The sequence below is a fragment of the Hydra vulgaris genome, chromosome 03, assembly GCF_038396675.1.
Source record: "Hydra vulgaris chromosome 03, alternate assembly HydraT2T_AEP".
Lineage (NCBI taxonomy): Eukaryota > Metazoa > Cnidaria > Hydrozoa > Anthoathecata > Hydridae > Hydra > Hydra vulgaris.
The window spans coordinates 44,919,762-44,991,850 of NC_088922.1; the positions used below are offsets into that span (position 1 = coordinate 44,919,762).

The 72,089-nt window shown below is 27.5% G+C and overlaps 3 protein-coding genes across 4 annotated transcripts in view; 1 reads left to right on the plus strand and 2 right to left on the minus strand.

The window, feature by feature from the left end:
* The first annotated feature begins 14,656 nt into the window (after positions 1-14,656).
* On the plus strand, positions 14,657-41,818 carry LOC100215763 (transforming acidic coiled-coil-containing protein 3). Of its 2 annotated transcripts, none has more exons than XM_065793366.1 (13): positions 14,657-15,178; positions 17,072-17,281; positions 19,611-19,672; positions 24,626-24,698; positions 24,990-25,047; positions 25,900-26,029; positions 26,266-26,322; positions 37,321-37,410; positions 37,526-37,658; positions 37,784-37,851; positions 40,351-40,550; positions 40,701-40,821; positions 41,645-41,818. In XM_065793366.1, exons 2-13 carry the CDS (start codon positions 17,125-17,127, stop codon positions 41,708-41,710), a joined length of 1,215 nt encoding a protein of 404 aa, XP_065649438.1. In that variant the 5' UTR covers positions 14,657-15,178; positions 17,072-17,124; the 3' UTR covers positions 41,711-41,818. The 2 variants fall into 2 exon arrangements, with proteins under 2 accessions (XP_065649438.1, XP_065649437.1); XM_065793365.1 differs by having other exon boundaries at positions 14,658-15,174.
* Positions 22,252-24,432, minus strand: LOC105845319 (G-protein-signaling modulator 2). Its single transcript, XM_065793367.1, has 3 exons — positions 23,758-24,432; positions 22,722-22,968; positions 22,252-22,473 (listed from the first exon to the last, which is right to left on the minus strand). The coding sequence occupies exons 1-3, from the start codon at positions 24,166-24,168 to the stop codon at positions 22,376-22,378; spliced, it is 756 nt and encodes a 251-aa protein (XP_065649439.1). The 5' UTR covers positions 24,169-24,432; the 3' UTR covers positions 22,252-22,375.
* Positions 41,819-62,878: 21,060 nt separating the features above from the next.
* The window catches only part of LOC100200271 (zinc finger protein 287), a 25,174-nt gene continuing 15,963 nt past the window's right edge, over positions 62,879-72,089 (minus strand). Inside the window, exons 2-3 of the mRNA XM_065793368.1 lie at positions 64,279-64,321; positions 62,879-64,205 (exon numbers count right to left, since the gene is read on the minus strand). Coding sequence (XP_065649440.1) covers positions 63,047-64,205; positions 64,279-64,321 — 1,202 coding nt within the window. The 3' untranslated portion in view covers positions 62,879-63,046. The remainder of the gene's footprint in view (positions 64,206-64,278; positions 64,322-72,089) is intronic.

The following is a 72,089-nucleotide window of genomic DNA, read 5'->3' on the forward strand; positions in this document are numbered from 1 at the left end:
GGCGATTCACAATTTATCTTGGTAATAATTTATTTTATTACTATGCTATATGTTATACTATGAAATAAAAAAGTCTATTATTTGTTTCAATTAAATCATACGCATTGTTTTTAAAGAAACAAATGTTTAGCATTGGAAAACTGTTACGCTTTGCATTTGTTTATTTTAAATTTCAAATGATTATAAGGTCATTATCATTGAACTGATTTTTTTGTTATTATTATTGTTATTATTATTATTGTTGTTATTATTGTTATTATTATTGTTATTGTTATTGTTATTATTATTATTACTATTATTATTATTATTATTATTATGCGTTGTTAGTTTTTTTATATAAAAAAACAAAAAAACAATGAAGGTTTCCAAAAATTTATAATTATATTTCGATAGTATATCACGATATAATTATTGGTATGAAAAAAGTAAAAAGTGGTGCCACTAAGAGAAGAGAAAAGACTGCAGCCAGGGAGGAAATCGCAAATCACCCCAAGCTAACACATTTTTTGAAACCATTAGTTCAGACTAGAAGTGTTTCGATACCAACAGAAACTACAAATGATTCTGATTGTCATTATTTGAATACTAGAGTAGAGTCAGATAGGCTGATATACGAGTCTACGTCAAATGGCATAACAATTCCGCCTATTTTTCTCAGTGATGATCCTTCTGAGTGGCCAGATAATGTTTCTGACGCACAGAGGTGTGACATTGTTAAACGTGGTTTCAAAAAGATCGAAATTGATTTTCCATACAATTTAGAAAGAAGACGATTTTCACTGAGTTATTATAACCGCAAGATGAAAAATGGAGAAATTTTTGAACGCACATGGCTCATATATTCTTTGAACAGCAATAAAGTGTTTTGTTTTTGTTGCAAACTTTTTGGGATAACTTCTTCATCATTCCAACAAGGAATGAACACTTGGAAAGGCTTGTCAAAAAAACTTAAAGAAAGACTTAATTTTAAACAATGGATGACTTTACGAAAAGGTTAACTGATATTTTCTTTAATTTATTGCTTTGTTACTTTTTTTTTCCTAATTAATTTCTTTTTCCTCAATTTTGGTAATGCAGGCATTGCAAATCAAGCTACCATAGACGAGAAACAACAAAAGTTGCTTCATAAAGAGCGGATATTTTGGAGGGCTGTGTTAGAAAGGATACTAGACATTACCTTATTTCTTTCTGCAAGAAATCTTGCATTCCGTGGTTCAGACACAGCCATTGGTTCAAAGAGCAATGGAAACTTTCTTGGGGTGTTTGAATTACTGGCTAAGTATGATACCGTTCTCAATGAGCTTATGCAAAGAATTCAGGACAAAGAAACCAAGGAGCACAACTTGAGCAATGACACACAGAACGAGTTGATTAGACTTTTAGCCAGGGAGATTGAATCCAAAAACCTTTCTAGGTAAAAAAGACAAAATACTATTCTATTATTTTAGATTGTACGCCAGACGTTTCGCACAAAGAACAAATGAGGATTATTCTGCGATCAGTAACATGTACTCCTGGATTAGGTATCGACATTTCCGAAAATTTCTTTGAATATCTCACAAATACCATTGAAAAAAGGGCTTTTCAATGCATTTTTAAATCTGGCAAAAAATTGGGATTTAAGTATTTTAGACTGTCGAGGTCAATCTTACGATAATGGTGCTAATATGAAAGGAAAAGTAAAAGGTGTTTAAGCAAGGTTTCTGGAAATGAATCCTAAGGCCTTATATGTTCCAAGTGCTAACCATTCACTCAATCTTGTTATTGTTGATGGTGCACTGTCATCCATCAGTGCAATTTCTTTTTTTGGTGTTCTTTCAAGGTTATACACGCTTTTTTCATCGTCTCCTCCTCGATGGGAAATTTTAAAATCATGCGTGGCAATTTCAGTCAAGCCACAATCAGATACCAGAAAGTAGAATAAACTGTTAAACCACTTCGCTTCTATTTAAGAGAAATCTTAGAGACACTTGAAAAATTGGAAGAACATGCCTTGGAAAAAAGAGATAGGGCAACAGCCACAGAAGTACGATCGCTGACAGAATATATTAAAACATGGCCTTTCTTATTATCAATCATTATTTGGTATGACGTTTTATTTCAAATTAACAAATCAAGTAAGCTGCTTCAGTCTTCTGCAACCTCTCTCGACATATTAGCTAGTGAAATAAATGCAACAAAAGCGTTTCTTTATGAGTATCACGAAAATGGATTTTCTGACGCACGTGTTAAGGCATCAGAAATCGCAGAAGTATTGGGTACTGAAAAGGTTTTTTCGATGGTGCGTTCACGAAAAAAGAAATTGATTCATTCATACGAGTGTGCTGATCACACTTGGCAACTTGAACATCAGTATAAAGCAGATTTCTTTTTGCCACTAATTGATATGTCAATTGCATCTGTAAAAGAGCGTTTTGAACATATAAGCATTGTCACAAAGCTTTATGACTTTCTTAAAGAAACTCTTCACTAGTAACTCTATATCAATTTAACAATTATAAAATATATCTAATTGAATTTAAGCGTTAATTTGATTGCATTTAGTCTTATGAACGGCGCCGTTAAAATATGTCAGGTACCCAGCTGTTTTTAAGTAATCTGTAAAATTTATCTACTTTTTTAGAAAGAAAAAAAAATTGGGGCCGAAATGGCTAGTTTTTTTTGGGGGGGGCCCCAAATCCACAAGCCACGGCACTGTTATATTTATTACTGTATTTTATTCAAAATCATGACTGAAATCAATAATGTATCTAAAATTTTAATAAAAAAAGATGTGGATTTAAGTACGGCAGTTTCTGCATTTGAAAATTTAAATATTAAACTAAAAATATTTTGAGACTCATATGAAGCATTTAAAATGGGAGCTAAATTGCTAGCAAACTTGTGGAAAGTTGATCCGCATTTTACGTGTTAACGACGAAGATTTCTTAAACGTCATTTTGATGAATTATCATCAGATTATCGTTTTAGTAATAGTGAAGAAATATTCAAGGTAAATGTTTTTTATGATACACTTGACAAAATAATTGTCCAAATCGATAAACGTTTCACCGGAATGAGAACTATCAACCATTATTTTGCATTTCTTGAACCTAAGAATATATTAACAATGTCGCAACAAAATCTGGTAAAAGCTTGTGATACACTTTGCAGCAAATATCCAAAAGTATTTACATCCAACCTAGCAAATCAATTTGTCCAACTTACCACATTATTAAAATTAGATTTAAGTAACACAATGACAATTAAACAACTAGCTGAAATGACAACTAAATATAGTGTATTGGAAAGTTATTTTTTTGAAATTTACATGACAGTTCTTTTATTTTTCACATTACCCGTAACGGTTGCAAGTGTGGAGAGAAATTTTAATAAATTAAAAATAATTAAAGATAATTACAAAAGAAATGTAGCCACTCAAAGCAGACTACATCATCTTGCATTACTAGCCATAGAGCATAAAACAGCATCAACAATGGATGTTAAAGAAGTTGTGAATATCTTTGCAAATGCAAAAGCTAAAAAAAAAGTTTTTTAATATTATGTAATTTGTAAGTGTTTTTCATACTGTGTTCTTTTCTGTAATAATAATAAACTACTGAATTTATAATATATTTACTGAGTTAACTTTTTTTTAAAAATAAATTTACCTTAGGGGGCCCCTCAGGGGATCTTGCCTATGAGCCTGAAACTTTTAGCTACGCTACTGTATACATATATATTAGGAACACTTTTTAGCATTGTTCGATGTTGGTTAAAAATGTTTTGTCCAATACTGTATATATGTATATATATATATATATATATATATATATATATATATATATATATATATATATATATATATATATATATATATATATAATATATATGTTACTGTTACCCGCAGTACCAGGAATTAGCAAAATGCTAATGTTTATAGTATAATTTAATATTGCAACTCTGATTTAAGATTTGTTTTTATGTCTATTTGAAAAGTTAACTTCCTTGATGTAACTTTCAATTTAGCCCAAAACACCCATAAGCCTTTCAAAAAACCCAACGATAATCTTCAATATATCCACATATCTTCTAATCACCCACCACAAATTATTAAACACTTACCTACTTCAATATCAAACAAATCACAAAATTCCTCCAGCGAAGTTATATTTAATCAATCTAAAAACGAATATGAACAAGCACTAAAAAATAGCGGATACAAAAACTACTCCCTCAAATATCAGATCAAACAAAAAATACCCCAGAAAAATCGTAAACGCAATATCATATGGTTCAACCCCCCATTTAATAAAAACGTTTCCACAAATGTTGCAAAAATGTTCTTGTATTTACTAGAAAAAAACTTCCCTAAGACACACAAACTTCACAAAATCTTAAACAGAAACACTGTAAAGGTAAGCTACAGTTGCACTGAAAATATAGAAAAAATTATAAAAAACCACAACAAAAAAATTATCTTCCCTAGAATTGAAAATAATGATCCAAAATGCAACTGTCGAAACAAAGCAGAATCCCCTGAATGGTAAGTGCAAATCAAAAATTATTATATATAAATGCATCATCGCAGCAAAAAACCAACCCAGCAAAGTTTATATAGGATTAACGGAAGGTGAGTGGAAAACCAGATACAACAACCACAAATCATCACTCAACAATATTAAATACAAAAATTCGACCATCCTATCAAACTATGTCTGGGATTTAAAAAACAATTTTAATGAAACCCCTATGCTAACATGGTCTATTCTCAAATCAGTACCCCCCTACTCAAATATTTCCAAAAGATGCCCACTATGTCTGTATAAGAAATTTACTATTATATCCAAAACCTGAAGAACTGTTAAATAAGGGAACCGAAATTATATTAAAGTGCCGCCACGAAAATAAATTTTTATTAAAAAATTTATTTTCGCTACAAACCTGACTAACAACTATAAATAAAAATAACTATACCAATCTGCTCCATATATCTCTAGGCTAACTAATAAATTACTCGCATACACAGCTTTTGTAATATATTTCATAATATTATGTATATATTTATATCAATTTTAATTCTTATTTTCTTATTTTTATTTTATTATTTTTTAATACACAAATAATACACATTAACACATAAAAAATATTTTAAACAACATTAAACATATAACAATTTCACAATTATTAGCCAACTAAAAACAAATTAATAATATTATTAACCTAACTACTAATCAATTTCCGTCCCGTAACGATCTAAAATACAAATATAAACCGTAACGTCCACTAAACAAATCGTAGCAAAATTAAACTTTTACTACTTGCCTGATGATTGTGATAACACATGAAACTCAGAGTTGCAATATTAAATTATACTATAAACATTAGCATTTTGCTAATTCCTGGTACTGCGGGTAACAGTAACATATATATTATATAGCTCTAGTTTATCTATTGAGCACTCTTTCAAGTATACAATATTATACATGATAATATAAAGATATTTTCTTTATTCATATATATACACTCACGTATATATATATATATATATATATATATATATATATATATATATATATATATATATATATATATATATATATATATATATATATATATATATATATATATATATATATATATATTTATATATATATATATATATATATATATATATATATATACGTGAGTGTATATATATGAATAAAGAAAATATCTTTATATTATCATGTATATTATCATATATATATATATATATATATATATATATACATACATATATATATATATGTATGTATATATATATATATATATATATAGGGGAGAACGGGGTGAGATGGGACATGGGGTGAGATGGGACTTGGCAATATCTCAGTGAAAATATTAATAAAGCAAAAGTTTTTTATATATGTTGTAAGTTTGCAATAGCTTCTTCATATTATTGTGTTTTTAAGCTTCCAAAGCTTTTTTTTTCGGATTATTTGCGAATATGTAAAAATCTAACAACTTTCCTGGATTTTGAAGACATCATTAATATTAAATATTTATGTGTTGTTTGCATATATTTTTATGTTTATGGTTTTTAATTATTCACTATTGTTATACTTAACTACTGAAAAAATATGATTAGCATATGGCTACGAGAACTATATAAAATAAAGGTTTTCTCACACCTACTAGTGATGGGGTGACTTGGGACAGGAGAATTGGGGTGAAATGGAACATTGTTCAATTTTATCATTTTTTTAATTTACTGTAGTTTAACTTTTATAATCAATATTTTTGTAAAAAGCAAGTGAACAGAAAATTATGTTTATGATAAGATTTTAATGTTTACTTTATAGTAAAGTGTTTTTTAACATAGAAAATAATAATAATTATATTGGATTTCTTTGTTACTTTGTCCTGAAGACATCTTTCACAATAAGTATTGTTTTAATGCCAATCATTTTTGTATTTTAAATTCTGTTTAAATAAAGTTCTTCACTATTAGCCTTATTAAATTTAATCACAGTTTTATAGGGTTGTGATACTATTTTATTTTCATTAAAATAAATTTAAAATTTATAGCCTAATCTGGATTTTGGTTAATGCAATTAAAAAGAGCACAATTTTTTTTAATAATGGAGTGAGTAATATGAGTAATAATTTTTCAGATGCCAAGAAAGTACAAACGAGTGACAAGTTGGTTAAAGCCTGATCCTCATACAATAAAAGCTGCTGTGATGGCTGTCGAATATGGCAGTTTATCACTAGGAGCAGCTGCACAAGAGTATACAATTTCAAAATCAAGTTTACAGCGGAAAATAAAGGTTAATAAAGAAGCTTCTTACAGTAACTTATACTTTGATGAACAACATAAGTATATTTTTAATAAGATACAAGAAGATGAACTTTCAATATATCTTCGTCAAGCATCTAATATGCATTATGGACTTGATGTTAGAGAAACAAAGCAACTTGCATATCAATATGCAATTAAAAATGGCATTAAAATACCAGAAAACTGGAAAAAGAGTGAAACAGCTGGAACTGAATGATTTTATTTATTCTTAAATTGTACAAAATTATCTATTCGTACGCCAGAAGCTACCAGCCTCAGTCGAACAACTAGTTTCAATCGCACAAATGTAGATACTTTCTTCAAAAACCTTGACAGTGTGCAGAAGCGCTATAACTTTTCTGCTGATTGCACTTACAATAATGATGAAACAGGTCTGACAACTGTTCATAAGCCAGTGAAAGTGATTGCTGGTAAAGGAGTAAAGCAAATAGGACAGGTAACTTCTGCTGAAAGGGAAACCCTAGTTACAATGGTGGTTTGCATTAATGCCCTTGGAAATTTTATTCCACCGTTTTTGATATTTCCTCGTGTCCACTTTCGTAGCCATATGCTTAAAGGTGCACCAACAGGTACAAAAGGTGATGCTAATCCTAGTGGATGGATAAATACAGAAATTTTTTTGAAATGGTTTGATCATTTTGTGGAGTATGGACATTCTAGCAAGGATCATTCATTACTTTTAATAATGGACAACCACAAAACTCATATATCGATTGAACTGATGGATGAAGCTAAGGAAAGCAATGTTGTGCCCTTGACATTGCCACCCCATTGCAGCCACAAACTCCAACCACTTGACAGATCAGTATTTTGGCCATTAAAGAAATTTTACAATTCAACATGTGATGCATGGTTAAAGGCACATCCAAATACTCCTATGACGATATATGACATTTCTGAAAATTTAGGAATAGCTTATACGAGAGCCTTTACTTCCCAAAACATTCAAAATGGTTTTAAAGCAGCTGGCATTTTCCCGTACGATCCATATGTTTTCAGTGATGTTGACTTTTTATGTTCTTATGTATCTGATCGACCGATTTCAGCAAATGACAATTCCGACAAACAAACAATCCCCACATCACTGTGTATTGTATCTGAAGTTATTAATGAAAAGAAACAGCAAATCAGCACTTCTGCCTACCATTGGACAGCAGAAGATATAAGGTCATTTCCAAAAGCGGGTGAAAGGGTGGCAAAGAGAAAAAGGGTAACAAAAGCGGGTAGCGTATAAAATAAAACATTAAATAAATTAAAAAAACGAAATTTTTACTTACTTTTATATTTAAGAGGTTATAGCACAATGCTTAAAAATAAACTGTTGAGAATTGAGTATTAATTCCACCTATTCCATATAAGTATCGATTTTTAGCTAATTAAAAATTATTACTTACATGGAGTAGGTGGAATTAATAGTTACGTGGAGTATTAGTTCCACCCACTCCATGTAAGTATTAATATTTAATTAATTAAAAATTATTACTTACATGGAGCGGATGGAACTAATAAATAGAAATAAAAGTGATATTAAAAGAATTGAAATAAAGTAAATTAAAAAAAACACAATAAAAGAAAAAGAACGAAAATACCCAATTGCGCAAAAATTTCGATTCGAGAATCAGGTAACTTTATTACCCTAACAATCAGGTAATTTTATTATCCGAATTATCGGGTAATTTTGTTACCCGATATATCCGACTAACGGGTAATTTTATTACCATTTATTACTACTGAAATGATATTAATTGAATTTTATTACTACTGAAATGATATTAATATCATTTCGTCTACTGAAATGATATTAATATCATTTCAGTAGGTGAGTCTACTGAAAAAAGTATTAAAAAGGAGATATCAAAGTATCTCTGTTTAATATATCTTTAATAAAGATATATTAAACTTACCAATAGTTAAAAAAAGTTTAGGAATACTTAATCTTATTAATTGCTCTCAAGCTAAAACATTTACTTAAAATCAAAGTATGTCAAAAACCACAGGAATCCCTTTAAAATATTTCCTTGCAGTATCTTTAATTCGACTTTTAACTCATAACTTAAAGCAATGGCTCATTCTTACCAAAAACAACAGCAAAATAAAGTATACATAGAATGTTAAATACAAAATGTATGCAAAAAAAAAAAAAAAATTCTATAAGACTTTCTTTCTTAAAAAAAAAAGAGGATCAGTCTTAATAACAAAACAACCAAAACTTTTAATTTCGAAATTAATAGCAAAATATATAATATAAATATAAGAATTAAAAAAGAATAAAACTTTTTTTATATAAATTCTACAAGGTTAACAATGAAGATTACTAGGGTTCCACGCGTTGGGACGCATGATGTTATTCTAAAGCATGTACACGAAATAAATGTGAAAGTAGAAAAACAGCTAAAAAAAATTACTCTTCAATTTTTATTTCGAACCAAGTAATAACTTAAATACAATAATGTAAGAAGATCAAACATAAAAAATAAAAAAATTCAAATTATTCCTTGATTTGGCTAATTAATTTAATTAGCCAAATCAAGGAATTTAATCTTTAGCCAAATTAATCTTAAGGAACTTGTCTTGTATTGTGTATTTAATTTTCTGCTTTTCCTTTATATTTGGCTATATAATAGACAGCACCATGAATGTGCTGATGATCGTACGATATAAGTTTCATCGTCTTCAGTAATACAGAAATATTTAAAATAGAATTGTCATTCAACTTTCTGCAGCGGGTACTTGCACTTTTGTTGAGTTTCAGATTCGTTGGGCACTTTGTGTTTTGAAAGAAAATCATGTTTATTTCGAATCCATAAATTTTTGAGCGTTCCCTAAGTGAAATGTTTGGGTTAATTTAAAACTGTTTTTCTAGTTTTAAAGATATAAAATAAAAGTTGTAACTAGTTTTATATCTTTAAAACCCTCCTTTCTTCCACCACCAGATTTGCGTTTGAACGATTGTGTTTGAGAAAAACGTTGAATTACACGACTAACGGTGTATAAGATGTATTAGCAACGCTTTTGCTATCGAATTGTAGCTACTATTGGGAACTTCCAAATATTTTTAATTTTTTTCTCCTATGTCTTCTTCTTTTGTCATTTTTAAAACTAATTTTAAGTTAAATCTAACACATTTTTTTAAAACCACGACACGTTGTTAACAAAAAACAATACAAAAAGAATACAAAATACAATACAAAAGGATTTTAATATAACCAATATAAAAAAAAAAAAAAATGACGTACTTATTCTTTCACATTTATATCGTGTACATGCTTCAGTTCTCATAGACTTGGAGCTACCAATAGACTTAAATAATTCTCCTAGAAAAATTTTTTTATTAGTTTTTGGTTTTTATATCATTTGACTTTTACAAATTTTTAAGATCATTTTTTTAAGCATTTTTCGACGTCGCACTGTGGAGTATTTCAAAGTAATAGTCGATCAAAAGTCGGTTACAAAAATTTTGTAAAAGTATACTATTAACTATATATCATGAAAGATTTATAAAGGTACATCACTAAACAACAATTTTAGTGTTGCCCACTCCCCTTCCAGGTATAAAAAAAGTTTAAACTCGGACTTCGCGTGAGCTCATTGTATTTGTTTTTTACGCTTCCGGTCAAACACAACTTTTAAAAGTATTATTTAAGCTTGTATGCTGTAAAACCTTTAATAAATCACGATGAACGTTGAAGAAGTACATACAAAATAAATGTATAGTTTCTTCATTTTACTTAACAAAGTGAGATTTTTTTAAATATATATTCGAGACTAAAATTGTTAGATTTTTTTTTGTAAATACTATATTCAAAATTGTTTTCGTATATGAATTAAGCCGAATTTAGCAAAGCTTTTTTATGTAACTTAAACATTAGTTATTCTAGTTAGCATTTTTGAAATAAAATGCTCCACATAAATCTTCCATTTTTTAAAATTTAATTTTGATTAAATAATACGACAAAAACGTTGTCTTTTGAATAAAAACTTATTTTTTTTTCAGAATCCCAACCAATGGTGAAAGAGAAGACTAGAAAAGAACTCTACGATGTTATGAAACAATGCCCAAAGAAAAAAATTGATGACAAATTTGTGTTTTTAGATGATCATCTCAAAATTATTACAAAATGTACTGAAAATGAACAAAGTTCACTAAAAAACGCCTTAAATACTTTCAAGTTTCATTTTAAACAAAAATGGATAGCTGCTAACTACATAGAAGAACGTTTTTTGAAGCACGATGAACTATGGCTCAATGTTATCATAAGTTTACCCACCTGTATAATAAAAAGGCCTGGTCGACCATCAAAAGATTTCGAGTTGTTGAGTTCGCCAAGCAAGAAACGTAGAACAAAAGCTTTGAGAGACCAAATATCTTATGCACAACTAACCTATGCTGCCCAAATGAGTCAGCGTGATGCAGGACATTGTGATGCGTCTAGAATAATGAAAGATATTAGCTGCTCACCGGAAAAAGCAAACAAATATAGAGAAAACTTCAATTCCATTCAGACAAATGTTATAAAAAAACACACACCATCGGAAGCATTATCAATTTTTGTGCAAGCCAATATGAAAAGGAGACAATATGAAACAATTCATGCAGCTAATAAAAGTATTTATCCATGTTATTCGCTTTTGAAAGAATCAAAAAAACAATGTTATCCTCCACAAGAGTCAATGGTAGTTTCAGAAACATATTGTGAAATTAAACTACCCCAGTGGGCACAGTACGTTTTTAAAACGTTCTTTGGACGTTTTTATTTGGTTTAAATCTTATAAAAACGTCTAAAAAACGTTTTAAAAACGTACCGTGCCCACTGGGACAAGATATTCTAGACCACACAACTAGACGCTTGTGTGAATATTTAGATGAAGTTTTGGAAACCTTAAACGAAGAAGAAAGAAGCAATTTAGAAATGTTATCAAAATGGGGTTGTGATGGCTCACAGCAGCAAACATTTAAACAAAAATTCCAAAATAGTACAGATAGTGACTCTAACATTTTTCAAAGTTCATTTGTGCCTCTACGGCTTATATGTCATATTGGTAGCCAGAAGATTATTTGGCAAAACCCTGTGCCCTCTGCTACAAGATATTGTCGCCCAATTCGAATTCGATTTATCCATGAAACTAAAGACATAACAAATGAAGAAATCTGCTATGTAGAAGATCAAATAAAAAACTTAAAAAAAACTGAAATATCGAAGTTTTTAGGTGGTATTATATATATAAAGCATACCTTGGCATTTACAATGGTTGATGCAAAAGTATGCAATGCTGCAACCAACACGACATCTACTATCAGGTGCTATATATGTGGACTAACATCAAAAGACTTTAATAATTTAACCATAAAAAAAATAGATAATTCAGATGCCCTTAAATTTGGTTTATCGATATTGTATACAAGGATTAGGTTTTTCGAATCTTTACTACATTTATCATACCACATTCCCATAAAAAAATGGCAAGCGAAAACACAAGATTATAAAATAATTGTAGCTGAAACAAAAAAAAAACATTCAAAACAAATTCAAAGAGAAAATGGGGCTGCTGGTAGATATTCCAACTGCAGGTTTTGGGAATACTAATGATGGCAATACATCAAGAAGATTTTTCTCAGATCCTCAAACCTCATCCTGCATTACAGGAGTTAACATTGGATTTATTAAAAATTGTAGTATCATTTCGGAAACCTTGTCAAGTGGATATAAAATAGATATCAAAAAATTTGAAAAGTTTGTAGAACTGACAGCAGAACTTTATGTTGAAATTTATGGATGGTATCCAATGATTCCTACAATGCACAAGATAATTAGACATGGTGCCACAATAATTGATCAAGCTATATTGCCTATTGGTCAATTATCGGAAGAGGCGGCTGAGGCTCGAAACAAGCACTTCCGTGATTATACACAGAATTTCTCGAGGAAATTTTTAGAGAAATATGTAATAGGGATATCATAAACAGACTTCTGTTAAGTTCCGATCCTTTGTTGAGCAGTGTCAGAAAGAAGCTCAAGAATAAAAGAAATGCTATTTCCAGTGAGGCATTAGAGTTCTTGCAACCAGAAACATTGAACGAACTACAACAATATGAAGAGGAGGCATCTAGCGAAAATGAATCAGACTAATGTTTATTTTTATTCGTTTTTTAAGTATATTTTTTTATTTTATGTTGTTTTTACCTTTATAGTTGGGTTTATTTCACCTTTATAGTATGTGTATTTGTATATTTCCTTTTGTTTAAATTGTTTGTATTTGCATCACTTTTTTTAAACATTTTTACTCTTAAGGCATTTAATGTTTTAATTGAAGTTTAACAGTTTATATTGTTGTTTAGTTTTTTTTTAAATTTTTTTTTTTAAACTTCTTTTTGTATGGTTTATATGCAAAAGTGTGTTTTGAGTAAAAAAAAACCTGCACAATTATTTTAAATATTATATTATGATTTCAAACTGCTATTAATTGTTTATCTAATTGTTAAAAGCCATAAAATAATTTTGATCAACTTTTTACCATAAATACTCCACTGTGCGTCGGAAAGTTTTTGCCGTTTTAATATATTCAATAATGTTCCAAATAAGCTAGAAAAAAACTTGTTGTTAAAAGAACTTTAATTTCAAAAAATGAAAGTTCTTTAAACTAAAAATTTAAGAAGTAAATTTTAAAAATATAATTACTTGTAAACTTATGCTATACGTCTAATCAAATTTTAATCGATTGTACTTGTTTTTCAAGATTATTATGATCGTTGACGAACGAAACGATTCAAATTTTTCACGTACGAAGGTTTCGCAAAAGCGCGGTTATTTGTTTGCATTCATTTAGACGATTAAGTTGCATTGTTTGATGTTGACAATTAATTTGAAGTTTCATACCAAGAATCATAGTTTTTCAGGCAGTGAAATCTGCTACAACTTTATATATACCATGTTTAGCATGTATTTATTCTTTAATCAAAATAAGTACTTGCAAATATAAATCCATAAGGCTATATACAAAATAATAAAAAAAAATTAAAAAAAAAAGTTATAAGGTTTGGTGGGAACACACGTATCTTAAGTATCTAATATGGGTAATTTATTTGGATTAGTTTTAAGCAACTGCTTTAGCATAGAAAAAGCTTTTTTTTGGTTTAAAATAAAGATTTCGTAAAACATTAAAATCGTAATGCTGACTTTTTTAAAGACAAGAACCACTGCGTTATTGAAATTGAGATAAATATTTCACAATTTCAAATCACAGTGGTACTTAATAATAAAAACTATTTTAACTGAATGTTGAGAAATAATCAACTATTGAATACTTCTCAGCTTTAAACCACAATGACGTTAATTAGTTGTTATTGAATTAGTAGTTCTTATTTTTAAATTGCTTGTTATCAATAATTCATTTAAAAATTATATTTTTCAAAAAACGGTTTCCTAGTTTCAGATCAACGCATCAACATTTCTTATTTTTATATCAACAGCTATATTCATTTAATTTTAATGCTTTGTGAAATCAAGAAAAATTAAAAAGTCTAATAATTTTTTAGATATATAACTAAAAAGAACATTCTAGGTTAATTGTTTGAAGAATGTAAAAAAACTTTGTGCTTTAGGCACAATAAATCTTCTATATCATAAAGTTTGTATAGAGATATTGCCTTCCCTATTCCTAATCCCTTGTTGTACTGAAGCATCTGTCTACCTGTTAAGTACAAGATTATTATTGATATATATATATATATATATATATATATATATATATATATATATATATATATATATATATATAAACATGCATTTATGCATATATATGTATATTAATTTATAGTTAAATTACTTTTATTTTAGTATTGCAAGATAGTAGTAAAAAATATTTTGAACTTATGGATTCTGATGATGACTTTGACAGTCGACCTGTTGTGCGAAGAGGTATTAAGTTGAATAATGATAATCTTCATAAATCTATTGCAACAGAAGAAAATAATGACAGTTTAACTGTAAAGCAAAGAGAAAATTCAAATTCAACTACAGCTACATTAAACACAAATACCTCAAAAAAATCTTTTGAGATTTATAACAATGAGTTAAATGGTGTAGTGAAAGATTTCAGTAAATTAACTGTTAAATCAAAGGAAACTTCTAATACAAATAATTTTCATGCAGACAGCTACACAGTAGATAATAATTTTTATAATTTTCAAGAAACTTTTAAGGAGAATAGCATGCCTTTTAAAAAAAGTATAGATAAAAATGATTGTTTGATTAATATCCCAGTAAAGGCCTCGGCTGTTGTTCCAAAAGAAGAAGCGTTATGTAATAGAGCTACTTTAATAGATGTTACATCCAATGAGACTTTAGAAGAAAGTAGGTGAATAGTATACTTTTTCATTATATAAAAATGCACACACACATACACTCACATAAGGTCCAAGTGCATTTTCCATCACCCCTTTTTTGATGATTGATTATGATAGATAATTTTATCTTGGTTTAGAATTGTTCAAAAAAATGAGTCTGAAAATCAATGAAAAGCACTCTAATCAGACATTAAAAGTTTAAAAAAGAATACACAAAAGCGCCAATATTTTTTAATATATAAGGTTGCTGTTGATTTCATTATTAGAGGAAATATAAAAATAGCCTGGTTTTCATTGAGTAGTGTGAAAAGTATTAAAAATTTAAAACAAATGGTATTTTTATAGGACTTCTTTTTTTTTTGTTTAGAAATGTTTAAAAATTTATAATTTAAATAAACTACTCTAAGTATCACAATGCAGAGGTAAGAATTTACTTTGATTTCTTAAAGATTTTTCCAAATTAAATATTTTTTTAAATTATTTAAACTTTTTAAATGTTTTTTTAAAGAATTATTCGTTCCTAAAAATTAAAAAAAGATTATTCAAAAGTTTTTCAATTATGCTTTATAAAAAGGGGGAATTTCATGTTTAAAAAAACAGATATTTTGGATAAACTTTTGAGTTGCTTACAATAAAGATAAAACTTCTACATTATACATAGATTTTTTCAACTTAATGATATAATAAATTAATTAAAAACCAAGTAAAATAAAAAAAGAAATAGTTTTTTATTGTTTAATTCAGTCCACAAAGATTATTGGATTGAATCATGTTACTACAGAGGTTGCCAGTTTTTTTTTTGATACATATTTTATGCAACAAATTGACTTTTTACAAGTTAAAAAATATTCTGGTCTTGTCACAGAGCACCACAGATAAACATTTAACAAAAAAGTTCACTCTTCCTTTTTTACCGATGGCGCAAAATATTGCTTCGAACCCTGGATCTTGTTTATAAAGCAAGCGCTTTAACCAATGCGCCATGGCCACTTTTTTTTTACGGGTGTGAACTGTATAGAGAACCAGCTTGGATTATTCTCCTAAAATATTTTTTATTTATTTTAATAATAAACAAAATAATATAATAAACAATCATGTTTTATTGTTCAGTAAAGGAAGCTATTGGTTTACAACTCTTTATTACCGGTAAACTAAATTAATCTAGAAAAGAAGGATAATTATCAATAGATAATTATCTGTTAATTTGTTTACATTCTCATATTCTGCATTCCACTTTTATTTAGAAATCTATCTTTATTAGGTTAAATAAAAACCAGGTTTAACAAATCATATTTTTAAATCATACTCAAGATGGACAATATTAGAATACTTTTTGTACTTTTAGCATCTGATTATTGTAGATTTTCAGACCTATGTTTTATTTGATACTTAATCAGGATAAATATATCTATCATAATCAATCATAAAAAACAGGGGTGGGGTGTAGAAAATGTACTTGCGCCCGCATATAATTACTCACACATGTTTATGCTAATTTAGGTCAGCACTATCCTAATATATTTTGTGCACAAATTTGACCAAGAAAATTAATTCAAAAACAAAGATAATTTTTGCTTTAATAAATGTCTTTCGAACATATTTTATATGTGTAAGAAACAAGTTGTATGTGTAATATTTTCTTTTATAATTTTAATGCATTGAAAAACTTGTGTGTAAAACATCATTGATCAATATTTTTGAGTTGTATAATTTTTTATCTTTTAAATTGGGCATAAAAACAATTTATATAAGTTTTAAATTTTCAAAAAAATTTTTATTTACTATTAATTATTCAACTTAAAAAAACAATAGAAATTGAAGGAGGAAAAAAAGCAAAGTGTTTTAATTGCACTTAAATTTGAACCTTTTTTTAAAAAGTTTGATAACAATAATTTATTGTTTAGGTGCACCAAAACCCAGAATTAAAGGAGTAAAATTTGACCTAGATTTTGTTCAGATGTCAAATTCATCAGATCTTACCATAGATGACTCTGGTGTAGCTAGCCATAACACAAGTCGTATTCCACAAAATTTCGATAACTCACCTTATAGCTTTGGTGTATTGCAATCTTTTGGTGATGATTTTGATGATCAATTTAAATATACAAATCCTGGTTAGTTGATATTTAATTTTTTTTCTTTCTTATTTAATTTTATGTTTGATTGCAAGTTTTTAATCCATAAATCATTTTATTTCGAACTTTTAATTCAAACTTTACAATTGATTTGCAAATGTTTTGTTATTAAATATATTTAACAGCAATTCTTTTAATAAGTTTTAAACTAATGTTTTTTTAAAATGTTAAATAGTTTTCAATAATTTTCATTTTTTTTTTGTTTTTTACTTTTTTATATTTTTAATATAAATAACTTTAATAAAAGACTTATTATATTTTTTATTTTGATTTTGATAGTCTTGTATTGATTAATCTGTCAAAATGTCTGACTACCAATAAAAAATTTTTTTTTTAAATTAACTAAGTAAACCTTGCCATGTTTGCAGTCTGTTAAATTGATTGTCCATAAGTTTCGCTTTACTTTTTATATCAAATATCACAGGGATGGTCGGAGCTTTCTTTGGTGTTAGAGGTAACTTTCAGGCATATTGCAAGCTTTAAACTTGATATTTTTATGCTTACATCAAATGAGAATGATTCATAAAATAATACATTGAAAGAACATGACCAAACTTTCGATTTTATACCCCTCATTTTGGGGAGGTTTAAAACATTACAAACTTTCAATTACTAAAATATTATTAGATAAAATTTTAAATATTTGATGAATATTAATTTAAACTAGTAATAGTTTAAAATTCAGTTTTATTCTCTTATTTGGAGTGGGTTGGAAGATTTGGAGTTTATTTGTTTCCAGACTCTAACTCAGCAGTTTTTTGCAATGCATTTCTATTAGGTATAAACATAAACATGCTGAAGTTTAAAGTTTGCTCCATGTATGAAGTGTTACCTCAAACACTAAATAAAGCTACTGTGGTTGCTGAAGATAAAATCTGTTTTATAAAATTTTTTTGATCTCTCCTTGCTCTTGTTATCACATGATCGTAGTATTGTCACTAAGGTTCATCAATAATCTTTAATCAGATCATTGATGAATCTACTGCTGATAGATTTATAAAAAACATATAGTCTTAAGTTTTTTGGTTGTTTGTTGGTTTTTTTGGCACACTTATACCTATCATTCTATTTAAGTAATATTTTGGAAGATTCAGTTGATAAAGAATTTCTGTAATATATATAAAATGGAGTATAGTTTTTTTGGAGTTGTATAGTTGAACAAGATTTGTAGCAACAATTAAAAAGTAAACCATCCCTATGATATTTGATATAAAAAGTAAAGCAAAACTTATGGACAATCAGTTTAACAGACTGCAAACATGGCAAGGTTTACTTAGTTAATTTAAAAAGCGTTATCATTAGCCCCCGTGTCTGTAAGGGCTACTTTTGGTCTTGGCAGGTGAACACAGTAATAAATGTATATATTTAAATTTAAAAAAAAAGGATATTTATATTATGTTGTCCATTTAGCCCATAGCAGTGTTGCAGTTAATTTACTATATTTTTACATCCTTTTTTGAACATTTTACTATTTAATTATCTACTCATTTGTTTAATTTGATTGTGAAGTTCATTACAAGCAGAAGACCTGTATTTTTATACAATGTTCTTTAAAATGGCATTTTATTAAAAAGCTTAAACCTTGGTTTCTTTATAATCAGCATATTCATACTATTTGTTTCTCCTGATTTTGCTTAATGCAATTCTCAACCTCTGCTTACGCTAATTAGTCCATATTTATCTGTTATACATTATGATACAATTACAATACTATTTATCAGCTATACATTATAATACACTGGTTTCATGTTCAGTTTTTATTGAGTCTCACTTGAGCTTTTAGTTTTTATATATTAAACAAATAATAAACAAAAATGTAACACATAATTCAGTGTAAAATAGATGTTAAAAACTACCTTTATATATAAATATTTTAAGTATTTTTATCTTTGCTTTAATATTTCTTTTTATATCATAAACTGATATGTATTTTTTGATATTTATGGCATATATTTATACATGTAAACTTTTTTAAGAATAGCACATTGTTTGATTATATACCTTTATATTAAAACATTACATTATATATGTGAGCATTATATGTAACGGCTTACAAGAAAACTTAGTTTTTATTTAATCCTAAAGTAAAAAATTAATTAAAAACATTCATTAAGCTAATAAAATAATTTTTGTTTAAGAGGAAGAGATTAAATTTATTGTGTTCTTGATTCAATAAGCCATCCGTGAAATGTTTCCAGGACTACAAAATAATATATTGCATTTGCAGAAAAAAAAGTTAACATATAAATGATTTTATAAAGTATATTTTATGTTTATATATGTAAAATGATGAACTATTATGCTTTAGGAGATTTTATAGATGACCTGGATTATTTGGAACAATGTGGAGATAAAGACAGTGATGCCGCGGTGATTTATTTTAGTTAAATAAAACATATATATTTATATTAACATCATATTTAACTTATTAATTATTTTTTACTTTTTATTCAAGTGTTAATTTAATTGATTTTAATTTTCATTAATTCATGAATAGCGTAATTTTTTTATTTTAATGTTTATAAATTTACTTAGCTTATTTTTTAAATTTTTGTGGATATTGACTTGATGTTTAATGGATTAAACTCTGTGTGAGTTAATTTGTGTAGAACTTTTACTATTTCTGTAATTTAGATGTAACACAATAAATAATGGTAGTGTTTTTAAGTTGTTTTTTTTTTTTTTTTTTTTTAGTTAAAAATTCTTTACATTTAAAAAGAGAATATTAAAAAAATATACATATATGTATTAGACTTTTTAAAGTGAAGTTATATTGAAAACAAGTTTTAGTTGAAAATTTATGTTTGACAAAAAAGTTTAATGGATTAAGAATAAATTGTAATGGATTACAAATGATTAAATCAATAGGTTAGGAATTTTTTAAATGTTAATTTTTTAATTCTGTAAATATTAAATATAGTAAATGACATAGAATAAATTCTTTATATTTTTATTTTGAAGAATACTTTAACAAATCAAAAATAGTGATTTTTTTTATGTTTTCCTAATTTGATAATATCACAAATATTTTAATGCAAACTTCAGATTTTGCAATGACAAAAATATTTTAATTCAAATATTTTGACCATAGAATGAATTTTTGTTTTTCTTTTTAATAAATGGAATACTAATCAATCAAAAATCAAAAAATGTTTTTTAATTGATAAATATTTCATAATTTAATTTTTTCCAAATGGTAAGCTACATATTACTAAATTTCTGAATATAATCAAATCAAATTTAAAAAAATAAATAGTAGCTTCCTCAACTGTAGTGGTCCCTTTGGCTTTTGCAGGTGAAAATAAAAAAGTAAAAATCAAAACAGCAGTGTTTTAGAATTTTAAAATATATAAATTTATAATTCCAACTTCAAGAATTAAGTTTTAAAGCATTGTGCAAATCTACAGAGTTATATGTAGTTGTGTAAATCTACTAAATTGTATGATGTGATTATGCACATTAACCAAAACTGTTAAATTACTAAATAAGCTTTTTTGCAAATTGATATACTCTATTTAAATTTGATTATATATCTCCTGCAACTTCCTATTTCAGTATGATGTCATCAATGATGCTTTATGCTAAGCAAAGTATGCTAAGATATATATATATATATATATATATATATATATATATATATATATATATATATATAGAGAGAGAGAGAGAGAGAGAGAGAGAGAGAGAGAGAGAGAGAGAGAGAGAGCCTTGTTAAGCATAGGGGGGAAATTTAGGCAAGTAAAATATTTTGAAAAGTACATATGATGTGTTAAAGTATCTAATGAATGAAAAGTAGGAGATGGAAATTTGCAAAAAAAAGGTTGTTGGACAACAGTTAAGAAATGCACAAGCACTTTTTCTATTTTGGACAAAGAGAGAAAAAAATTTCATTCAATGTATTTTTCTTTTAGATGTGTATAATTTTTTTATTCACATCACAAAATCATTTGTTATAATACAGTTTATTGTTCATAAATTTTTTTGAATAACTCATTTATTAGAAGAAATAGAAAATGAACAAGATGATTTTAAAATAAATAAAGCATTTACATTTATAAAATGATTTAAAATAAAGTTTCTAAAAATCTATATATGTTTATAATTTATAAAAAAATTATGTAGTATATTAATAAATTATTCCATTTCCATCTAATTATCTGAAACCAATTAACTTTAAAACAGTCTTTATGATAACTCATTTAATTGTTATAATTTGATATTAGATTTGAAATATGAATTAAAAAATTTGGTCATATAATTCAATAGTTAAGACTGTTAACAAATAAAAAATATATATATTATGAAGTGTGTGTTTTTAAATTATTCTGCTTGTTTTTTAAAATATAAAAAATATTTAAAAATATTTTTGTTACACATGTAATGTAATTATACATATTCATTCAAAAAGTTTTAATTCCTTTATTCATTTTTGTTTAGGATCAATGTTTATTTGTGATAAATATCCATTTATTTGTGATAAATGTTCATTTATTTGTGATAAATGTCCATTTATTTGTGATAAATGTCCATTTATTTGTGATAAATGTCCATTTATTTGTGATAAATGTCCATTTATTTGTGATAAATGTCCATTTATTTGTGATAAATGTCCATTTATTTGTGATAAATGTCCATTTATTTGTGATAAATGTCCATTTATTTGTGATAAATGTCCATTTATTTGTGATAAATGTCCATTTATTTGTGATAAATGTCCATTTATTTGTGATAAATGTCCATTTATTTGTGATAAATGTCCATTTATTTGTGATATATGTCCATTTATTTGAATAAATGTCAATTTATTTGTGATAAATGTTTATTTATTTGTGATAAGTATCCATCTTTTTGTGGTAAATGTTTATTTTGTGTGTGTGTGATAAATGTTCAGTTTGTTCTGGATAAATATTCAATTTGTTGTTGATAAATGTTTTTTCATTTGATATATATTTTTTTCAATCTGGATAAGTGTTCGTTTATTTATGTATTTATTTATACTTTGGATAATTGCAGCACCAACTTCAATTAATTGGTTGAAAAACCATGATGGGAGTCTCTGTTTTTTGTGTATCATTATTTGTTTTGTATTACTTCTTTATCATAAAATGCTGGGTCCTCTTGAATATTTTCGTCTGCATTGGAATCAAATATGGAACCAAGTTTTTTTTGCACTAAATTAAAATTTGTTATCAAGGTTTCATTCTAATAATTATTTACACTATGTTTTAAAAAATGCAAAACAAAAAATAGATTTGAAAAATTATATGCAAATATAGTTTTTCTTTTTATATACATTTTATACATTTTCATTTTATATACATTTATATTTTAAATGATTTATTTTGTACTTGGCTAAAGTTTAATATAAATGATTTACAATTTATTACTCTTTGCTAAATTATTGTTAAGAAATACATACCAATTTTCATGCGTAAATTTGTTATTACTTTATCATAGTTTTCTAGAGATTTTCTTATTTGTCCTGCTAAGCAATATAAGCAACCAAGGGTTGCTGCACTTTTAATTTGCCCATTTATGTCACACAGTTCTGTTACTAGGTCCATTCGCTGGTTTTGGCACTCAATCGCTGACTCAAAATCACAGCAGTCCTCGTATATATTGCTCATGTTGCTCAGAATGCGTGCTTTTGAAGCTTTATCGTTCAACTTGTGAAAAAATATATACATAAGTTATTTTATATATAAAAATTTGAAATTTAATGAAGTACTTTCAATAAAAATTAAATCAAATATGAAGAAATATGAGTAATATTAGCTTTTGTTAGTTGGTGATGTTGTTTCTAGAAAGGATAATTGTTAACCTTAGGTTTTGTTAATTTTCTTTGAATTTTAATTTTAATTTGGTTCTTAAAAAGAATAGTTATAAGATTTAGGTTTTTTTATCTTTAGTTTTGTTAATTTTATGTGGTATTGTTGCTTAATAGGTTTATAAAATTTTAAAGTAGAAGTATTCAATGTTATTGTTGATAGGTGTAAAATTAATGTAAGGTATTTAGTTATGAATATCCTATTAATCCTGATTATTTCTCTTGTTTCTGGCGTCATGAAAAATTGTGACAGTATTCAAATGTCAATTGTTGGACTTGAATGTTAAAAAAAGATGGTATATTGATAAAAAATACTCCCTGGTCTGTTATACAAGTTTTCAGATGGTAATTTTATGTTTGCTCTCAACATTACTATCAGTTATCTAAGATATTAGATGACTATTATGCGATAAAATGACTATCAAAGTTACGTATTAACTTTGATTTTGGTGTTAATTTTGGTATAGTTAATATTATTGTTTGTTGTTAGTGGTGTGTAAGTATATGATTTGTGGTGTGTAAGTATATGATTTTATTTGAACAATTAATTCAATTTATAACTAACAAAATGCAGATTATGTAGATGTTTGTTAAACAAAGTTATAAAAAAATGTACACTTAATGTTACCTCATCAGCTAAGTCTATTGCCTCACGAAATGTCTGCAGTGCCAACTCATACTCTCTTTTCATATGGTATGTGCAACCCAAATTGATTATAGCAGTTTTCGCTTCATATTTACTCTTATTTCCAAAAGTAATCAAATGTGTTGATTCTTTTGCAATTTGTAAGTGCAAATCAAAACAAATCTCTGCCGCATCATACTTGAACAAACGGAAATATGCAGTGCCAAGATTGTTGTATGCCAGGCATTGTGAAAACTTGTTACGAGAGTCCTTTAGGGAATCTTTCAGTCCCTGTTGTAACTCTGCTATTTTTTTGTTTACTACCTCATCTCCAAAGTTTGGTGTTTCATATAAGTCAGCTTTAGGTTGATTTCTTTTAATAGGCTCTATTTTTTTTTGAGATGAGTTTTCCATTATTTTGTTTGTGTGGGTGTGTTGGTGTATTAACAAATAATTTATGTACTAATGTTGAAGAACTCTAAATAATATCAATTGTTTTTTTATTATTCCTTGATGTTCTATGTTAGTTATAAATTAGTCTTTTTCATTCAATGTTTTTCAACAATTTGAGTCTGTCTTATTCAATGTTTAAAATTTATAAAGTTAGCAAAGTTTAACTATTTATCTTTCATAAAAAAATCTTTTAGAGTTTAAACCTTATCACATATGTTCTTTAGTAAATAGAAAATATCAATACTTTTGTATAATCAAACACCATAATTTATGCATAAGTGTTTTAGTTTTGTATATGAGCACCATAATTTATGCATAACTATGAATTGAGTTAAAACTCAATTCATATGAATTTGTTATACATAAAAAGTAAAGATTACATGCAGAACATTTGTTTTAACAAGCACCATTATTTTAGTCAAGGCAAGCTGAGTTAGCTCGTAAATCATTGTATGTTCGGTTTGATCCAATGCTACAATCTGACTCCCCAGGTACTAATATTTTATTAATTTATTTTGTTATTTTTTTTGTATATATATATAGTATAAATACCTTTACATGTATATATTTTTTTATTAAATTGGCATTTTCAGCATATTTTTGACACTTCTATATTGTAAACTCCTTTTTTACATATAATTTTAAACAGCAACCTTTATACTTTTTTTTATATAAATAATATATTTAATAAATTATATAAAACTTATTCTTTAAAATTTTCTTGAATTATTTTTTGAATAGTTTTTAGAGCTCCTTAAATGATTTTGCTAAATTTGTTTTAGGTGCAACACCAGAGAAAGCACCATTGAAGCAAGACTTTCAGGATTTGTCTTCATTCAAGTATTTGTCTTACTAAAGATTACATTAAATTTAATTTTTGAATGTTTTTTAAAACATTTTAAAATTCTTTATTAATATAATTTATGAGTTTTATAAAAAAATTTAAAATAGTTGATAACTGTTATTAAGTTATACACTTAACAACAAATTACACTTAACAACAAATATTTAATATCTTTGACTATATTTCTTATAGTTTGTCTATAAGAAAAATCAGGGATACAGAGTCCCAAGAAATACTCCAGATTTGAAAGTCATAAAACGATTATTTCTGTTTTTTCGTATCCAGGAGCTCTAAAAATGTAGAGAGGCTTGTGGACTACTTTTGGGAAAAAATACTAAGAGACTTTAGGTTAGAGGAACACTCAAATTTTGAACCTAGAGTTCTGATGTATAATGGTAGCAAGGACTCCAGGATTCCAATTAAAAAACAATAAATTCGAAGTCTTAAATCTCATTAATATTTTTGAAAGTCACTAAAAAAATTTAGAGCTCCTGGGCACCAGAAACCAAAAAAAAATAGTCATTTCAGTTTCTAAAAGACTCTGTATCCCTGAAAGAAATAAAAGTAACAACAATAAAATAATATTCAAAATAAGTAAATCCCCTATGACCAGATATTACCAGGACTATATAATATTAAATATAATTATTATAATATATGTGATTGTAAAACTTTACTATATATATCTCTACTTTGCAAATAAATGTAACTATTTTTCTACTTTGCACATAAATAATTTAGAAAAATAAATAAAATTTGATTAAGTTATTAAAACAAGGTACAAAGTGCATTAAACTAATTTAAAAAGGTTTATTGCAAAATGTCTAAATATAGAATTTTTGCAATAGGAATGAAAGTTTGTTTATGTCTGATGCCACTGATGGTCAGGCAACTTCTAGTGCTCTGACACAGAGTGTCTCTGCTCAAAAATCCTTTGCTATCTTGTCTACTGATTCATTTGAGGAATCAAAAAATGCTGTAAGGAATTTTTTATTTTAATGCTGTTAATGTTAATGCTAAAAATTTTTAATGCTGTAAGGAATTTTTTATTGCAAGTTTTGATCCTAATACCAAACATAGAGTGTTATTAGCTACTGTATTAAAAATTATTGTAACAATGAATAATATCTTTATTTCAAAATACATTTTTTTTTTATTTCAGTTAATTTTTCTGGTATAGTAAATTGGATAAGGGAGATAAATTTTTTGTTTAGGTTAGTAAAGTGGATAAGGCAGATAAATCTCTATCTGGTGCTATTGACTTGGTTGAGGTAGATTTAAATTTTTTGTTTTACTGCAATTGTGTTAAGTAAAATTCCTAATTATATTTAGTAAAACTCCTACTGTGCATGAAAAAGTGGCAAATCATCATCACTCAATTTGATCTGCCCAACCTTTGACTGGGGGACCAAAATTAGAATTTTATCTGAAAAGATAACTTATAGTTAATTGCCACTACAGTCAAGAGTTAGAAAAGGCCAAAAAAGCCTTGATGATTGACAATTGTTTAGTGCTCTGCATCTAGACCTTATTTCAATAAATATATTGATGCATCAGATACTATCAGAAGTGTTCCTAAATAGGGTAATTTATATTTTATTGGTTTTTTGAAATTCAGTTTTGTCACAAATTCAAAAGTGATGTTCTTATTAAAATAATTTTGAGCTTTAAAATTTTGATTTTATAATATATTTTTAGGTTCCCAGCAAAAAAAAAAAGTTATACTTTTTTATAAAGGGAATTTCAGTTTTTGAAAGTTGAGTTTGAGACCAATCAATAGTAAACTGCAATTGTTTTAATTTTGTTAAACTAGAGAACACAATGTCATCTGTTTTCATTTGGCGTTTTTTTTTATTTTTAATTTCATTTAGACCGTTTTTATAATGTTATTTTTGTTAATTGTTAATTATGTTATTTTAATGTTATCTTTTCTCCATTGTTATCTTTTCCAAAAATGGTGTATTAGTTTTTACACTTTTAATTTTAACTAAAAATCAAGTGAAAGTCAGGAACAAACTGTCATCCCACTTGCCTAGTTAAAAATGATTAGGAATCAGTGAAATGTCATATCTATACTTTGATATGAAAATGATCAAAAATACAATAAGCTCTCAATACCATATAAACTTCTTATATGGTATTGAGAGCTTAATTAGTTATATTGACTTTTTTCATATTGCAGTTCCAAGTATTGCAGTTACTCCATGTTTTGTAACCTTTTAAATTATTTTAAATACACTACCAAGATAAGGTCCTAATGGAGCATTAAAGACTTAATTTCTTTATTACCTGTAGAGTTTTATACTTATCTAAGTTGTTGAAAATGTTCTTTTTGTTCAATGATTTTTGCTGATAAAGTTTGTTTCTTTGTCTGTCGAAATTTTTGATAGTAGTCTTCTGTTTACCATTTTATAAAAAGCATTGAGGAATAAGTTTATATTAAAATTATACAAAATTTTGAGATATACTGATGATTGCTTGTGACAATTAGATGATTAGATAATTAAGTGATTAGAATCTTGAGATGTACTAATGGTTGATTGTGATAATTAGGCAATGATATGGTAATAATGATAAAATGATTAAAATCTCAAGATGCTTGTGATAAACAGGTTAATAAGCACAATTATCTTTTATTTCACAACTTTCCTGTACCTTACATATAGTAAGAATCAATACTAATCTCCTTTTATGTTGCTGTATTCATCTCTGAAGCTTTCCTGTCATGCCTTAGCTATAACTTCATTTTCACTTTCATGATATTTATCTACTGTTATACAAAAAAATTTCCAGTAAAATTTTTTTTTTGAATACACATTCTTTGTTTTAGTTCAGTTTTTGTTTGAATTAATCCAAAGCAGTTGGAAACAAATTGTTTCAGTTGTTGACTTTCTAATCCTCCAAATGTTACCACAACATGAGAATATGTTTCTACTGTATTAAGCTAGAGCAACTGGATATTGTTGAAATTGTGTCAGAATTATCATGATTTCTTGTTGAAGGTTTCGTCAATAAATAACATTGTTAATTGATTTATGATTGTATTTTGCATATTGATTAAACACAATTTTGAATTTATTTCATTGGTTTATTAGGATGCAGATTCCGAAAATGTGGTAAGTACCAATCATCATCTTATTTCTTTTTTTTTTGAATTTTATCCTCTTTTTTTTTACTTTTTGATGATTTTATTACACTTTTTCTCGAGTTCTTCAGAAATGTGTTCATTCAGGCGTTTCTTTGTGAAGTAATCTATATACTAAGTATCTATATGGTCATCTATTTACAAATTTTGTGTTTTTACATTCTTTAAACAAATGATTAAAGTTCAAACATTTGAAGCTGAGTTTATTTTTCATAACACATTTCTTTATCTAACTCCTTTTCTTTTTTTCATCGTTGTCAACAAAGAAAATATTTTTTTCTGGTGGCTTGTTACCAGTGCTTTTATTTTAACTCATGAATTTCTGTTGCTAAAATTTTTATTTTAGCAACATTTTTATTTAACATTATCTCCAAAATATTTACATAACATTTTTTTTTTTTGATGCTGGTTGTGGTATAATGTTTTATATCAGGTTTTTTTGCTGGTTGTGGTATAATGTTCTATATCAGGTTTTTTTGCTGGTTGTGGTATAATGATCTATATCAGGTTTTTTTTGCTGGTTGTGGTATAATGTTCTATATTAGGTTTTTTTGCTGGTTGTGGTATAATGTTCTATTTATTAATTATTATTCAGGTTTTTTGGTTATATTTGCTCGATTAATTAGTTTATCACTACCAAGTTTTTCTTATGCAGTGTTTTAGGCAAATGGCCAATACTCTAATCCTTCAATTCTTTGAATGCTTCACCACATAAATGTTTATGTAGCTTTCCAATTACTGCAATTCTTTTTACTGCTATTAAAATTGGTATATGAGTTTTAGTTGTTTCCATAGATCATGTTTAATTTTTGCAGTTTTTTTTATCTAAATCATGTTTCATTTTTCATTTGTTGTTTATAAATTTGATTGAATCAATTCGCCATTATTATTTTTTTATTATCTTCAGACGCGTTGTTCCTTTTTTGCGTACTCAACCATTGATAACTCTTTTGAATTTCCATTACCAGTTTAGGTTTTTATCTATCCTTTGTTGCTTTAAACTAGATTTTTCAGTTTCATTGCACAATGTTCATCTGTTCACGTGTTTCATAGCTTTTGTATATTTATCGTTCACTTTTTCAATTTTTTCAATGAGAAAAGAAATTTTTACTTGTTTTACAAATCAACCATTACTTTTATAAATTTTTATAAATCATTACTTTTATAAAGTGATTACTTTTAACAACTATTACTTTTATAAAGTTTTATAAATCAACCATTACATCAGTGACTTCCTTTTGTGTCTTTGTTACTTGGTTACTCAATAGATGTAAATCTTTTTTGTACGCGAATTTTTCCGAGAAGCAAAATAACTTTATTTTTAGTTCAAAGTAACTATCATCTGCTGCCAATTGCGATGCAATGGCAATCAAGAAAAATATAAGTTATATATAAGTATTATATCATTTTAAGTTATTAAAAAAAATTATTGAGATCAAAATGTACCATGCACAAAATAATTCTTTAAAAAATCTGAAAGTGTATCGGGTGGACACGTAAAAATCTGGTTAAATTATGGTTTTTCTAGAACCATAAAACTTTTTAAATTAAACGTTATTTCGTTATCTTTAAGAATGTTTTAGTAAACTTTTGTTTACAATTCCAATGGTTTGCGAAATGTTACAAAAACAAATTAACAAATTAAAGTGCGTAAAGAAGTCATGAAATTTTTCATCAAAAATCCATTGATTTTATGTCTACAGTTATATATATTATATATGAATAAGTTTAAGACTATTTAAAGCATTGAAAAAATATCCGGAAGAAAATTTAAAAAACGCAAATCATACTAACCGTCCACAAGATTGAACGTTTTGGAGCAATAGTTAAAGGAATTCTTCGTAAGTCGGCTGAAGTGGCAACAAATGAAAAAGACTACCATAAAAAATGGGATTAATGCGACCAATATGGTGACAAGAAAAGAAAAAACAGCGAAATGATAGCATCAACCCGCTCAAAACTTCGATCACTAGCCAAGCTAGCCATTAAGCCTATTAAAATAAAGTTGAAACACTAATTATTTTCCACATTTATTTTAACAAAAAATTTGAATAAATAGCTTTTATTGTTTTAAGTAAATCTTATTTTTAAATTGAAGCGGATTTTTCCGTGCCCGATATTTCAGAGACAAAAACTAATAAAGAAATTATAGATACTGCATTCGACAATATCTACTTGAATAAACGAATGTAAAACCAAGCATCTAACAAAAATTAACAATTTTTAAGAGTTGCATTTAACAACTGCTTGTTGTTTGTTGCCAGCATGAGGTTTGGCTTGATGTGGTGTCTCCATTGTGTTGAATCGAAAGGTAGATGTTTGCACGCTAATTATTCAATTTACGATTAGATCACAAGCTTTTTCCTGCTATTTATGATTATTAGCTGTATAGCTTAATTTTGCCAATTTGTAAAATTTGTAAAGCAATTTAACTATTGAAAATATTTTTTAGTGTTGGAACTTTTTTACTTTAGAATACTCAATGCAACTAAGGCATGGTACACGTTTTTCCGAACAAAAATATAAGTTTTTTCAATTACAATATATGTAAGTTTTTTCATCAAAAAGTATTGGTATATTTGGTATGTATGGAAAGATTATTTTAACTATTATAATCTAGTAAAAGTAATGCAACTATAAAAAATTGTCAAGCGTAGTTTTATTTAGAAAAGATGTAATTTTCAACATAAAGTACCTTTGGGCTTGGCTATAGATAAGTCTATGGATTTGATTTTTTCATAAAAGCACGTATTGGTGTTTATTTTCAATGAATGTAACGTGACATTTATAATCAGACATTGTTTGGGAAAATTATCCATGAAAAACCTACTTTTTTTTTATAAAAATGGAAGTAATTATTTTCAATACCACACCTAGTATGAGTATGTTTAACAATATGTCACGTTAATTCAGATAAACTATGGTAGTGTTAATTCTTCTACAAAAGTCGTTTTTGCATTAATAATCATAACTTTTAGCCCCATTCAAAAAAGTGTTTTCAGTACTTAGTATCATTTTTTGAAATACTCGGGCCTTATTTGGCCATCTTGAAAAAATAATTTATTCCGTTCAGAATGCGTAAAAAATTAAAAAACAGGCGGTAAGTTTTATAAACAAATTACTTTCATTTTCAAACTCGTTTCGTTTTTGTATAAGTAGTAAACTTTAATTGACATTTGGTTTATTTCATTTTTATAACAATAATTTAAAAGTATCATAAGTTACTTTAAACTTATTGTTATAAAAACAATTATATCTTTGAACACTAAGTCGATACAAATAGCTATATGGCTTCAGTAATGTATTAAGATAAATACTTTTTGTTGTTAGCACGGCGCAAAATGAAATATATATCATATAATTCATTTCAACTGCTTTTAAAAGTTATTAAATTAATATATCTACTATGTTGTTATATAGCAAAACTGTTATAACAAACGTTTATAATATTTTGCTATTATTTACGAATTCTTTGTTTGCATAAATAAAATACTAATAATTAAAAAGTTTTTCGGTTTGCCACTAACAACCAATCGGATTTGTTTAAAATTATCGGCTTTTTTTTTTACGAGTTAGTAAGTTCTATGCCTTAGTTGCATTGAGTAAAAGGTCGTTGTTATAAATTAAATCAAAGCTATCCAAAACGGACGATATTTTGGGTAGCAGGATTATTTATACTATTCCGCGTTAGAAAATAGATTATATTTTTTTCTAGATTATTATTTAGTGCATAAAATTAAGTATCCTGCCGTTTCAGAAAGTTTTTTGTGTCTCCTGCAAAAGTGTTTTTTGGCATTTATTAGGCCTTGCGCTGATACCGACGATATGAAATTTTAGCATGCTTGAACATAAATGTTTTTCTGCTATTAAAGAACACTAAGGGAAATGGTATGCTTTTTAGTCACACTTAAAAAAGTCTCAAGAAAAAATGTATTAATGCAATTGTACAAACTTCATTTGTACTGATTACATACACTAATAATAAAACATCTGTTTCTACAAGTCTTTGAATTTATTTGAGTGTTCTCTACTTAAGTCTTACTTAATATTTTTGCAGCTTTAACTTTTCTATATTTTTTTTTAGTTTTAAACTTAAATAAGATAAACGCCGTTTAAAATCTTAACACCTTTTGACGAATTGTTATATTTAAATTATAAAAGTAAATTTTAGTAACAATTTCCATGATATAAAAGTAATTCCATAATATTTATAATTCGTAATATAAATAATTCCTACAATCTTAAAAGCATTGAAATTTGTTGGAGCGCGAAGTTTTGGTTTTTAGCGTTGATCTTTTTACTTTGAGCATAGTTTTACGTCCGGAACTAGAAGAAACACAAGTCTAATTAAAAAATTTTTTTTCCTATTTATTTTAAAAACATCTGTCATTTTTTCAAGTTTAAGATGAAGTTAAAGATTTGTTGTTAGTTGCGATGTTTAAGTTAAGTGATATCGCTGTGGTTGGTTTGTAAGCTAATGATATTTTATGCCGCGGTTATATTTTTACTACTGCGGCTATAGCCTTTATTACGGAGAATTTTCTGGTTAATTGTTACTCATCGCTTTATTACTCATCGTAATTATTATGCGAGTCAACGAAAGTAACGCAAAAACTGAAAACGAGCGACGCAGCGATGGCACAGGGTGTTTAAGTTTATTGAAATGTTTACTTTGCGGTTACTGCAAGAGTTTTAACAAACGTGATGGTGAGGGTAATGAAGATCTTAACAAAAATATGGAGCTTCCTACATCGGAAAAAAAGCCTCTTTTGAATACCTCCGACGAGTTTATCGAACATTCGCCAAGGAATTTTCCAATTAAAGGTTCAAATTCATGTTTGCAAAATGAAAAAAACCGCGTGATTCAAAATGTAGTTGGTACAGAGGGTAATGCTAATGCTATAACGAGCTTTCAAGATACTAATTGCTCGAGCGAATTTGGGATGAAGGAGAAAATAAAGCCGAGCGGACAAGGGGGACAGTTCAAAAATAGAGTCTTAGTTGCGAATGTCGATTCAAAAAGCTCCAAATGTTTCCAGGAAAACGTGGAGTCAAATATAATTAGCAAATTGAAATGTCCTTCTTATACTTTGAACGACGAGTACAAATTAAATGAAAATTTGGCCAGTGTCTTGCGAATTTCTCCGGAAGGCAGCGAGCTAAATGTTATAAGCAAGTTTGCTGCTGACAGAATAATTATAACGCAATTAGACGCAATTGAAGACGCTTCAAATAGTTCTGTTTCTTTAAAGGTAATTATCGTAAAATGGTATATAGTAACTAGTTTTAATTTATTTTTATTTTTTTTTTAATAATTTAAAATATTTAAAATCTTATTCTTATTAATTATATTATGAATTGAACTTATAATTTAATTATAATTTTGTTTTAAACTTTCATTTTATTTAAATTCAAAAATTGAGAATAAGAATCAAAAAGTATTTCGATTAAATTTGAATTGTTTAAAAAAATTATAATAAAACAATAACCTCCTCTTTAATAATAAACGTAGTAAAATCTTTGAACATTCTTCTTAAACTTTACATGAAAATGTCTAAAGCTTTATTTTCTATTTATCTATATATGCAACCATGTGTCGATATAAACAACTTGATTTTCTCAATACCCATTTTAAACTTTGGTAAATACATTAATTTTATTAAAGAAATAGACTAAGATCTAGTACTTTTATACTTTTATTAAAGAAATAGACTAAGATCTAGTACTTTTATACTTTTATTAAAGAAATAGACTAAGATCTATTTGAAAAAAAAAAAGTAATCAAAGTAAATGTAATATAAGTTTATATCGAAATTTATGTCAGTTTAAAAGTAAAAGAAATTCAGAAAAAGAAAGCTGATTCTAAAAGATTGAAAGAAAAGGATAGTTTCAGTAATGATTTAGTTGAAGGGAAAGCAAATGCGTTCTATGATCTCGCAATTAAGAAAAAAATAGTGCATGCAATTGGCTATATTAGGATTTTACTTGCAGTTATATTTCCTTAGGGTGCATTCTTAAAGTATATACACAGTAAAACTATTGATTCAGGACCCACCACCCTCCCTCCCCCCTTGTAGGCACCGTTTTGCTTTTATCAACCTCCTCTGCGTACGTAGGAGAAGTTAGGGTACAGTGGATCGAGGGCCACAGTGAATAAGAGGCAATTTCTCAAAGATTATAATTTTCTTCATCTTGATAATGTAATCATTTTATGTGTTCATATATTAGCTATCTTTATTTTTTAGTTGTAATTACATCATTTTTGACTACCGGTTTTTGGTAGGTAATTTTTGTTTTTAGCTAATTAAAGTAAATTTTCTTACTTAACTTATGTTTGTTATGGAGATCATGGTTAAAATAATTTTAAAAGTTGAAGTTTTTCATTCGGATTATTGATATTTATGCTTTCTTTTAGTAGTTGAGCTTTTCTTTTAACAACACTCATGTCGCAAGAAATTAGACTTAAACTTAATTTGTTATGGTGGGGTACAGTGAATCGGGGTACAGTGAATAGGTCGATTCACTATGCTCTATTAATGATCTTAAAGATTAAATTCATGCATTTTTAACAAACAAACTACATGAAAATTAATTTATTAGTTTTACAGTGAATAACGTGACACAACTCACTTTAAACCTTTCTGTGAGGCGTTAGATAATAAATATTTAGATTTTAGTGATTTCTTATCATGAAGGACATATATCTCAATCATTTCGCTTTGAAAAAAAATTAAATACATATTTTAACTTTTGCTCAATTTAAAAAATAAGGAAAACCGATACACTGTGCCCCAACTTCTTTACGCGCAATTTATTACAAAATCACTATCGCCACCCCGCCACCCCCAAATGCATGCGAAACATGCATTAAAAAAAAAATTCTAATTCGGCGTTTTTCTGTTACTTAACGTAATATTTACTTTTTAAACTCGTGAAATTCAATGCTTTTGTTAAAAAAAGGAAATTATGTTTTAGGAGAGAGAACGAGAAACCGCGTATGTACTTGCTGTCTTTAAGACCCTTCTCCTTAAACGCATTCGTACGTTTTCGGGTAACTTTCCCTCCCCTTTCCTTTCCCCATACCCTGCGTACATGCTTTATGGAAGACCCCTTTGTTAAAAATTCAAAATTGCATTGTGATCTGATTCTTAAAAAAATGGGAGAAAAAAATTTGCATTAATTAAAATTTTGTATTTATTTTTTGTGGTAAATATCTCTACATTTTTTTGCTACTTTTTTGCAATATTAAGTAGGCACTGCACAAAAATTCATGCATATCAACTATTTAGAAATTCCTCAAGTCATTTCGTGATTATTAATAAAACTAACAGTACGTATAAATTCAATTTTACGAGTGCTTCCCAGTCTAAAATTTGTAAAACAATTTAATAACTTTTGCAAGATGGTTTCATACTATTTCATATTCAAATCAGTTAAGAAATAAAATAATAAACAAAAACTTAATGCTTTAATTAAAATTTTTAGCTGAGAATTTTCTTTTATCTCTCGCCCGTATTTGAATGTTAAGAAATAATATGAGCAAGCAAAGAAAAAATATGAAACATCAAGCAAAAATTAACAATTCTTGATATGGTAGAATCTACCAAGTCATTTTATTATAACTACTAATTGTTGTTAATTCAATAAACAAAAAGTTTTTGGTGCGTAAATTAATGTCAGATTAAATTTCATCTATTTCTCAAAATCTGTTTATTGTATTTAACTCATTTTGCAGATATTATCGAAAATTATTTAAATATGTAACCCGAAACACTTCTATTATTAATTAGTACTTGATCTATTTCTATTAACTTTTTTAGTATTTAGCACTTGATCTATTGTTATTCTTGTAATATTTTAAAATTAAACTTGACAGGTTGTGGCACAAAAAATATATATTATACTTTTTGCATTAAGTTGAAAACTATTTGTTTGAATGTAAAATCTAAACTACAACTTTTGTTCAAATTAACATTTTTTCAAATAAACATTAACTTGGGTTGAAAAAATCGACTGCTAATCTATTCATCTTTTAATTGCGTTTCTTCTAAAAATTTAGCGCTAATACTTTCACACTTCACCTTGTTATTGTATATTTCTTTCTCCAAATTGGGATCATGTAAAGATGCAAGATCTATGCATAACATAGCTGATTTCATATTCAAAGATTGAATTGATGACTTCATTTTGTTCAAATCTGAAAGAAGAATTTCAAGCTCTTCGCCGGGAGTAATATTTTTGTCCATTCTTATTACTTTAAATATATTATTCCTTTTAATAAATAATCAAAATACTTTGATTATTAATAAAAAATCCAATAACTAATTTAATTATTAATAAATTTACAGTTATTACTTTTGTAATTAATTAATAATTCTTTATATCATTGCTAAACTTGAAAACATGAAAAACATTTACTAAATTTCTAAATTATCTTATGTTTTTTTCCATTACTTACGTTCGACTGAAAAACTCGATTTTAAAAAAAGAATTTTTTTATACAATATTCTAGAATAACTCTCCTGGGTTTAATATGCTTTAGTGAAAAATGTGCGTAACTGATTTCTTTATTATTATTAAGTTTTTGAATTGTCTTTCTAGAAATATATTTGTTACAATTTAATTATAAATGAATGACTACAAGAAAACCGCAGTCAAAAATATGCTTAAATTACTAGTGTCTTATTAATGTAGTTTTATTCAACCTTTATTTTACGCACTTTTCAGCATTTTTTTGACCTCTCCCCCTTCTAACGAGATTTAACAACTCTTAACCTCATTCAAATTTTTTTATATTAAACTTTGCAACGTAATGTTTTCTAAAATGTGTTTGCACATCACAATTTTAGATGATGAACTTGCAAAAAAAGATTGTCCCAATAAAATGCGCTACTTGAAATTTTTTTTCTTCCCTCTTATTATATTTAACCAACTATAATGATTTAAACTATGTTAAATTTAGTAAACATCTAAATCCAAATGTTTTGAACACGCCTAAAAACACATTTTTTATACGTTGGCTATTCTTTCATTTACTCTGTATATTTTTATATGTACTAAATTTAATCATCAATTTAAAACGTGCTTTTTATGCGATAACAAGTTTACTATTTCATCTTCTTAGCCACTTCTATACACACAGAGCGATCTCGACGAAGTTGTACGAACAAGAGAAGACAACTGGTTGAAAAAGATAGATGATTTAGAACTGAAAGTAAATTAAATGAGATATTATTTTTAATTTTAAACTGCTCAGAATTTAGGAGTTTTTTAATCGAAATGTTTCTTATTTGTAAATAAACATCTTTTGTTTTTTGCTCGATTTACAGATAAAAGAAGAAATAGCGATGCGTGATCTATTAGAACAAGACCATCGCGAAAAAATGGATAGTATCCGTCGTGAGAACAATGATATGAAGCAGGTTGTTGCGCAATACGAGAAAACCATTGTTGAGTTAACCGGTAAATGAAATTAATTAAAAATAAACCATGAAAAAGTCTTGTTTGTATGATCTTTTTTTTATTTATTTTTTATACGTTAATAATTATCGTTGAAAAATGTTACGAAAGAATTACTTTGACTTTAGAAAACACACATCATTTTAACCAGTTCAGCGAAGAAACGTTATCTGAAACAGTTCGTGCTAAAGAACAGGTATCGTTAAACTATCGTTAAACTATATTAAACTATATTAACTATATTTTGTTTATTAAATTAAACATTTTTTTAATGAAATTATGCATTTACTTTTTTTCTTTTTGCACTGTTTACTTAAGTTGACCTTAGTTCCGTTTTCTAAGTTGTAATGCACTGTTGATAACTAGGTATCGCACCACCGACACAAAAAACGGGATTGCGGTTCTCATTAAATATACTCCGATTTCTAAATCATTATCGATTAATTAATAGTTGTTGATAAATCACTAGGCTAATTGACCAAATAATTAGGATCTTGTCATCCCCTACTTTTTATAAATACAATATAAGCGTACTTTTCGAAACGCGTTATTCCTAAAAGTTATATTTTTAATCTACACCAGTATTTAGTATATAATTACCTTGTGTTTATATACTATATAATTGATATCATTTATTAAATATGGTTTCGGTTGATAATTTTAGTATAACTTTTTATAATTAAAAATTAAATAATATATTCGTTTTTGGAAAAAATTAAAAAATATATATTTATTTAAAAAGATATATTCATATTTTATTATATAAATATATTCATTTAAAATATATTAATTTAAAAAATTAAAAAATATATTCATCTTCTCGGTGTAGTTAAGGCAATTTTAAAATATTATAGCGTCTGTGTGACATTTTTTTGACTACGACATATTTTCGTTAAATGATCAGGTCTGTGAATTATGAAAAGACGAAAAAAATTAAAATGATAAATTATGCGGTATCATAAAATATAAATGTTTATAGCGAAAAAACCCAGGCCGGAATTTTTTTTTTTTTTTCTTTTAAATCTTCTTAAAATCACAATTGCTTGTCCAAATTTGAATAAGATTTTAAATAAATACGTTTTTTAGGTGAAATGAACATTATAGTTAAACAATATGATCTGTTCTGATCGTTTATTGGCAATTTTTCTTAATTATAAGCTCTTTCTTGGTCGGAATTCTAGTATTTTTTGTGAAAATTGATAGAAATGTTGTGCTTTGACAACTATATATATTTAATATACGTCAGAACCGATTAGAACTAGGATCAATAGTAAATTAAGGGACTTTTCAAAAGATTTTAACTGAATTCATGTTAACGCCGATAAGCGGAATTAATCTCTAAAATGGTGTTCTTTAGATTCACTATTACGGCGAGTAAAAAGGTTTTGAAAATTATATGTAAAAAAAAAGCTTCTTTAAATATTATAAAAACCTGAAGTAAAAAAATTATAACATTATAAGATCTTGTTTGGACATAATATGCTGACAAAACTCCAACTAAAATGCTGACAAAACTCTAACTAAAATGCTGACAATTCCAATTTAAAAGAATTCAAATAATTCGTAAATCGCCTTAACTACATCGAGTTTTAAAGATTACAAGAGCTTTCCCTAACAAATTCTTTTTTTTGTTTTGTTTTGTTTTGTTTTTGTGTGTTTTGATAAGATTTTTAAAATCATTTTTTTTTTTTCGGATTACCGTTATTAAATTTAGATATTTTACGCCCTCAGACAATTCACGCCGTGGCTAGTGGGTTGACACATCAGTGTGCATGTTTTTTTGCGCTATAAATTTGCCATCAACTTTCTGTGTTTTTTTTTTGCCACAGTAGGGTTATGCTGTTGTTTTTTTCGTTTGTTTTTTTGCGAGTGATCATTTTACGCAGAATCCTTTGCATTGATATTTTTGATAGAATCTATATCTGTATTTTAAAGAACAAAACTTCGATTTTACAAATTTAAATTACGGAAAATTAACTAATGAATAACTTACTAAGTGCTTCTGTTTCCTGTTGTGTAATTATTTTTTATTCCATCTGCCAATGTACTCAAAACACTTGTTTTCATCGTTGGAAACGGTAATTTAAAACAAAGCTCAGCAACACGTTGCTATAATAATATGCCGCAAATAATAGATGCTGTGTGCAAATTTGGTTCAAAAGCCAGCTTTATTTTTAAACGTAGTACCCAGTGCTTAAAAAATAAAGTTGTAAAAAATTAAGTAAATTGATTTTGGCCGACCGTACTTAAATTGTCGGCATGAAACTTGCATTAAAAAAAATGCAAAAAACATGAAATATTTCATAAAAGTTACTTTCTAAATAAAATGTTATGAATTGCCTCAATTTTTTTTTTAATAATAAATTTCGAAAATTAAATATAGGTTAGGTGCCTTTTTGCTTCAAAGTTGTATTAACTCTTAGATATTACTAACTATATATATTACAAATTATAAATATTTTAAAGTATAATTTACGGTTTTATTTTTAAACTAATTTTAGGCGAATGTTTTATATTAATCCAGGTTTTTGACTGAGGGTAATGTGTTTCATAAAAGAAGATTTTAATGAAATATTATCTCGTTAAAGCTTCAAAAAAAACTACCGGCTTCTAATTATTGTAATTTTTAGTAAAATATCTTTATTTTTACACTAGTATAAACACGCAAAAATTTGGTAAAAAATTTTTTTTATAGCTACAGCAAGAACTACATGACGCTGAAACTAACCTCGTGGACGCATACAAACGAATCGAAAAGCTTAAATTCGCAATTGACACTTATAAACAAAACGAAGAGCATTTAAAAGCATCTGTTCAAGATTTTCAGACTAAATTAAAACGTTCCGAAGAGCGGTATCAGCAGCTTAAGCAACATGCTGCCGAAAAAGTTGAGGCGTAAGTAATGTTTACTCGCGGGTATCATGAAATTTATTATTTAAAAAAAGGAACTGAATTTTTAAGAGCATTTGATAATTTAAAAATAGATGAAAACATGTTTTAGATTTTGGTTATTTTAATTCTAAAGATAAATGAAACTTTTTTTAGCGCAAATATCGAAATAAATAAAGTTCGCAAACAAAAAGAAATAGATTTAGCTGGCCTGCAAGCGAGTTTAAAGAAAGCACAAAGTCGCATTAATAGTCTCGAAACCATTGTGGAACAAAAGGTGAGTTTCAGTTATAAAACATGGGGGATTTATAAAAATGTTGATGAAATAATCACTTTGTTCACTTTTTAAAATAAAAATATTTGTGATTTTAATGCTGGAAAACGTTTTAAACTAATTAATAAAAAGTCAATTTGGTAATAAAAAACGATTCGTTTTTAGCAAATATTTTAGAAATCTAGTTTTGTGTAATTAATAGGCACCAGCGAGTTTCAACTTTTTATAGAAAAATCAATTGCTTCAAGCGGGTACCTTAATTAGACCATAAAACTATTTTTTTTTAACTACGAGAAAAATTTGAAAGTTGCAAGTCTTCTTTATTCTATCTTATTGTAATTTAATTTCTTTACATATAGTTCATTAGGAAACATAATTTATGTTTCATAATGAACTATGTTATAGTTATAATTAATGAAACTTTAACTTAATGCAGATAAAATAACAAACTTCCGTTGGAATGTTTTTATTTTGTTTACGTTCCCTTATTTTTAATAATGCATTTCTTTGTAATTCTACAAAAAAAATAACGCCTTTAAAGCGGTTAATGGTGATTTTTTGAACTTATTTTTCAAATAAGATAGCAATCAGTTAACTTTAGATTTTTTTATTTAAGCTCTAATTGTTTTATAAACAATCTACTCCAGCTTGAAGCAACGTTGCGGTGTTGAGACATGGATATTGTATATTTATTCTGACTTGATCTTTATCCCAAAACGCCTATAATTATTTATATTTAATATGCTACCTGTGTAATAATAAAAATAAAGGTAAAGTTTTTTGTTATTTGCATGATTTTTATATTATATTTGTATATTATATTTAGACAAAAGAAAATAAAGAGTTCGCTCAAATATGTGACGATCTTATCAAAAAGGTGTCTGGTGAATAAGATTATTTTAGCATTTATTTTGTAAATAACTTTTTATATGTGATCTTATTGTCGCCTTGTTAATGTCTAATAGTTTTGTTACCAAATATAATTCAAAGCAGTAGTGTATACCTCAATGTGTCGATTCTAAATACATGTATGTACGTATGTATATATCTGTGGCCATATGTCAATTTTTGATAAGTGCAAAATTGTTCATTTTGAGATAGGTAAGCAGTTTTTTATATTTCGTTAGATCTTTCATTTGGTCAAACTATGGTTGCTGTAGTTTATACAGAAATATCTATAGGTGATTAATCTATATATGATTTTCATTATTAACCGATTTATGGCAACAAATCAATATTTCAATCTCTTGCAAAATGTCATATTTGCACTTATTATAAATTGTGCAATGGCCGCAGATATATAAATATATGTATAAATATGTATGTGTACGAGAATTTATCGTCTTTTTGCTTGTTGCAAAATCAATCAAAAGTAATCAGTTACAAAATTCTGTATTACACAACTTATTCCGATCTAAATCTAATAGCTATATTAGAAAGAGATTACGGCGTTTATTAGAGAAAAATATTATCGTATAGATTGGATGAATGTTATTAGAAAAGAAACATTCACAAAAAATTTTTATCGAATAATTTAAAACAAAATGGTTTTGTCAAATAATGGGTTCAATCAAGCCAATCATCAAAAATTAGTTCAATTAAGCCAATTATCAACGGAAAGATTAGTTGAATAGGCTGAAATGCTACACCATTTCAGCCTATTCGACTAATCGCGCTTTCCAACTAAGCTATGTCTGTGTGACTTTTCGAGCTTATGTAGCGCCATCAACACAAGTTGAATGTAAAAACTTCAAAACGCCCTTTGAGCAAGACCTATCGGAAAAAATTTTAAGATTTTAGGGACCAAATAATTGGTTTTGGAAGGAATCTCCAACCCACTAGCCACGGCACTGAAGCAAATTAGAAGTAGAAATAAGTGAGAGGAAATGGAGCAATGTTTTGCCACAAATTAAGTTAGCAAAATTAGATCTATCATTTTTTCAACCTGTTTCAGCTGAGCCGTCCCATTTAAATTAAAAATAGTGATATCTTACAAAAAAGATTATTTTGTATTTATGAACTTAGCTATTATTAAATCAATTTTTCGCATATCATCATTCTTATGTCTGTAAGCCACTTAGTATTATAAACAGTTTACTACTTTGGAACGGATTTTCTCGTTGCTTGAGCACTACCGTAAAATAAGGTGACTTTGGTCAAATTATAAAAATAGTTTTAACTTTTAAAAAACTAACTTTGTTCGTTTGCGTCTTCTTCAAAATTTAGGTTTATCGTTAAAGTAAAGTTATTCTATTTAAATATTACAAAGATTAATTTTAGTTTGCGAAACTATTGATATAAATTTTTTTGTTTATTAGAGGCTATAAAAATTTCAAAACTTTTGCAAATTTATTCGCTGCCTGCAACTGCTGTTAATAATTAAGTGGGCTGTGATGTTAAAACTTAAAGTAAATTTATACCGGAGGATTCTTGTCTAATAGTTGTCAAGTTAATAAAACTTTTTATTAAAAATGATTTTATGTAAAAATTATAGGATGGCTATGGCCACAATTTTGGGTGACTTTGACCACATTATGGGGTAACTTAAGCGAAAAAATGTAACTATTACATTTTCAATGTCGTGGAGCATTTCTATGGAATGAATTTTTTCAAAAAATTAATAAAAATAACATTCTTCAAAACATATTTTTTGAACAATTCAAAATAGTATGTAAACGTTTCTTATTAGGAAAAAATTTCGATCTAAAATATTTATTTTAAAATTTGATTATAAAATAATAAAAAAATATATACACAGAAAAGGGGTTCAACTACTTTTTTTTTTTTTTTTGTGTGTGAAAAAGTCATAACTTATTTTTTTTTGATCTTCTGACTTTTATTTTTCATTTAAATATTTTGTTATTGAAAACTTATGATATTTTAATATCTTATTATAAGTTTTATAATATCTTTGTAGAAATGTGTATATATATATATATATATATATATATATATATATATATATATATATATATATATATATATATATATATATATGTGTGTATGTATGTGTATATATATGTATATATATGTGTATGTATGTGTATATATATATGTATGTGTGTGTATATATGTGTATATTTATATATATATATATATATATATAATATATATATATATATATATATATATATATATATATATATATATATATATATATATATATATATATATATATATATATATATATATATATACTTTTATGTTTAAAGTTTTTAAATTGTAATATTAACTGACGGCTTCAAACGGGGGTCGGTGATAAGACAGTATGCTTCTTCTTGCTCCGGCCATTTATTATATATGTAAACAATTTTTCTCATTGTAAATAGTATTATACGGCAAAATAAAATTAAAAAAAAAAAAAAAAATGTATTACTTTTTATTTATTTTTCAGAAAATGTTGTATATAGATATAATATTATTGATTTAATTTTCAATTTCTGTTTTAGGGATAAAATACTAATAAAAATCATATTGTTAACATAAAGATATAGCAAGAACAAATAATCATGTTGATGGGAGTCGCAGTTAAATAAATAAATAAATAAAGATTTATTAGAACAAGTTTAAAAAGAAAAATACATGTTCTAAAGGACATGCAGGTCCAATAAATAGACACTGACAATATGCTCTTAAATAAGAAAACAAAGTACATAGGAACAAATATAGTTTATAATAGAAACATTCAAGATTTCATTCAATTACTTTATAGACAATGTTTATCGAAATTGCACGATTTTATTTTATTTTTAAAAATACAAATGTTATCAGCATTTACTTCTGATGTCAGATTATTCTAGATATTTACAACTCGTTGAGAAAAACAATATTTGCGAATGTCGAGTTGACATCGTTGCTTTCGAATCCTAAAAGTATGACCACGGGTATAATTATTATTGTTAATTTCGAAAAACAAGTTTTCATCTATGCAAACCAAATTATGCATAATTTTGAAACATATGACTAAATCATGTTTTAAACGTCTGAGTTCCAGAGAATCCAAACCAAGCAACTGTAAACGGCTAGAATAGCTTAAACAACTAATATTAGCAATTTTTTTTGTGAATCGTTTTTGAATATTTTCAATCGATTTAATTAACATAGTTTGGTGTGGCGACCAAACTGGAGAGCAATATTCAATAATTGGTCTTATATAAGTGGTAAATGCACGTACTAATATAATAGGATTGCGAGTTTTAAAGCATTTTAAGATTTGGTATGCTCTAGTATTTGCTACATGAATGACTCTGGCAATGTGTTTTTTGTAGTTTTTGCGGGAGTCCATAATTACTCCAAGATCTTTTGGGTTAGATGACCAAGCTAGAATACAATCACCTAACTTGTAATTAAAACTAATACTATGCAATGGAGAAAGTGCTATTCTGTGTGCAAAACATTTCTTAAAATATATGAAAGAGGAAAACATAAAACATGAGCTAACTTTTTGAGAATTGCATTAGGTAGACCATCAGGACCAAACGAAGTACTTGGATTAATTCCCATTACGGTTTTATACACTAACTCCACGGAAAAATGAACCGTGTCAATACTTATTGGATCATTAACATTATTAATGTTAATGATCCAATAAGTATTGGCAATATTAGGCAAATAGCAATTATCGTCCGTAAAAACACTTCCAAAGTGATTATTAAACACGTTAGCAATTTCTATATTACTGGAAGTGACCTTTTTGTTGTTATTTTTGTCTACTAGATGGTGGTGCTTATTAAGTATGTTCTTTTTATTATTAACATATTTATAAAACTTGCTAATATTATTTCCCTCTACTAGGTTAAATTCAATTTTCGATTGGTAATTAGATAAGATTAGTTTGTAATTCCTGGCGTACTGTTTGTAAGCTGATTTGTTATATAGTTAAATAGTTTTATTATTTGTCCATCTTTTCCATAATAATACTTTGCGACTTAAGATTTTTTTAATGTATTTAATGTATTACTCGTTTTGTTATAATACTTTTTCCTAATAGGTACAAATTCATTAATACCAATACCAAAAAGCCTTAGAAAAATGCTCCAGTAATCCTCAATTGTACAGGCACAAGAAAACTCGAAATCCCAATTTATTTTTGATAAATATAACTCAAGGCTCTTAAAATCAGCATCAGAAAAGTCGTAGAAAGATTCTGGTTTATTTTCCCACTGGTTGAAATTGTTTGTATTTATAGAAAATTGGACTGTGTTATGGTCGCTAGTGCTAAAAGGACACTCAACAGATATATCACTTATAAGAGAACTGTTATTCGAAAAAACAAGATCAAGAAAATTCATATTGCGCCCGGGTTCTTTAACAAATTGGTGAAACCGAGTTCGTTTACCAAGTTTAAGAATATACTATGACACTTTTTGTTTGGTGAGACATAGCTAGGCCAATCCATTTTAGGTAAGTTGAAGTCACCAACAATAATAATCTGCGACACCGAGTAACATAAATTATAAATAATTAAAATCAACAATTCAAGATAAGCAATATCTGTTATTGTATAGAAAGGTGGACGATAGCAATTTATTAGACGGAGTTTCTGAGATCCAAAAATCATATCAACACAGATGATATCAATATCAGTATCTATTTGCTTAATCTGTACTTGTTCTACTTTAATGTCATTTCTACAGTAAATTGCGACTCCTCCGCCAATTTTAATACGGTCTTTGCGATAAATTGAGTAATCTTCAGGACATAAAATAGCGTTAGAAAGTTTATTATTGAAAAATGTCTCACACACAAAGATTACAGCCGGTTTTGTAGCCTCGGCATATAAATAAAACTCATGAAGTTTATTGGCAAGGCTTCTTGCATTAAAAAGACGAAAAGAGAATTTTTTATTTGAATTTTTTTGTAAAGAAAGGCTGTCATTGTTATTGAAATTAATTTGTTTGTTAACAATATTTTTTCGACTAATTTTTTCGTTTTTAACTTTTTTGCTTATTTGATAAATCGATTTATTTTTGGAAGAAAATTTATTGTTAATTGACATATAGTTAAAACCAACAGAAGTTAATGATTCGTAACAGTTCAGATTTGATTTCCTTTTATTTAAAATTAATTGCTACTTGACGATTTTAACAACTCTGTCGTTACGTATTCCATAATGATAAACCAAAGGTTGTGCATTTTCTAAATTTAGTTTTTTGCACTCATCTCTTAATAATTTGGCATTATACCTTTCGGCTTCAGTTAAGTCAGGATTGATAAATACATTGCTAAACCTACTTGAACTTTTTAAGATTTTCGCAGCTTTTAAAATAGAATTTCGTTCTTTTTTATTATTAAGGACGACAACAAACGGTGGTTCTTTATCAGATTTAGATTTAAGCTTTATAATTTGTTTAGGTTCAATATTTGAGTTGATTGAACTAAACATATCTAGGATTAATTTTTTATCTTCCTCTTTAGCACTTGCAGTATCCAAAACTTTTGATGCAGTTATGCCAAAAATTATTACGTTGTTTTCCCTTTTCTCCCTTTCTTTTGTTTCGGCAGCAACAGCATTCATAATATGCAATTGCTCAACTGACTTTTTTAATGGTGCACTGCCAGTAACAACGTTTGCCCAAAATGTCGAGGTTAGTGCGCTTGAAGACTTAACATTTTCTAAAGCTTTAATTCTTTCTAACAACAAAGAATTGCAATTTTTTAGCTCATCGATTATCTTGTCTAATGCTCCAATTATTTTATCTTGCTCGGCTTTATAAGTATTAAACTCAGTTGACTGAACATTTACCATTACTATTTGCTTTAAATTTATTAAACTTTTTTTTACTTATAATAATTTCGTTGATAAAATCGTACGCAAATACACGTCTTGTCACTGTAAAAGCGGAAGCGGAAAAAAAATTATATTCCATGTACCCAGAAATCATTAACCAAATATTTAAGTAAAGTAAGAAGTGGTAAATTAACACAGATGCTTCTTTAACCTTTAAAACTTTCAACTACACTGAATATACAGAAAAGGTTGCATAAAAAAAATGTTTGCGCATTATTTACCAAAATTGACGAAGAAATTTTTCCAAACTATGTTATAACTATGTCTTTTTTTTGGATTCCCAGTTGACTCATGATTTACGCAGTATTGCCAATCTATGCATACTGTAAATAAATGTTTATTAAGCAATTTGCAAGAAGTATGCCTGATGTTGAATGGTTAAAATCATTCAACATCAGGCATACTTCCTGCAAAAATCATAAAAAGAGAAACAATTAATTAATTCTTAGATTTGCAATTAACATTATATGAAAGAGGTCAGAAGTAGATAATATTGTTATTAATAACCTTTGTAATAATATTACTCCTGGGGTTCCGCCATCAAAAATTTAAAATTACCATGAAACTTATTTAACTGATGACCCTGGTAATAAACTTGTAATAAAAAATTAAAAATTTTCAAAGTTTAAAATGTTTTAAGAGGATAGTTAGTTAAACAAAAATTTTTGATGTATTTTGGTGATGCAGAAGGGCATATCCTTTCTCCATATATTATTTACAAAGCAGATTCGATGTGAACAACTTGGGCAGAAAATGGACCAAAGGAGCGCGTCAAAATCGCACAATTAGTGAATGGTTTGACTCCAGTTGTTTTAAAGAATGGTTTAAATCTTTATTGTTGCCTGAACTAAAAAAAACTCTTGGAAAACATATTCTCATTGGAGACAATTTTTCATTACACATAAATACATATGTACTTTCTTTTTGTGAAGAAAACACCATCAAGTTTATTACACTTCCTCCAAACTCTACTTAATTAACGCAGCCAATGGATGTTTCATATATTCAACCAATGAAAGCACAGTGGAGAAAAATATTAACAACTTGAAAGGAAAGTATAAAGGAACGTAAAGCTCCTTCCTACCAAAAGACCGGTTTTCAGCACAGCTAAAATGTCTCATGAATAAAATTGAAGAACCTAGTATTCAAAGTATGAAGTCAGGCAAACTGGATTATACCCCCTTGAACTAATTTGTGCTCTGTTACATCAATGTAACAGAGCACAAATTAGCAACGCTTAAATTGCATAGTTAACTATTATAATTTAGCTTGAGTACTTTTTGCCTTCACTTTCACTTGCCTTCACTTAGATTAATTTTAAATTTAAAATTTTTTGAGCTCTACAAACTGGAAATGAAAAATTAGTTAATTATTTCATTTTAAGCTACAAAATGACTTCCGAAAAATTATTAGTTAAAAAATTCTTTAAAAAAAAAGGAACAATCTGGCAATACCAACAGAAAAATTGCAATAAAAAGTATTCTTTTTAAAAAACTGAAACTTGATCGCATCTATGAAACCATTAAAAACGTGACCATAAAAAGCTACACAAAGAAACATCTAAATAGCGTCTGTCTGTTGCAAAAAAAATAAAACTCCGATAACATAATCGAAAAATCATCAGGCTCTTCATTAAACCTACAATTTATTGGACCTCAAAAAGATACATTTATTAAAAAAATTGCAGAGATTGTGCAGTGTTCAGATTTATAATTGAAGATGGAAAATCATTGAGACAGCTTTTACTCATGGACAATATCATCCAACACAACCGACCACTTTATCTTGAAATTTAGATGACATGGTCTATAATCTATATATCATAGCTTACAACAAAAAATAAAACGGCAGTTTATCTTCAAACCTAGCATCACTTTTGACGGCAACAAATTTCCTGTTTCTACTTGTCACTATATTTATTCCTCGTGGAATTTAAAATCATGTTGTTTATCAGTTGTAAATTTGGAAATAATTAATGCTTGCCACAAAGCTAATTCCACTGAAGAAACTATATGAAACGTGCTGTCAAAATTTGACTTGGCTTTAGATAATATTTTACGAGCAACAACTGATACTACTCCTAGTATGCAGTGCGCACTTAAACTTCTTGGAATTGGATGGCTAGGCTTCTGTGCTCATAAACTGCAACTTTGTGTGAAACCAGCTATCCACAAATAACCAATTCTTGTGAAGTTAATTAACAAAGTTTATAAATTAGTTGGATTTTTTCACTAATTATCGATCGGACAGACAGCTCTCAAAATTTATCAAATTTCTCAAGAAAACCTGAGCCAAAGTGAGATGGTTGCGGAAACACGCTTTAACAGCACCTTTAACTTATTGGGATGGATTAAAAATAGTCATGCTTCTATAGAACTTGTTCTAGTTGAGTGCACAGAAAAAAACTGTATGAAAGTGCCACCGACTTGTCTAACTAAAACGCAAGTGCAATTATTAACAGCTGTCGCTCCTATTTTAAATGCAGTATCTAAAGCCACAATTATTGTAAGTGCGGAAAACAGCGTGAGCATTAGTTTAGTTTATTTGTGCTTTACAACTTTGAAAAATTGCATTTGCTCAATGGATAAAAGAGGGATAAGTAAATTTGTTCATGATCTCACTATCCAGTTGGAAATGAGGTTTGAATTAAAACAGAGAGATGTAAATTGTGGAATCTTACTTAATGGTAAAAAAAGCTTGATTTAAGTATTTTTATGATTCCCGATGAAATTCAACTCTAGGGAACAAACTGCTTATCTAAAACAAATGGAATTTTAGATAAAATGTATGACCATGTTTCTAAAAAATTTACCCTACCAGAGAAAAAAACTTTAGATCAGCAGTTAAAATTTAAAATTACTGCGTACACCGAAGAAAAAAACATTGGGACGTTCAGATTGCTCTGTTCTCTACCGGAAGCATATTTTGAAACCCTATACAGACTCAGAATAGGCAGAGACATGCGCAATCCGATTCGCTGATTTTGAAAGAGAGGCTTTAGCGCGTATGTTTAAATCAAAACAAATATCAAAAAACATATTGAATAATAAAAGTGAATTTGAGTAATTTCATAAAAGCCAAATAAAAATAGCAAAAAAAAAGTTATGATTTTTCTATCTAATTTTGTGCAATATAGTTCAAATACTTATACAAACCCTCACAACTCAAAACATCCGTGATTTTCAGAATTTTTTCTAAAAAATAAAGATTTAAAAAAATTAGTTTGTTTTTCAAAAGACAACCATTGTAACAAACTATAAACCAGATGGTAAAACTTAACTATGCTGTGATTCTCATGCGATAGATTTTTTTAAAACAGTTTTAAAATTTACCTACTAATATCAATAGACTATTATTAACTTGGTATACTTTTCAAATTAAGTTTCCATTTATCCAATCATTTACAAGAAAAGTCTTTTGAAAAAATAGCCTAATATCTTTTTAGAACTTTACACATATTACTCCCATATATAAATTATATACAACACTAAAAAAGTTTGAGAATATTGCTTATTGTTATAGCTAGCCCAGATGATTTGCAACACTCTTAAATTAAAAGCAACTGTAAGCAAGAGGGAATTTAGATATCCTTTAATAATGTATAGTAATAAAAGATCACAAAGCATTGTAGCCTAATAAGCTATTAGAAAAAATCTATAACCTGATGTCCACAAGTGTGTTTTGATATAATAAACTGATTACCAAAAGCAATAACTCTCAACTTACCACACCTTTATGAAAAACTTAGTGTAAAAAGGTAGAAACAAGAAAGATTGCAAACATGCAAGTTCATGTTGTTGTTTATTTCAAAACTCAATACATGTTTGTTGATATATATCTTTTAACCTGAACAAAATACTCCTTATTGTATTCTATAATTAATATAAAATGTGTATCCTTTAATAGCAACTGATGGTAAATAATATTAAATAAAGCAGCAAACTTTGATAAATTTTATATATTTATGATGCTAATAGTTTATTTTACATTATATACTCCAGAAGAAAATGAAAATATGTCTGCTCTTAAAAAATTAGAAAAAAAACCTTAAATAAAATGTACTCCATATTTACAAATTTTATGAATAGTTTCATTATTTAATTTTTGGTATAACCAATAAAAAAAGTGTTCTTTTTTTAAATTTCTGTGAATATCTCTTGTTCAATAATATAAAAACAGAGATGCGTCATGTTTTTTTTGATGTAATATTAATAATTTTTTAGAAAACTTGCTTCTTCAAATGTAGAAGCTAATTTTGATGAAGTTATTTTTATTACAAAAATTGCCATAATTCAGCTTTATTTGGTTAAATTTTTTGACTTTGATACTTAGTAAAGTTTTAATGTTCAGTAAAAAAACAAATATCACTTTTTTTGTTAAATTTTCCAATAGATTATTATCTAATTTATTATTCAAATTATTTCCATTAGATTAATATCCAATTTTCATCCTATATAATATATATAAAGAAAAATATTGATGTATGCCTTATCAGCCTTCTCAAAATTTAGGTTGAACAATAACTTCTTCAGAGTTCGTAGATTTATATGGAACATGTAAGCTAGTTTGGCAAAACATCTGTAAAAAATTTTAATGTTAAACTGTTTATAACTAAGAAGTTGGTATAAAGATGCAGTAACGAGCTTAGAACAACCTCTGCCTCAGCTTAAAACTTATACTTTGCATATTTTAAGTACTTTTCCAGTAGTCTGGTGCAATTGCATATAAACTTTGTATCGAGCATGCTTTATAGAACACAGACATTATATTTGATGAGAAACACATTTAGAAATCTTGCAAAATTGCACACATGCAAATTCAAGTGAAATATTTCAAGAGTTTATACATACAAAACACATTTTATAATAGCAAAAATATTTATAGCATGACTGATTTTGTTATTTTTTTTGATAATTTTATTTTCTTTTTTTTATTACTCTTTTTTCATTAAAACATTTGATTTTAACCACTTAGTTTAGTTTATTAAATCCTTTTTTTTTTTCAATTACTACAATACAAAAAATGCCACAATCATTTGCCAAAATCTACTTTTTTTATGCCATAATCCGCTTTTATTTGGTTAACTTATTTGACTTCAACACTTTTTCTTGCTTTTAATGTCAGTGTTTATATGTAACTGTACAAAAATTACTGTTCTGTAGACAAACATAAATTTCACTTCTTTTGTTAAATTTTCAAATATTTTATAAACTAATGTAGCCAGCCAAAAATTTTTTAAATTTTTTAAAAGTTTTTAATGGTTCAACACAATGTTTTATTAGAGTTACGTAATAAAAAAATATATCAGCCTCCTCCAAACTATGGTTGAAACAAAGCATAAAACAAAATCTCTTCAGAGCTCATATATTGACATGGAACATGTAAGCTAGTTTTGCAATTAGTAAAAATTTTCTTTTTTAAAAAAATCTAATTTTCAACTCTTTATAATGAACATGTAAATCAGTTTATAAATAAAGTTCTTCACCAGTAGTCAGGTAAAACTGCATATAAACTTTGTATGCAAAAGTGCTTCACTATTAGTCTCGTACAACATACTTATATAAACTTTGTATGCAAAAGTGCTTCACTATTATTCTCGTACAACATATTTATATAAACTATGTATTTGAGAATGCTTTAAGGCCAAGAGCACATTTTAAGAGAAACACATTTGTAGATTTTTTCAAATTTACTTCAACACATTTTTTTTTTCGTTTCTTAAAATTAACAATAGATAAAATTTTTGAAATTTTGAAATTCTTACGAGTGAAAATTCTCTTGTACAAATAGATTTTGATACATTTTAAATACTCCGAAGAGTAATAAAATAAAATGAATTTTCTGTGTTGATAGTAATACATGACTTGTATTGATAAACTTAGTATATCATTACTTTGAAATTTTTTTCAAAAATCTGTGTTTTGATTTTAATTATGATTTTTCAAAATCGCACTTGCCTCTCTTTCAAAATCAGCGAATCAGATTGCTCATTTTTCTGCCTATTCTGAGCCTGTATAGGGTTTCAAAATATGCCTACCGGAAGTACAAACGTAACTTTTCCCTTTATTATCCAAAGTTGTACTTGATCTTTTTGCTGTACAAGTTACATATTCTTCATCAGAAAGAGTTAACTCATTGAGAGGAGGAGTAATTGACAGTAAATGCAACAGTCTTTCCGAGCAGAGCCCAAAGCGGTTAATTTGGGCTAAAAGTAACAAAAAAGAGCTTATTCAAATAACATTCTAATTGTGTAACTATATATTGTAAGAATATAGAGGTAAAATAACTTAAATTCGGATTTCTTTAAAATAGTGATTCGATTCAAGATACGATTTGCTGGGCCCTACAAGAAGCATGTTAAATAAACATGCTTTAATTCAGCTATACCACTCGTTTATTCGTTGTCATTTAAATTATGCTATTGTAGGTTGGGGTAGCATTAACAAAAGTAAATTTGAACCACTTTATTGCCACGAGAAACATGTTGTACGACTTATTAGGTTGAAAAACCGTTTTATAATACTTCTTTTAAATGAAATGAATATTCCTAACATATATTACAACTTAATATTTTTAATGTATTGTGTTTTATGTTTAAATCTAAAACTTGGATGTCTTCGATTACAATTCACAATATTTATTTTTTAAAAGTAAAAAATAAATTCAGTTTACGCAATGGAAAAGTTATTTCTCCATCAGTCTTCAAAACCGATTTTGGTAAATTTTATTTTTATTCATTTTAACTTTGTTTAGAGGAACATTTTTTTTTTTATTGTTAATCATTTTTATGGAACAAAATAGTTTTTGATTTATCTCAAGAACTTTTTCACATTTAAAAGAAGATTAAATAAAAATTATTCTATCAATTGAAATCATTCTTATATACTTTTCAGCTTATTTTTTTTTATTATTAATACTCATATTAAATTTTTATCTTTCTTTATTTAACTTTTGTTTTGTAAAGTTTTATTTGGTAGGCATGTGTATTATTCAGGTATTTTTTATATTGTATACTATAATTTCTGTATCTTAATTTTGTATATTTATATTTACGTTTTTATATTTACATTTTTATATTTATATTTAAATTTACTTTGTATATTTAACTTTTGTTTTGTAAATTTGATTTTTGACTGTTTTATTTAGTACTTACAGCAAATATTATTTACCTGTTGTATTCACGCAATTTATACGTATAATATAGATAAATTTATATTTGCACGTATTATTTATATGTACTATTTAATGTATGTATTATTTAATGTACGTAGGTGCAGGGCCTACTACGTACGTAGGAGATACCATTGCTGGTACCTGAGTCGAATATAAATAAAAATTTAGTATGGGAACTTTTGCTTTTTCAGGATAACTGATAATGTATTTCTTGACTTTATGATTTAATTAATGACGTCCCAGTGGGCATGCGTTGTCTAGGGGACGTCTGTCGGACGTCCAGACGTCCAGGAGACGTCTTAAGGACAATCTCCAGACGACTTGTGTAAGTTTATTATAGATAAAATCAAATAAACAAATGTTACAGGAAATAATGTGCATTTAGCAATAGTGCAACATTTCTTGATGTAATAGTATCAGTCAGTCAAATTTGAATAGTGTCACTTTTATTGCACCAGGAATAAGTCGTAAACATGCTTCCTTACCTTTTCAGTTAGAAAAGTCATTGATGATATCATTAAAGTTCATTTATCTTGATATACTTGCCAGGTTATTGAGACGTTCTTGACGCAGCCTATTTTCGATCAATTTTGTTTTAGAAAAAAATCTTTTCCACCGAGCAGTTTGTTATCATCAACACAAGATAAATACGGATAGCTATATCGACATTCGGGAACTCATGATACACACTATTCTTTTATATAACTGAATACAAAAAGTTTTACATGCTCACGTTCATTTGTTCTTCATAGAAAAACACCTTCACAAACTCTGTAAGTAGCACGTTCTCAAAGCAGGATAAATCAAAGTCGTTCTGGTCAGAATAACTTGGATTTTTGTTTATCTACGGCTGACTTGACACTCCCAGAATCAAATTCCACCATTTAAGAAAAGAAGCCAAATAGAGATAATGTATGACCATGGGCACACAATCTCCGGTTAAAAATTGGCGCATATTAATCAATTACTGGAACGAAGTTCTCACCAAACTTCAGGGAAGGTGACATTTTAGTGGAAGGTGTATGTCCACAGCCTAAGGGAGTTATCCGCACATTTTTAATTTCCGACGAACTATCAAATACTTCTGCGAGCTTAGCCTACTCGGCTCCCTTTTATTATCTTCAAAATATTCAGGCTTTGACGTGACAAACATTTCGAATGGTTAACAAAGTTTGTAAGTTTCATTACATGCACTTTACCATGCATGTAATGAAATTATTATAAAACATATAATATATTATTATAAAACATTTTTTAAATAAAAAAAGAAAACATCTTTACCAGTACCATACTCTTTGTATCTTTGTAATTGTTTTAATCGATAAAATTTCTTTGGAGCAATTTCATTTTTTTGTAAAAAATTTGTACGATCGGCGACTAATATTTTCTCCACGAGTTTGTCCTTTGGGTGGAATCAAAATTACCAGTTCTTTCTCTATTGGAAATATCTGGAAAGATACAAATCGTCCTACTAATCCAACATGGTATCCTTAATGTCAGATGTATCCTTAATGTCAGATGACCTCACACGCCAAAGTAAACATGGACGGTTATTTAAAATCAGAAATTTGTTGTGAGTCTAATTTATTTATTTAATTTTTTTTAACTTTTATATATAAATACAAAAATATTTTAAAAAGTACTGCTTTCATAAACACATAAGATGTGGATCAGATATACTATTATATATTAACATATGTAATAAGCTTCATATTCATTTTCAGATGAATTCAAAAATATAAAAATATGTCTTCAAAAGATAAAATAATTTCTTTTAGTTTTTTCTTGAATGAAATTAATTTCATTCATGGGAAAAATCAAAATTTTTCAAAACTATTTTGTTCCAAAGAAAAACTCCTCGAAATGAAATACATGACTTTTCAAAATTAGTTAGAGAAAAAGGTTGCCGATTTAATTTATCATTTCTTAAGTTATATTTATTTTTATCATTTAAGTATATAGATTATGAAAAGAAATAGGAGAAGCGTTGGTTTTACATTGTACATAAAACAAAGTATATTAAAAATATTCAGTTGATAAATATTAAGAATTTTCATTTGAAATAATAATGGTTTGGCATGAGCAAACCGATCTTTATAATTGATAAGTTCTTATATTACTTCCTGATTTGAAAAACACAGTATCTGTAAAATACCCATCCTACTGCATTTTTTAGCTAAATAAACAAAAAAAAACTAAATTTTAATTTTATTTGTTAAGTAATATTAAAAGTCATTAATAAACAAAACCTAAATATATAAAAAGTTTGTACGGTTTTGTATGTTTGGCATATGAACATTAAGTAAATTGTGCAAGATGAATATTTTATAGATACTGTGTTCTTTTTTATCAGGGCAGAGTTCTTTTATGAACTGTTTTTGCAAAAGTGGAATATTTTTGATTTTTCAAACGATTTACTCTTTATTTTTAAAACCACAATTGTTTGATAACCTTTCATTACATATATATATATATTTTTTAGGTTATTTAGGTGCTCCCAGAAGTCCTTAAGATCTTATCACAAAGCACCGCGGGAGAGCGTTTAACTGGAAGTTCACGCCTCCTTCCTTACCAATGTCGCTTGGGGTAGAGCCGGTGTCGAACCTCAGACCTCTGGGTTCTAAGCCAGAACTCCAACCACTGCGCCACGGTTGCTCATATATAATATGTAGCAAATTAAACATTATGCTACATACTATAAATGATTATTTTGTTCATTCGAATTTAAAATCGAGATTTTCATTATAAATTTTACACTGATTGTAACAATATTTTTTACACTGATTGTATCAATTGTATCATTTTTTTTTTTTTTTTTTTTTTTTGCGTGTATTGAACACCGAAGTGAACGGACGTGTTTCTGCAGCGTGGTTGTTTTGAAGTAAAAAAAAAAAAAAAAAAAAAAAAAAAAGGCCTTTATAAAAACACTTTAAATAATCAAATAAGATAATGGATAAATTATTATCAATCGAAAATATTGAGAAAATGGTAGCTGGTATGCCAGAAAAGCAAAGTAAAATTATTTTGGAGAAAACAGAGCAACTTTTAAAAGATCAAGAAAAAAACTTTGCTATTATTACTTCTGCAAACATGAAAATTTTAACGGAGAGACTTGATAAACTTGAAAAAGATACAATCAAAAATATAACAAAAACCAACAACATTGCGTATTTGAACGCAACACGCACAAAGGTTGCATTTTTAGAAACCGAATTCAATGAGATTAAGAAATTTATTTCTGCGCAAGATGAAATAATTTCATCAAAACAGAAAACGAAAAAAATTAACATGGAACTTAAAGATAAAAGTGAAATATTAAAAATCAGGAACAAACTAAGGGTGATGGAAGATCGTTCACGTAGGAACAACTTGAGAATAGACGGGATAAAAGAAAGCGAAAACGAATCATGGGTAGAATCTGAATGTAAGGTGTATAAACTATTTGAGGAATGCCTTGACATTAAAAATATAAAAATTGAAAGAGCTCATCGATCTGGGCCGAGAGATGTTAACAAGCACAGACCGATAGTCCTAAAGTTATGAAATTAAATTATTAAAGACAAAACTGAAATACTTAAAAAATCGTTTAAACTCAAAGGAAAAAACATCTATATAAATGAAGATTTTAGTGCGGAGACTACAGAAATAAGGAAGGGTTTAAGAGAACGAATGAAGAAAGAAAGGGAATCCGGCAAATTTGCGGTTATATCATACGACAAACTAGTCATTCGTGATTGGACTGCGAAGAAATGAGATTCTGTTTCCACTGAATCTATATAAGTATTCATTTATTTTTTATTTTTTTAATTAATTTTTCCCTAATCTTAATTTTATATTTTAAAATGGATGATAATTTATTAATTAAACTTTGTGATGAAAATGTCACACTTTGTGATAATGATGTCACTAATTATTTTAACCTAAAATCGTTAAAAAGCAAATACTATTCAATTTCTGAATCTAATTTCTATCTTCAACAAAATAAAAACACTTTTTCAATCTTAAACATTAATATTTGAAGCCTAAACAAAAATTTTGATGATTTTAAACTTCTAATGCATGAATTAAATCGCGATTTTAAAATAATCTGTCTTACTGAGACCTGGTGTAAATATGACGAGCATAATTTTCAATTTGAATTGGCAAATTACGCGTCAATTCATCAACCACGAAACTTCTGTACCGGTGGAGGTGTATGCATTTTTATTCATAACTCAATTAATTTTATACCACGTAATGACCTCAGTGTAAATGAAAAAGATTGCGAGTCATTGTGCATTGAAATAATTAACCAAAAATTCTAAAAACGTAATTGTTAATGTTATTTATAGACAACCAGCGGGTAATTTAAAAAATTTTAAAGTATCTTTACGTACTTTTTTAACAAAAGTTAATAAAAAACAAAAGCATGTTTACTTAGTCGGTGACCTGAATATTAATCTTTTGAATCATGCGTCAAATAATAGTGTTAAAAATTTTGTAAATACTCTTCTACAAAATAACCTCATTCCAACAATAACTAAGTCAACAAGAATCACAAAAAGATCCTCTACCCTACTAGATAACATAATTACTAATAATTTTTCTAATAGCTGCTTTAGTACCGGTATAATAATGACTGAGTTGACAGACCATTTTCCCACATTTCTTATAACAAAAAACATAACCCATGATAATATTTCCACAAAACACATTATTTACAAGCGACAGATCAATGAAAACTCCATACAACAATTTCGCAACCTAATTAATTTCGTTGATTGGAAGCTTGTTCTCCAAACACGTGATGCTAACAATGCTTATGAACTTTTTCTAGCGCAATTTTGTAAACAATACGATAAAGCGTTTCCTGTAAAAAAGTTTTATGTGAATTCAAAATCACTTCTATCGCCTTGGATGACAAAAGGCTTACTAAAATCGTCAAGGAAAAAACAAAAACTTTATGAAAAATTTCTTAAAAAAAAACATATTCAAACGAAGCAAAATATAAAAACTATAAAAATATATTTGAAAAAATCAAAAAATACTCTAAAAAAGTATATTATTCGAAATTACTAGAAAATGCAAATGGAAATACTAAACAAACTTGGAATGCTATTAAAGAAATAATTGGACAAAACAAATATAAAAATAATGTTCTGCCAAAAAAACTTTTAATTGACGGTGAAACAATATACGATAAACCACTCATAGCTGAAGAACTAAATAGTTTCTTCATAAATGTTAGTTCTAATTTAGCGCAAAGTATTCCTTTAACTTCTTCAAAATTTGATTCTTATCTAACAAATTCTAATAAAAAAATGAATGAGTCAAAGCTAGATATACGCGAGTTGCGGACTGCATTACTAAGCTTAAAAAGTAACAAAAGTGCAGGATCGGATAAAGTTAGCGTTAATATATTAAAATTAGTCTATGATATAATTGAACCATCTTTGTTTCATATATTCAATCAGTCACTTAAATCAGGTAAAGTTCCGGATAAATTAAAAATTGCTAGAGTAACTCCAGTATTTAAGTCTGGAGATGAGTCAGAACCCTCTAATTACAGGCCTATATCTGTTTTATCTTGTTTCTCAAAATTGCTTGAACGTATAGTGTACAATAGGCTGTATAATCATTTAACTGAAAACAACATGTTATACAGTAAGCAATTTGGTTTCAAAAAGCAACACTCAACAGATCATGCAATAGTAGAGTTAGTTAATCACTTATCTAATGGTTTTAAAAAAGACTATTATACGTTAGGAGTTTTCATTGATCTGTCGAAAGCTTTTGATACGGTGAATCATTTCATTCTAATAAAAAAACTGGAATATTACGGAATAAAGGAGACAAACTTACTCTGGTTTGAAAGTTACCTTTCAAACAGAAAACAATATGTACAATTTGAAAATTTAGAAACGACCAAAAAAACTGTAAATTGCGGAGTCCCACAGGGTTCTATACTTGGACCCTTACTTTTTTTTACTATACATAAATGATTTGTTTTCAACATCAAACCTATTAAATTTTATTTTATTCGCAGATGACTCGAATCTTTTTTATTCTCACAAAAATATTGAAACACTTTTTACAGTAGTAAATGAAGAGTTAAATAAAGTAAATGAATGGTTTATATGCAACAAATTGTCTTTGAATGTTCAAAAAACTAAATTTTCTATTTTCCACAAACCAAGCAAAACAAAGGAAATACCACTTATTCTTCCCAATCTTTTGATGAATAAAACTAACATCAAATGACAAATATCTGTAAATTTTTTAGGTGTGAACTTTGATGAAAAGCTATCTTGGAAATGCATATAAATTCTATAGAAAAAAAAATTTCAAAAAGCATCGGCATGATCTATAGAGTTAAGCCACTTTTAAATTTTAAGTCCTTAAAAAGTTTATATTTTTCCTTTATACATAGTTACTTAACTTACGGCAACATCATGTGGGCAAGTACTAATTACACTAAGCTAAAAAAACTTTATAGCAAGCAAAAACATGCTGTTAGAATCATATTTGGATCTGGTAGAGCGGTTCCTTGTGAACCTCTTTTACGTGTTATTGGTGCCCTGAATATTTTCAAACTTAATATCCATCTTGTTCTACTGTTCATGTTTAAAACAAAATATGGACTGTCCCCCAAAATATTTGAAACTTATTTTAAAGTAATACACCATAAATATGCTACAAGATTTTCCGCTAACAACTTTGTTATACCAAAATCTTATTCTAAACAAGTTTCTTATTCAATTCAGAATCGCGGACCACTTTTGTGGAAAAGATTTCCAAACATTGTTTCCGGAAAAAAAAAATCTCTTCATCAGTTTAAAACTGATTCAAAACAGTTTTTTTTAAACGCAGATTTTGATTTATATTATTATAAGTCTTTCTTTTAAAAATATAGATCAGATATATAATTTAAAAACTGAAAAACAAGTTAATTACTCGTATTTTCGTAATTATTCGAAGAAAAAAAAAAAAAAAAAAAGGTTAAAATTTTTTGACAATAATCATTATCAAAAATCACATTTTCTCGCTTTTTATTTTATTTTTTGTGCGTATTTATATATATAAAGTTATTATATATTCACTTTTACTTTTACCTAATCTAGTTATGATATTTTACTTTATCTTATATATATTTTAATAAAAATATATATATATAGTTTTATATATTATATATACTCTTATATATATATATATATATATATATATATATATATATATACTCTTACTTTTACTTACTTACTTTTACTATATATATATATATATATATACTCTTACTTTTACTCAATCTATTTATGATATTATGTATTGATATATATATATATATATATATAGTGATATATATATATATATATATATATATATATATATATATATATATATATATATATACTCTTACTTTTACTTACTTACTTTTACTATATATATATATATATATATATACTCTTACTTTTACTCAATCTATTTATGATATTATGTATTAAACGATATTTTACTTTATTTATTATATATCTTTTGTAAATATTCATTTAATTTTTCTTTTATGTTATATATTCTTGAAGCAACTTGGTAAAAATTATAAATTGTAACACGGTGCTTGGCGATAAGGCAAATTATGCCTTCTTCTTGCTCCGGCCATTAACTTAATTGTAAATTTATGGAAACTGTCAAATTTGTTAAACGGCAAAATAAAATAAAATAATTAAAAAAAAAAAAAAATTATCAATATTCAAGCGCATATTTTTTCTCGTAAACATCTTCGCATTTAATAATTCAAAGTTTTTAAACACCAAGTTGACATTGTTGCGTGCAAAATTTGCGTTAATAGAATTTTTATCCGATTTGTGAAGCTCTTCACCTGCTTTGGATAAAAGACCCCCTCCATAAAAAACTAGTAAAATGGTGTGATCACTGTATGCGTGATCATCTTAATCATGCTGTTTTATTATACTATTATTTAAAAATTATTTCCTGATTTTAAAACTGTTAGGCTTATCTTTAGTCGGACCTCGCCTAAAAGGTTTATCTAAAACATTTTAAAACAGCAATATTTTAGAGAGAAAATATTAATTTAAGGGACTAACAAACTAATAAGTTAAAACGTTTTATTTTGAATATTTAATCATTAATCTAGTTTTCCTATTTATATATAACTTTTAAATAAGTAAAAATATTTTTATCTGATTTATTCTATTTCCGCGCTTTTAATGCTAGCAATTTCTTTTTCAAAAAATTTGAATTTTTGAACTTCAAAATTTTGTTACAAAGTTGTCAAGAGTCTCGGTTTACGTGAATATTTTGAAAATGGCGCTTCAAATTGGACTTTTGTGAAAAGCATTTAGAACACACTTTACATCTGTAAGGCTTTGCACCAGAGTGTGTTGTTTGATGTTTAGAACAGGTGGCTCTGTCAGTAAAAGTTCTTTTGCATGTTTGACATTGATGAGGTTTTTCGTTTGTATGGATTCGAATGTGAACGGTAATGGATGACTTGTGTGCAAATGTTTTCCCGCAGTATTCACATACAAACGGACGCTCTTTAGCATGAACCGCACGAACGTGGTTTCTACGAGTACCAGATTGACGGAAGCATATATCGCAATGAGGGCATTTAAATGGTTTAGCGCCTGTGTGTATGCGTTCGTGTGTATCAAGAGTATATTGTCGCGCAAAACATTGCCCACAAACTGTACATTTGTACTTTTCTTTGCTCGGAGAAAACAATTGCTTTTTTTTTCTTCCTCGTTGTGAGACATGCAATAACATTTCAGCAGCTTCTTCTAGGTGTTTTATATTAGATTCTGTTCTAGCTTCATATTTGTTTAAATGTTCTTCATTGCTAGAGTTTCGCCAATAGCTAGGCAACGGGGTTTTGTGGTTGTAATTGTTTTTTTTATTAGTACTATTAACATTTTGATTATATCTGTCTTTTTGTGACGGAATAACATATGGGTGGAAATATATTGGCATGGCATACTGTTGTTCTGTGTTATTTGAACTTTGAAAATTGTGGTGCAAGTTAGTTAACTCGTCATAACTTGATAAAATTACTGGTGGTAACAAGTTTTCACCAAGCAACGGGTTTATTCTTCCCCACCAACTTTGGTGGTTTAACTCTTTCCAAAAAACTGACGGGTTTTCCTTAAGATCATTTTCGTTGAGATAAGATTCAATTTGTGAAGCATTCATTGTTTTTCTTGAAAACATGCTACCAGGGAGGTAAGGTGCATTATGGTCAGAATTTTTTTCACCTGAACCATTTGATGGAGATTCAAAATTATTCCCAACTTCAGTTACATCTTCGGTAAGTGTCGGAAAAATAATTTCAGAAAACCTCAAGTCGCTTAATGTCGCAGTTGAGGAGAAAAGATCAAGTAAGTTTAAGAGAACTGTTTCACATTCGCTAAGAGGTGCTAATGGTTCCTCTGGTCTAAAAAAAAATAAGCCAAAATACTTTACGGAAAAAAACATATGGAATAGTATAGGTTTATCAAAAATCTCACCTTTCTTCATAAGTTTTCGTTGATTCAATTACTGACACTGGTTCTGAAAAAAAGAATTTCACTTTACACAAATAGCAACGTGCTTTAACAAACCGTGCTTTAAAACTTATTTAAAAAAAGACTTATAAGAAAATTTAAAGGTTATTATGAAACAAATATACTGCTGTAGATTTTTAGAAAGTTTCAAATCTTAGACAAAAAAAATCTTAAACAAGATTTGAATAAAAATGAATTTGGTACAATTCAAAGCTAGTTTTGTCTACTTTTTTTATATAGTTTATTTCGTCATTATATAAACATTTTACATGTATATAATATTTATAAATATAAATATTTATAAATACAAATCACGCTTGTATTTAATTATACGTAATACATTTATAAATAATATAAATATGTTTAAAATCATGACAGGAGCAAGTTGGATACTTCTGTCTTATTATTAAATCCCCTTTTCATACGCAATTATATAGTGAGTTTTCACGTGACATAAATTTTTTGTTTTAACAATGGATTGAAAAAACAAAAACAAAACAACACGTTACGATTATTACGTCATAATTATTAACAAAAACTTATTTGTTATGATTATTAACTACTAGTATCATAATAAAATAATTATTTGTATTCATTATGGTGCCGAATATAGGATTATTTTTAGTTACATTATTATTATTAATTTAATCTTCAAAATTTTGAAAATATGTGAGCCTTAGTTAATCAAATAAATATTGTTTGACTTTTGTTTAAAATTCTATAATCGCGCCTCTCGGGATAAAATGGTTAAAATATATCATGTCTATCATGAACATGTCATGATAGACATGTTCGGTATGATAGACATATTCGGGATAAAATGGTTCAAATATATCAAATCTATCATGAACATGTCATGTCATGCCAATACAAATACAAAAGTCAGCTTTTGTACTTGTATTGGCATGACCAATAAGTGACATTACCAATGTCACTTATTGGTCTAGAGCCGGCGTCAAACCGGCGTCAACTTCTTGGTTCAGCCAGAACTCTAACCACTGTGCAACGGCTGCATTTATAAAATTCATAATAGGAACTGATATAAATCATAATCTAATTATCATAATCAACTCGAAGATATGTTTTATGTTCATCATATAATGTGGAATCACCAAAAGTGAAAACCCCTTGAGAGTTTATTTTTTTGAGCATTTATTAGTATTTTATAAATTTAATTTCATATACAAAAAGTAAATAACAAAATTGACTGAAAAAAACATTCATTATTTTTGGGTAAAGATGCACCTGTATACAATACCAAAACCACCAAAATACTAAAAGACCTAAAGATCTACACAATTATAACAAAATCTTTTTTGCATACTTGTTCTTGTAAGGTTGTTCTGTGATAGTAGTGAAACAGTTTTTTTATATAAATTTTTAATGATATTGGACCTAAACTGGGGTAAAAAAATTCGACCAAATTTTGTGACTTTGTTAATCTATTCTGGGACTGGATTTAATTTTATAAAAAATCTGTCTCACTCAAGTCACAGAAGGCATTAAAACGCATTCATACTAAAAATTCTATTTTTACATCTTAAATAGTTTTTAGATATGTTGGTCGGTGTCTCTTTCTAAAATGCTTTTATAAAAAATTCAAAATAATATAAATAAATATGCAGATTTGAATAAAATAAATGAGATAAATCATAAAATACACAAGTTTTATATGAGTTTCCTACTTTTTCAATGGTTTTGTCATCTACTCGAATTACTCGTCTGCATTTCCTAGCTCGTTCTTTATTTTTATATCTGGCTGAGATAGACCGGGTCCAACTAAGTTTTATAATAACTGTTGTTGGGAGTAAATCAGAATAATAATAAAAAAGAATAATCGTTTATGATTTATTTGTCTGCATCCTTCTAACAAATACTTTTCAGGTCTCAAATTCATTTTTTTTAAATCAACACACTAGATCGCAAACCAATTTTAAAATGGACAGCTGCATCGAAAGTGTCAAACAGAAGCTATGTAAGCTAGACATAATGGCAATTTTAGTATACGTTCTCATAATGTCATGTTAAATAATTTATTTTTATTTTGGGTAAGACCATAAAGACATCTTTTTAAAAAAACATCATTTTTAAAGAAGCAACATGATAAAACGTAGTTCTTACAGCAGATTTTCTAGCGTTTAAATTATCGTTATTTTGACAAATTACAATGCCGTATTAACTTTGGATACAATCAATAGTTGCATCAGCCAACTTTCCACGACCAGCTAGTAACCGGCGAAACCTTTTCATTATTTTTTAGGTTACGAAATGGAGTTTTAACTCAATTTTGGATATGCCCAACACATTCAAGTTTTTTTATTTGAACACCCTCATGCTTCACCTTCTGATTTCTATGGTGATTGCTATCTCAATCACCATAGAAATCAGAAAATAATAGACTTTGTTTTTCAATAGACCTACTCCACATTCTGCGCGCTCCATACCACCAGGTAGTTTTTGATAATTAAAAGTGGCTTTTAACGAGCCATTTTTCATAGGCAAATAGGTTTTCTTTCTGTAGGTGTTTTTTAATAAAACGGGCTTTACATACTTTGTTCATTGCTTTAACATCTAATACTTTGCCTGATTCCATTGAAACAACAGAAGCAATTCTGTTGTTTCAATGGAATCAATGTTTAAAAAGTAGCCACGCCACTGCCAAGTGACATCACATGATACCGCAACATCAATTACATTGAGCGAATGGTCATTAATGGAGTTTAGAACAAAACGATCGTTTTTTAAATCTTTTTTTTCTTGAGCGGCATCCTTGATTGTGTCTTCAGCAACAGACTTTATTATAATAAAGTCTGTAGCTGAAGACACAATCAAGCTACATATTTTATTTTAAGTGTTAGCAGCCATTGTGTGCAAAATTCTGCGTTTAATTATACAACCGACTCCAAGCAATCTGATAGCTATGCTATAAAGAGAAAATTAGTCAGCTCTGACGTTTATTATAGAAAAACATCAGCAAGATTATTTTATCGAATAATTTAAAGCAACATAGTTTTGTTAAAAAATAAGTTCAATCAGATCAATTATCAACAAATGAGTTGAAAGGACTGAAAGAGATTCGCGCTGAGACTGTAGACGCAATGTAACTGAAAAGTAGATTGCGCTGTCCAACTAAACTATACCGGTAAAACTTTTCGGACTTGTGAAGCACTATCAACAAAAGTTGAATGTGAAAACTTTGAAACGCCCTTTATAACATAGAAATTGATTTTCAAAGTATTTTGGTAGCAAGTCATTTTGCAATTGAAATATAAATTATTAAGTTTTGGAAGAGGTTTAATTCATAAAAATTAGTAGTTCTTATTTTCGTGTATAGTGGTTTGGCGTGGACATATCTGTTAACATTGCATACTATTCAATACTTTAACATATCTGAAATTAACTGAAATCTATTATAGGCAAAAAAGATCTTATGAAATTTTTGTTGATATCCTATTGTAGAAAATATTTTTGAAAATAAACAAAAAACTGGGGGGTTTGCGGTCAATAATTTGCAATAACTCTGTAGAAACTATACATTTAACATTTATAAAATATTTATATATGTTAAACTCTGTAGAAACTATACATTTAACAATGTATAGTTTCTACAGAGTTTAACATATAAGAAACTTTACTAAGAACTTAATTACAGGGTTTAATTACAGCAGTTTTTTAAAACGCATTTTTATTTGATATAAAAATAAATATACCTAAGTTAAGTTTGAAGTTTGCTTAATGTCTAAAAGTCGTTTTTCATAAACTTCATGAGAAAGCTGCCGCAATCCCTACGACTATCCCTAACGATTAAACGCTCAGTTTTTCTGAAGTACTAATGGTCGCTAGTGATGAAGTAACCCAACAATTAGAGGTTTGTTATTATCAGCTTGATAATCTTAGAAAGGATCGTGTCACTTGTTATTGCTTCAACTCTTCTTTTATAAAAAATTATGACTTATAAAAATTCTTCAGATATTTTAAGGTATTTGTTGGTGTTAAAGAAAAGCTTCAGGATCATGCGTATTTGCCCGCATGCATTTTAATGGTATAGTTTTTATTGAACTAAATATTTTAATTTTTTTGTATTTAAATTTTTCTAACCAATACAAAAACAAAAAGTTAAAGTAGGACATTAGAACCTTTGATTTTAAGTTATAAAGTATTTAGAAAAAGCTTTATATTATATAGTGTTACGTTTTTTAATTTTTGCTACTTTGTATTTACTGTATATATTAAGAGGCTAGGTGATAAGACTTTGTATGTGCTGTAAGGGGCTAGGTGATAAGACTTTGTATGTACTGTAAGGGGCTAGGTGATAAGACTTTGTATGTACTGTAAGGGGCTAGGTGATAAGACTTTGTATGTACTGTAAGGGGCTAGGTGATAAGACTTTGTATGTACTGTAAGGGGCTAGGTGATAAGACTTTGTATGTACTGTAAGGGGCTAGGTGATAAAACTTTGTATGTACTGTAAGGGGCTAGGTGATAAGACTTTGTATGTACTGTAAGGGGCTAGGTGATAAGACTTTGTATGTACTGTAAGGGGCTAGGTGATAAGACTTTGTATGTACTGTAAGGGGCTAGGTGATAAGACTTTGTATGTACTGTAAGGGGCTTGGTGATAAGACTTTGTATGTACTGTAAGGAGCTAGGTGATAAGACTTTGTATGTACTGTAAGGGGCTTGGTGATAAGACTTTGTATGTACTGTAAGGGGCTAGGTGATAAGACTTTGTATGTACTGTAAGGGGCTTGGTGATAAGACTTTGTATGTACCGTAAGGGGCTTGGTGATAAGACTTTGTATGTACTGTAAGGGGCTTGGTGATAAGACAATTTATGTCTTCTTCTTACCACTGCACTGTATTTATATTTTTTTACGACTTAAATTTATAGGGCAAAAAAAAAAAAATCCCTGACAGTTTATTTTTAAATTTTAATGTTCAAAGTTTTGACAAATAAATACGACTCAAATAAATATACAAAATGTTGTATACATTAAAGGCAACTTGTTTGCTTTACAAACATCTTGAGTTTGAAGATCAAGTGAATATTGTAAAGAAAGTTTTTATATATATAATATACAAATACTTTTATACTATATATAAGAAAAAAGTATACAATACTATGTTAAAACTAACTTTAGTGTGACTTTTTAATGGTGAAGGTTGTTTGTACGATACTAGATGTTGTTTGAAATTTGCCGACTTACCCTACTAAATCAGGGATAATACCAAACCTGTTTTGGTACCGCAAGAGCGGTGTGGACGCCTAAAATATTTATCATTTCTTTTTGCTCTTCTTATTTCAAAAATATTTATCTATTCACAACCGTTGGCATGAGTTTTGAAAAGTGAGTTTGATGGCCGCCGAACATTGACTTTGTGTCTTGAGACTGCTAAACTGCCTAAGATCATGGCACATCTCACATTTTAACAATCTAATACCTGTGTTCTTTTAAAATTTGAGGGGATTACGATTATTTTTTGAGAAAGACGTGACTTTAATGAAGTATTGTACGATCGAAGAAAAGTTCACCCAGGTCCGTCGCTAAAGTTATTTCTTACCCCGTTACAACTTGTAGTTCAAACAACATTCCTTGTAACTTTTTTTTAAACTATGCAACTTGCTGTGCGTATATAATATTACAAAGAAACGTTTATTTAAAAAAAAAGTGATTTCTAAAAGCAGACAGTGGCTCAAAGGTGACAGAGAATGACTAAAAAAATATCACTATCTTTTCATAGGTGTGGGCAAATAAAACAAGATTGTTAAAATTATTATGTGTAACCCCGTTGTATTATGAAAGATAAGTTTTTATAAATATTTAAATATTAGAAAAATTTTTTTTAGCGATTTTTATTTAAATATACCGGCAATTTCCGTTGATTAACTTGACTAATAAAAGACAAACAAGTAAAAATATAATAAGATATGCAAGTTAATGTTTATTCAGTACTTACTCTTGCCTAAGATTTTCAATTTTTATTACAAATTTATTATTAATACAAATTTATTATTATTGAAAAATGGTAACTTTACCATATTTAAATTTTTTGCTTTTAAAAAGTGTTTCGTAGTTTAGGTCCGAGGTAATGACTAGAGGAAAGTCCGATAGCCCCGAACACTTAAGAAAAAACTAGATTGTACATATGTAATAACAGAAAACAAAGTGTCGAAAGACCTTTTTAAAAGTATAAACATTTATCTATCAAATTAGAATCAAAAAAATAATTTTATGTACCTTAATAATATACAAAGCATAAAAGAAAAAATGTTAGAAAATAGGCATGTTTCAAAATTGGAGGGAAGCACAAAATTGGAGGGCAGCCCCGGACACATAGTTTAACCATGATGTTACCTATTTTTTACTAGTGTGACACAAATATAATGTACAATTATTTAGAATTGGACTGTTCTCAACACATTCGAAAAAAAATTGCCTTTAAAAATTGCCTCTGATATATAACGAATGGGAATGAAAATGTCATTATAGAAAACTTCCGCATTTACTTTTACGGCGAACAGACGTGTTTTTTTTTGATCGAAGAAATTTTTTTATTTTTTTTTAATAATACAAATATAATACAAGTATAAAATTCAAGTTGCTATCAATTATTAAATATGGCAGTAACCATTAGCGAAATTCGAACAATGTTTAAGGAAATGTTTGCGGAGTACAAAAAAGATATAGTATAATAAAACAACAAAAATAAAATATTCTTAAACTCATCAGTACAAACGCAAAAATAACGAGCGACCGACAACAAAAAGCTGAAACAAACATTAATGACAGCGTGGAAAAAAATTTAATGATTGGAAAAGGATGTATTTGATATAAAGGAAAGTTTGAACTTTCACGTCGAACTCATCGAAAAAAAGGTCAAAAATAATATTGAGTCTATTGAAAAAAAAAATTTTGTAAAACCGAAGCACATAAAAACGATGAGTTTATTGGTTTTAAAAAAAAACTTAGAGAAATTGAGGATCGGTCACGAAAAAATAACCTTAGGATTGATAGCATCAAAGAAAATGAAAATGAAACGTGGTCTGAAAGTGAAATAAAAGTGATTAAACTTTTTGAGGAGACTCTAGGGGTGGAAAATGTGAGAATCGAACGAGCGCATCGCAGTGGACGCCGAGATGCAAAAACACCACGCACAATTACTATTAAACTGTTAGACTACAAAGATAAGGTAGAAATTTTAAAAAATTCTTCTAAATTAAAGGGTGAAAATATCTACATAAACAAAGATTTTTGCTTCGAAACGAACTTAATAAGAAAAGATCTTAGAGAAAAAATGAAAATTGAGCGGCAACTGGGAAAATTTGCATTCATATCATATGATAAGCTGCTTGTACGCGAGTGGGTGTCTAAGAAAACGAAAGAAATCCCGAATCCGTGTCAGTAAGGGTTAGGGTTTATTACTTTTCTTTTAACTATTGCTAACTATTTTATTAACTATTTTGCGTTTATTTATATATGCTTTACTTTAAAATGGAGGAAAATTTTATAATTAAATTTTAAGATGAAAATGTCGCACTCAGTGACGTGAATGACTCTAATAACTTCAATCAAAAAATATCTGAAAGCCAATACTATACAGTTATTGAATCTTCTCAAAATCTTCAAAAAAATAAAAATAGTTTTTCAATTTTAAACATTCGAAGTTTAAATTTGTTGGTGGGGGCGTATGTATTTTTGTTCCCAACTCAATTAGTTTTAATTTACGTCACGATTTCTGTGTAAATGAAATAGATTGTGAGCCATTATGCATTG

What these genes read in the sequence shown, in the direction of transcription:
- LOC100215763 (XM_065793365.1), top strand. Translation starts at nt 14,694, where the DNA reads ATGGATTCTGATGATGACTTTGACAGTCGACCTGTTGTGCGAAGAGGT. An exon ending in ATAAAGACAGTGATGCCGCG is followed by an intron (nt 19,673 to 24,625) that starts GTGATTTATTTT and finishes CCATTATTTTAG; the next exon opens with TCAAGGCAAGCTGAGTTAGC. An exon ending in TTGAGGAATCAAAAAATGCT is followed by an intron (nt 26,030 to 26,265) that starts GTAAGGAATTTT and finishes TTTTTTGTTTAG; the next exon opens with GTTAGTAAAGTGGATAAGGC.
- LOC105845319 (XM_065793367.1), bottom strand. Translation starts at nt 24,168, where the DNA reads ATGGAAAACTCATCTCAAAAAAAAATAGAGCCTATTAAAAGAAATCAA. An exon ending in CAATAGACTTAGCTGATGAG is followed by an intron (nt 22,969 to 23,757) that starts GTAACATTAAGT and finishes TTTTTTCACAAG; the next exon opens with TTGAACGATAAAGCTTCAAA. An exon ending in AAATTTACGCATGAAAATTG is followed by an intron (nt 22,474 to 22,721) that starts GTATGTATTTCT and finishes ATTTTAATTTAG; the next exon opens with TGCAAAAAAAACTTGGTTCC.